Genomic DNA, 72089 nt, shown 5'->3' with positions numbered 1-72089 from the left:
GGATTGGCTTGTCGAGTATCATGTTGTATTGAACTGCTCCGTCAGGATAGTCACGTTTTATATACCCAGCTTGCCTATGTTCCAGTTTGTTGCTAAGCCCAGAGGAGAGCCGCTATTTAGCTTGTTGGCCTATGTTGTTGAGGAGTCAGTGGCGAGGTGTTTTGAGCAGTTGCCGATAGTATGTGAGTTTCTGGATGTGTTTAAAGAGATTTCAGATTTACCACCGCGCCGACAGATAGAGTTTCAGATAGATCTTGTGTCTGGTATCACCCCTATCTCAAAGGCCCCGTATCGTATGACACCGATGAAGTTACGGGAGCTGCAGCAGCAGTTGGATGAGTTACGAGAGTTGAGTTTTATTCGTCCTAGCAGTTCACCGTAGGGAGCCCTGGTATTTTTCATGAAGAAGAAGGATGGCTTGTTGAGGCTTTACGTGGATTACCGCGAGCTCAATAAGGTCACTATTAAGAACAGATACCCACTCCCAAGGATTGATGTTTTGTTTAACCAGCTGCAGGGTGCTCAGTTCTTTTCCAAGATGACTTCTGCTCTGGTTATTATCAGATTTGGGTCCGAGAGGAGGACATTTCGAAGACAGCTTTCTCGATGTGCTACGGTCATTTCGAGTTTTTGGTCATGTCTTTTGGGCTGACCAATGCGCCCGCCATCTTCTTACAGTTGATGAACGAGGTCTTCCGGCCCTACCTCGACCAGTTTGTTGTAGTCTTCATCGATGACATTCTGGTCTATTCGAGGACCCGGGAGGACCATGAGTTGCATTTGTAGATAGTGTTGGAGACCCTCCGTGCCCATCAGCTGTATGTGAAGTTATAGAGGTGTGAGTTCTTGTAGGATGAGGTGAAGTTCTTTGCTCACGTGGTGACGAGGGAGGGTGTTGCTGTAGACCGCTTGAAGATCGATGCAGTGCGTCTATGGGGATCTATACCTTCCTTAGTCTAGCGGGATATTATCGGTGATTCATCGAGGAATTCTCTCGCATTGCAACACCGTTGACCCAATTGGCAAGGAAGGGGGCCGAGTTCGTCTAGAGTAACGCCTGCAAGGAGGCATCTGTGGAGTTGAAGGACCGCCTCATGTCCACACCCTTCCTCACTCTTCCCTCTGGGAGTGATGGGTTCGTTATGTTTACTGATGCCTCGAGAGTTGGTTTGGGTGTTGTCCTAATGCAGCATAGGAAGCCAGTGGTGTATGCCTTGCGCCAACTTAAGGTCCATGAGCTGAATTACCCCACGCATGATCTGGAGTTGGCAGCAATTGTCTTCGCACTGAAGGTGTGCAGGAATTATCTCTATGGGCTTAGGTTCGAGCTCTTTTCGGACCATAAGAGCCCGAAGTACTCGTTTTTGTAGTCAGAGCTGAATATGCGACAGATGCGATGGATGGAGCTCCCGAAGGATTATGATTTCGACCTTCAGTACCACCCAGGCAAGGCAAACGTGGTGGCAGACGCGCTCAGCCGTCAACTATGAGGCTTGATGATGTAGATGATGGTTCGTGAATGGAAGATGCTCGAGGATGTATCAGAGTTCGACTTTGAGTTTAGTCTGCAGTCCTCTATTGTTCAGCTTTAGGGCCTATCGATTCAACCCTCTCTTGTCGCAAGGGTGATTGAGGCTCAGCAGACAGACAAGTCACTGCAAGGATACTGAGCAGAGGTAGTATCCGTGGAGCAGTTACACTAGCAGATTGGTTACGATGGTGGACTTCGCTATAGAGGCCGATTGTGTATTCCGAACATGCCAGAGTTGCATAGAGATCTGATGACTGAGCACACCGATCATGACTTACTATCCACTCGGGCTCTATAAAGATATATCGCGATGCGAGGAGACAGTATTTTTGGATGGGGATGAAGTACTAGATTACTAGTTTTGTGGCTAAGTGTGATACGTGCCAGTATGTCAAGGCCGATCACCAGAGACCCCCTGGTCCTTTGCAGCCATTGAGTGTTCCACTGTGGAAGTGGGAGCACGTGTCAACTAATTTCATTATGGGCTTGCCGAAGACTTAGCGCGGTTACGACGCCATCTGGGTTGTCGTCAATCGTCTGATGAAGTCGGCGCATTTTATTCCAATTCGTGCGACCTAGACATTGAATCGGCTTGCGAAGGTATTCATTGAGGAGATAATGAGAGTGCATGACATTTCGGTTTTGATCGTTTCTGATCGAGACCCCAAATTTACGTCTCAGTTTTAGAGGAGCTTTCAGCAGGCAATAGGGTCTACTTTACAGCTTAGCACCGCTTATCATTCGCAGACCGATGGGCAGATCGAAAGGGTCAACCAGATTTTTGAGAATATGCTTAGAGCTTGTGTGATTGACTTCGCGGGTAGCTGGGACGAGCATTTGCGCCTGGCCGAGTTCGTGTACAACAATAGTTATCAGGCGACCATTGGCATGACTCCTTTTGAGGCACTATATGGCAGGCCGTACAGATCTCCTAGTTGTTGGACTGAGGTTGGAGAGCATCGTCTTCTCAGTCCTGAGCTTGTGAAGCAATCATCAGAGGTCATCGACATCATCAGGCAGAAGATGTGCACATCTCAGAGTCGGCAGAAGAGTTTTGCTGATCGTCAGCGTCGACCCCTCAATTTTACAGTTGAGGACATGGTGTATCTCAAGGTCTCGCCCATGAAGTGTGTGATGTGGTTTGGAGGGAAGGGCAAGCTTGCCCCGAGATTTATTGGACCTTTCGAGATCACCGGGCATGTGGGCACCGTGGCCTATATGCTCGCCTTACCTTCTGAGTTGTCCGGTATCTATAGTGTGTTTCATGTATCGATGTTGTGGAAGTGTGGGTCGGACATTATTCCAGTGATTGATTGGCAGCCCCTCGAGGTCCGTGAGGATGCTTCTTACATTAAGTAGGTGATTCGCATCCTTGATCGGAGGGAACAGGTTCTCCAGACCAAGGTCATTCCCCTGGTGAAGGTTCGGTGGAGTCATCATTCAGAGGCAAAGGCCTCCTGGGAGCAAGAGGCAGAGATCAAGGAACGCTATCCTTATCTGTTTGTTGATTGATTGATTGTATTGTATTATATACTACTTTATGCTAATTGGTATATATATATTGATATATATATATATATATATGCGATTATGTTTTGCCTTATCCCATGTTTTGTCCTGGATATGGTTAATTTTAAGGACGAAATTTCTTTGTAGGAGGGGAGAGATGTAAGACCCTTAACCTCAGTGTCCGTTTTATTCTGTTAGGTTCCGCGGTCCTATCGGTCAAATTCTGGCGACCCGCGACCTGTAGATTTCATTTGCGATCATCCTTAAGTCCCATCATGTAAACTCGACCCGGATTGACTCGAAACATATACCGTTGCGGCCACATCGATGCCGTGGTTCGAACGCCGCGTCTCGTGTGTCAATCCGAGTTGTAGATCAAAAAATGTAGGCCGAGCAATTTTTGAGCCCTTGATCATGATATGGGACCCACCTTATCCTTGTTGCACGTTCTCACATGTGGGCCCACACTAGTATTCCTCATTCCCCATGTAAGATACAAGCTAGCCTATAGCCACCCTAGTCTAACATGATGTCATCCCTACCTAACCCAGAGAATGTCTTGCTTGTCATGATTGCTAGCATGCTCCCATCCTCCCAAAAAAACTCATCATTTCATTCCTAGCTACCATTTCTCCCTCTCTTCTCTCTTCTCTCATTCTTTTCTCTAAGCCTCCTTGGATGTCCATGAGAGAGCTTTCTCTCCAGCCCCTTTCACCCTAAAATCCTCCAAATCTAACCCTCCAAATCCCATCTTAGCCATTAAAACGTCTCCTGTGGTGCTATAGATCTCTAGTGTGGAGAAAGAAGAAGAAGTCTTAAGGTGGGTGATTCATAGGAGTAGTTTCTTTCCTTTCTTCTTGCTTGAACCTTTTTCATTTGTTTGGGAGTGTGTAGGACCCATCAATCAATGGAGGAAGTCTTACATAACTCCATGAGTGTGGCCAATGGCCCACTTTATGCATGTATGATTGCCATGATGGGGCCATTCTCCATGGACCCTATCATGAGATTTCCCTTTGATTTATAGGTTAGTGGGTCATCTAGACCCTAGATCCATGGTGGGGATGGTATTCCCACCTCAGATTTTTGATTTTGTAAGGGTCCATGCTTGTATGGGACCCATGATCATGTAGATGTGGTTGTGATTGTTGTGGAGGACTCATAGTGGCGGAGTCCTCCCTATGGCCATGATTCTCTCTCTCTCTCTCTCTCTCTCTCTCTCTCTCTCTCCTTCCCTCTTTTGTTCATGATGTATGTGACCCACCTGATATGTCCATAAATTCTAAACCGTCCAAATTTTTGGGATGTCCAGGCCCATCCGGTTTGGATGGGTTGGATGGCCACTAAGGCCTGATTTCTTGGATGATTTTGTAAGGGGCTTGGGTCTGGAGTATATGTGGCCCATCTAAGTGGACCCCACTTTTTTTAATCTAAGCTTTAATCCCTCCATTTATTTTACAATGGGTTGGAAATAGAAAGCAACATGTTGCTGTCTAGATTTCAGGCCTATTGTTGTATGGTTTTGTATGTTGTTGTAAGGCCTATTTACAATGCCTTTCTTCCAGATTTTTTTAGGTATTCTCTGAGGTGCGGACCTCACCTTGATGTATGATGGAGCCCACACCATCCACCCTTGATTTGAGCTCCATGGAGTGGACCCAAGAGGGCTAGACGGTCTAAAATTTTTGGACTATCCAGCAGTCCTGCATGCAGAAAATACACATGTATTAGCTTAGTTTTAGGGATAGTCAGCCACTCTGGTGGACCCCATTTCTTGTCCATATATGGGTGTACGCAATCCACCTATTTCCCCTTTGATTTGGCAGGCCTGGGCCCACCCTATTGGGTGTACAAGATGGGACCAACAACATTTTTTCAACAGCTGAATTTTATTTACAACCTTGCTGTCTACTTTTGTAGATTGCTTAAACATGTGTTAATGGCTTCTCAAATCACCTTCTTATGGCCCACCTTGTTGGGACCCTCCTCATGTGCATGTGGGCCATCCGGGCCACCATTTTTGGGGGTGTACATTGTTGGGCCAGTAGCCTTGCTGGACGTCCCAGTTGGGTTGACGCCCAACAAGGGCTGGCCATCCCCAGCTCTTAGGCCCACCATGATGATGTGTTTCATCCAGCCGTCCCTCCCTTTGGTGTGGCCCACTTGGACGTGACCCACCCCTAGTGGGACGTCCATAGTGGGGCCCACCTTGAGTGCTTTGAAGGGCCAGCCGTCCAGGCCCTTGGGGACACCCAGATTGTGGGTGCTACTGGACTTTTGTCTAGTAGTAGGCCCACTTTGTATTTTGTATTGTATTCACACATTCCATCTGATGAGACCCACTTTCACATGTATGTGCCACCTTGAGAATTCTATTTTACTCAGAATTATGATTTACTAGACTCCAGTAGGCCCAGGAAGCTGGGTGGGCTGAATGTCCAGCAATGCCTTAGAAAAATTCTACTTGTAATTGGCTATTTTAAAGTTGGGTGGCCCACCAGATGGAAGGTGCTTTCCATGCCCACTTTGCTCATGATTTCCTCAGATTATCAGACTCCTTGTAAGGCTCACCTTTGGTTAATTATTGAGGACTAAATAGTCCAGATTTTTGGAAGTCCAATAGGCCTAGACGGGCTGGACGCCCAACCTTGAGCCCAGATTGATGTATGGGCTGCCCACTTTGTATAATGGACCCTATGGGCTGGCTATAAGCCCGATTTGAAGTGTAAGAATGGATCCTTGTTGCCCATATATATTATCCAGTTTTTGGGCTGATTTGTAAGGCCATGTTGATGAATATTATATTGACCATTGGCTATGTACTTTGGGCATATGGGCTGCCCATTAGGCCCATCATATTGCATGGACCATTAGGCCATTAAGACTCGGGCTTATGTTAATGTATGCCTTGGGCCATGGTTGCCCCATTAACTCATATGGATGTATGTAGGCTTTGGGCCATTCCTCGAGGCCTATCATGAGATATATAATGACATGTATTGCTGCCCATTTAGTGTTCATAGTTGTATTCGGGCCTTGGGCCTTGTTTTAGCTAGTATCTTTGTTGGGCCGCCTTATGAGGGGAAAATAGTGGTTAAATGTCCCCATTGTGGACCCCTCTAGGCCCATTTGTTATGCCCATTCTCATCTATTGGTGGTTGAATGCCCACCTTAGACCCTTTACTAGGCCCATTCTCATCATTTAGGCCTATGACATTATCTAGTGGGCTACCCCAAACTATTGGGCCCCCATTAGTAGTTGTACTCCTTCCATTCCATGTAAAATTATCTAAGTACCTGGACCCTACCTTGTTATGAGGAGAGTACAATATCAACACATGACATACTTAGTTATCTTCATGACCCATTCTCATTGCATCATATGTGTGCTTGGTTGAGATGTGATTGGTCATGGTTTATGCCATTGGGCAGGCTATTATGGGACTCCTTAAGTGACGGAGTTACCCCTTTTGAGGCGCTGTATGCGCAGGACTGATGCATGGTTGATTTGGGTGATTCATGCACTGCATAGCACGATTGATATTCGCCCTAGCTTCATCAGGGCTATAGCCTCCACAGGTATATCGTGGATGACCAGATTTAGACACCGAAAATGTTTGTTTGAGCACTGTGGGCGTGTAGGATATCCTTGGGTGAAAGTCCAGAACCTTCATGGTACCGGGAGATACTCCAACGCCGAAACCGAGTGAAAAACATGAGCATCGGTGCCTTTACCATTAGGCCACGTCTCCTACTATATCGTGGTCAGTTGGGAGGGGGTATGGCCTTACCCGCCTGAGTGAGGGGGCAATAGCTAGGCTGAGTCTAACCAACTCATAAATGGGTCCGCTATCGTAGTACCTTGTTGGTGTTGCTGTCCACAGGCGGGTAGTGAGGTCTCTTACGCTCACTGGGCTGTGCGGCTAGGAGAGCGGTAATCAGCAGGGAGTGTATTTGACCCCGATGATTCCCTAGAGAGGAACTATACTGATATGTCGGATTGATGTGTGGATGAGCTTGATCATATTGTATATTGCACGAGGCATTGGCTCCATAAGCCCTGCTTTGCATTGTTTAGCCTTGGGATGGCTGTTGGCACTCTTACATCGCATTTCATAGCCTTGTTATGGTTGGTGGTGTTCATGGTCTTTGCCGCATATTCCGCATACTCTAATATTACATTCACGGCACTGGTCTTACACACACTTACACCGCCCTCTAAGCTTTCTATAAGCTTATGCACGATTGATGCGTGCAGGTGATTCTAGGCAGCAGCAGTAGCTAAGCAGGAGCGTGGAGCGTGCCATGGACCCTTTTGGAGTTGTTTTTGTATTGTCCTTGTATTTCTCCCCTTTAAGCCTTGTGCTTGTAAAATGTTTAAATTCTTAGTGGATTTTGTAATGTTGTTCCTGTGGTTATTTATCTATGGTTATGATGTTATGATCTTGGGTGTGCTCGTTATGAATCAGACTTATGTTATAGAAATCCTCCTTATGAGATCCCAGGGTCGGAACCTGGTGAATGGGCGTCAGGGTCCAAGAATGGGGTACTACGGAGGCTGTCGGAGCCAGAATCGGTGATCGAGAATATTGTGAGCCCGGTTTTCGAGGCTGGGGTACGAGAACATGTGCCTAATATACATCACAATGGGCCGCATTGCATGGGCCTAATATACATCACAATGGGCCTTACAAAGCAATGGGGCCCATGACCCTCATTCTATCTGGAAATGAATGGGCGTTGTGTGTTCATAACACATACTTCACGGTGGGCCTCATACATCATCAAATGGGCCCCACCAGGAATGGCCAACGTGAATATAAAACATACATCAAGTGGGCCTGCTGCTGGACGGTCGGCCCAGCAGCGCCCCTGGCCTATTTTGGGCACCAAACGGATGGGCAGCCTGAATAAAATACATACATAAAGTGGGCCTTACGCAACAGTCATGGGCCCCACAAGGAGATGACCAGCGAGGGCCTAAACACATACATCAAATGGATCCTTGCTGGTCGTCCAGCCCACCCAACAGTTAGGGTCCACTGGGCATCCAGCAGATTGATGGTCTGGATGAAACATTATCATGGTGGGTCCTATCAGTGGGCCAGTCCAGCTGGTGCATGGATCAAGCCCTGGTGGGCCACACAATGGCTGGACGAAGTGGATAAACATATACTTCAAGGCTGGCCGCAAACAGCACTGTCCAACAATGGACAGTGCGGATACAGAACACATACATCAAGGTGGGCCCCATCCCCCACTCGAATAGATGGACGGCGTGGTGAAACACATACATAAGGGGGGGTCCCACGTCCAGTTGGACAGTTTAGATATAACACCTGCCTCATGATCAGGGCTCACAGGACCGCTGACGTCATTACAACAGCTATATAGCTGGGTGAGGTACCAGCCAATCAGCTCCCAGGTGGGTCCACACGTGTGGGACCCACTAGCTTTGGATGGATGGTCTGGATATAAAAAAACATACCTCATGGTGGGGCCCACCGTTCCAGTCAGTGGACGGTTGGACGGAGTGGACAAAACACATGCATCATGGTGAGCCCCAGATCAACGACGTAGATGAAACACACATCATGGTGGGCCACAGATGGATGGTAGGATGAGAAACATATATATATATATATATATATATATATATATATTATATATATATATATATATATATATATATATATATATATATATCACAGTAGCCCCCCTAACGTCCAGCCTATCTCGACAGTATGGATACAACATATACCTCGTGGGTGGGTCCACGTGCGTGGCCCACCAAAGATTTGAATCTGCTTCATTTTGTTTTTTTACGGATGGTGTGGATACACACGTGTATCATGGGTGGGTCCGCATGATGTGGCCCATTAGATTGAAGTTCAAGCTGACCTTTGTTACTTCCCTACATCCGGGCCTGTCCAGACGAACAGCTAGGTGGGCCATCTAGACGGTCTGGATAGGATGCATAAGCCAGGGCCCCACCATTTGGATGGTCTGGGTGGTGTGGGTGCACACGTGCAGCATGGTGGGTCCACGTGGTGGCCCACCAGCTTTGTATATAAGCTGGTATTTGTGGTTTCCTTCATCCAGACTTGTTCAACAATGGACAACAAGGTGGGCTCCACCAACTGGATGCCCAGAAAAATCTGGACAGCCTGGACTTTAGCTGAACACATTAGGTGGGCCATACACCTCATCATGACTATAAATATGAAAGATAGAGAGAGAAAGAGAGAGGGAGAAGTGTGATGGAGGGGAGTGACCCCGCTACTATGGTCCCGCCCTTTGCTACAACACATACATCAAAATGGGTCTTATCACAAGTGGGCCTTACATCAAAATCAAGATCTAATGCAATGAACACCCACTGATTGCAAATCTTCTAGGCTCCTTAATCTCCCGAGCTCTTAAGCTTCATCTTTGATGGATGATGATGAGAATTGAAGGGTTGGATGGTGAGGATCTTGGGGTAGGAAGTGAGCCACACCTAGCTTCTCCTCTTGGAAAGCTTGGATGTCCACCCTTGTTGCTTGGAAAGAATGGCGGATAGAATGAGAGAGAGGAGATGTGAGGAGAGAGGGATGAGTGATGGATGGAGTGATGGGTGATGGGTGGTATGGGTTTGTAAGAGAGTGACATGAGAGGCATGGGTTGTGTTGACTTTTGGGTGAGAGAGGGATGAGTGTTATACTTAATTGATTGATGGGATTGATTTGATAGATTGTAGAGATTTTCTTCTCAGGATTGCAATGAGTGGCATTTTCTCAAAATAAACGCGGGCCCACAACTCCTGGCCTGGGTATCGCATCGACGCACGAGACGCGGTGTTGAAACCGCTGTGACGGCGTGGTCGCAAAAGTACAAGTCTCGGGTCGAACTGACTCAAATCTACAAGATACGACTTAGAGTCATGCGTAAACACCGATTACAAGTCGCGAGTTGTTGGAATTCGATGGAGAGGATCGCGAGAGTTTACGGAATGGTACGGACTAGGATACGAGCCTGACAATTCATGAAAAAAACTACTCTCGATGTCACTCACTCTTTCGATTCATTTTTTATTCCTCTCATATTATCTCCGTTGTTTGGTCACTGGGGGTGTATTCACCCTCCCCCAATCTCTTCCTTTGGAGATTGTACGCCAAGGGTTTAAAAAATGAACGGGTCAACTTAACAAATAATGTTGGTGTTGTAGTTACACAAGGATGTTACAGAAATAGCATGGGGTTTCATAATTGGTTGTATTGTTGATAACCTTGGAATCAAATCTTAACTGTAGATGGTAAGTGGGACACAATACATAGTTTCTAATCGAATGGTGTTGATGGTGGTTTTTCGGGAGGGACAAGAAAGTCAATAATGGTGACATCATGTCTAACAAGTATTACTCTAATCCAAATCTATTGGATGATGCAGATGGGTCCCATGGAGCTTATAGGCCCATAAAATCAAAGGTCCATATTGGTTTTTTCCCATGGGTTCGTGATCAGAAGGTTAGATAGTTACACATTAGGTTTTCAAGTATAGTACATAGGGAAGGGAGTTCTCAATTAGTTGTTGGGGAGAAATTTCAGTGAAGGAAGAATAATTGTTGATTTAAATTAGTCGCAGAAGATTCAGACAGCTGTGGCTAGTTGGGAAAGCTCTACACGGATTGATGACATGGATGTCGCATGTGGCTTTGCCGTTACGCAAAAATGAAAGAAGTCTCGTTAAAGCTATGGGATTTCGCATCTTGGATTGATAGGTGGGGCCCACTATGATATACAATGAGAAATTTAAGCAATCCATTAAATTTCCCAAGTTCGTGATGGTTATGAGTTCAAAAATGAGTTAGATCAGGGGTTCTTGTGAGCCATCTTCGGAGGTTCTGATTAGAAGATTTCTATGTTGGGAGTTATGCTGGCATCTAATTATGATGGCCGGTTCAAATCAAGCAATGAGTCCCATCATTATGGACTACCAAACACAAATGGGTCAAGGCCGTCCATCTGACCGAATAGAAGCAGAAAGTAGAAGAGATACAAGTCGGGCTTGGTTTCGGGTCAACATTGGTCAAAGTAGTCTTCGCTATATATATATATATATATATATATATATATGATCCATTGAAATGATTAAGCAAAATCTACTCCATCCAATTTCTTGGTTAGATCATGATGGAACATGGGTTCAAGATGAGGTAGGTGTTACAATCTTTAGATTGCACACCCAAGTGCAGGTGGTAGATTAGTAATGTACTCGATGGGTCCGAGGTCAATCCATATGAATTAGAGGGTAAAAACACTACTAGAACTATAATAAATATGAGTTTTTCCCATTATAGTGAATTTAAAATTACATAGAAACAATCAATAAAAGAAAACCAAGGTTCTAAGCATCCACTTTTAATCAACCCTCAATGCTAATTCTTCAATCCAACCTTATTACTCAGTTGGAATATAATAAGGATTCGTACCAATTGGAAGATGAAATGGTTAAATCAATTAATAATTTCTAAATAAGATATGAATCTTAATTGATTGATCTAAACATGAAGAACTAAGTAATTGATCGCAAGAAATTTCAAACATCTATTTTACCTGGAGTTAACAATGGATCAATGGATTTTATAGATTAAAACTTTCACCAAACTAAAAATTTCAATCAAACCAATTATAATTAATCAATTAAACCATGAATATTGATTTAAAATGAATTAAGCATTAAGAATTCATTAAAAGATTTACCACTTAGCCTTAGCTAAGAGATTAGCCAAACATAGCTGATTAAAATTAATCTTAAAGAAGAAAAACATAAAAAAAATAAAACTAAAAAAGAAGAGGAAGAATAAAACTAGAAGAATGGGAGAATTCTCTGCCTCTCTCTGTCTCTCTCTATTTGTTTGCCATGATGCCCTAAACATGCTTAGTAATGTTTCTTAAATAGAGTAGTTCCACCAACTTAAACAAATCCTGCACTTATGCAAAATCGCACAAACCGTCAATTGATCTCTTCGATCAATCAAAACTAGTCAATGTCCTATCGATCGATCGAAGTTTCTTCTTCAATTGAATTAAAAGTGTCAAAAAACGTTTAGTGAGTAAATAAAAAATTTTAAAATTTTCTCGATCAATCAACTTCCAATCGGCATTAATAGATGGACTCTTAATCGATCGAAGATTTTTTTGTTGTCTTTTTCACTTAACTTCAAAAGCGCACATTTGACGATTTCCTCCTTATAAAGTATTGAGTCTTTTAACCTTCAAAACTTCACTTCTTCAATACTTCAAATGCTCCTGATCTTCAACTCCTTTGAGATTATATTATTCACGAATGGCTCAGATCCTCTTAAACTTCTAGCCTTCTTATGCACATCGAAAAATCATCTAATAAAACCAATTTACTATTCATATGCTTGATTCGAATTTTGAAAAATTATCTCTTCGTTTGTCTGGATATGTTTCCTCCTTTTCATTTCTAATGTCAAATATCTCCATCTTGCTTAGATATTTGGCATCAGAATGTAATAAAAGATCAACTTATCTGAAAAAACATAAGAAGATGCTGTCAGATTTTCTACGTGGGTGTTTAAATAAGAATATGAAAGTATTACAATCAATCCAATCTTGGATATGTGACTAATTTAACTTATTATTATGACTTGTGAGTTAGATAATTAATTGCCCATTTGAGAATTTTTATGTGGCCATACATAAATATAGTGTATTTTTGGTGGCATAGAAATCGCTCAAATTATCTCATTTTGGACAGTTCAAGGTTAGATGGATAGTATGCTTTCATATAATCTATTTAAATGTTCACACCTGATATGCACTCTATCTCCTTATTTCTCTCTGGATATGTTTCTTTCATTTCATTTCTAATGTCAAATATCTTCACATTACTTAGATATTTGGCATCAGAATGTAACGGAAGATCAACTTATCTGGAGAGACATGGGGAGATGCTGCCTAATTTTCGGCATGTGTGTTTAAATGAGAACATGAAAGTATTACAATCTATCCAACCTTGGATGAGTGACTAATTAGGGATTTAGTATAAATCTTTAAGGCATTAGATTGTTAACGCTAATATGATTTAGTATCTTTTAACTATTAGATGGTTAGTAAGGGTCTTTCCAATATCCCAGGCAGTTTGTCAGTTACATCGCCGATGATCTTGAAAGATGAAGGATTATGTTTAAAAAATAAAGATGTGCCTATTGATATTAGTACCTCACAGTCACAAATTACGGGAAAAGCGAAAAAAAGATCGATAGTGTAGAAAGATTTCGAAGAAGTAACCCTGAAAAACGGCACAATGAATATACAATGCAAGTACTGTAGAGCTCAATATGCTAAACAAGTAGATGGGTTAACCACAACTTTGAAGAAACACAGATCAAAGTATCATAAAAAACCAAGAACTCAGACTTCAGGACAATAGACACTTTGATTTACCAAATCTCTAGTAGGTTTGTCACAGGATACACTGTCCATCTACAAGTATAATAGAGACAATGTGAATAAGTTGACGACCAAATTTATTATTGCCAATGAAAGACTATTTCAGATGATAGAGAGTTCTTTTGTTGAATTATCCAGAGGCCTTAACCCCATATACAAAAAGGTATCTCGTACAATAATAAAGAGGGTGTGTAAAGAGATGTATGAAAGCGAGAAGCTCAAGTTGAAAGGATAGTTGGAATCGATTTTCAAAATTAGCCCGACATCAGATTTGTGGACAACATCCAATCAACGAAAGGGATGTATGTCACTAACTTCCCACTACGTTGATGCCAAATGGAGGCTCTGCAAGAGAATCATAAACTTTCATTATCTTGCGCTTCTTCACACTGGAATGATGATTTCAAACTGCATGTATAAATGTCTTGTGGAGTGGGGCATTGAGAAGAAAATCTCCTCAATAACTTTAAACAATGCTTCTGCAAATAATAGCGTGATAACGAATTTGTAAAACCAGTATAGGGCCACCGGTGACATGTATTTTGATGGAAAGATATTTCATGTTAGGTGTTGTACCCATATCCTAAACTTGATGTACACGATGGCCTTAAAACAATTGAGCCAACGATTGAGAACATAAGAGAGAGAGTGAAGTACATACGAGGGTCACCTTCACGATTATATACATGAAATGAGATCGTGAAGCGGTTAAATTTGTCATCTTAGAGAACGATGAAGTTGTATGTCATGACACATTGGAATTCAACTTTTGAAATGTTGGATTCATTGATAGCTTTTAGAGATGCATTCTCTCACTATACAGAGCGTGATAATGCATATCTTTGGTTGCCTTCTGATGATGATTGGTCGAGAGCCGAATCAGTTCACAAGTTCCTTTCAGTTTTTACGACACAACGAATAAATTTTTAGGAAGTAAGTATCCAACAACAAAAAAATTTTTAACGGAACTTTTGAGGGAAAAAGATATCTTGCACAAAAGCTGTAGTGGACCAGACTTCTCACAATTAATGACCATATGTATGAAGTTAAAGTTTGATAAGTATTGATCCGAGTGAAGTCTGACAATGGCTATTGCAGTTGTTCTTAATCCTCGACACAAGATGTTCATAGTTGTATTCATCTGTAATAAGTTATATGGTGACAAGATGTTCATAGTTTTAAGCCCTAGGCCCACCATTGAATGGTGCATCTGACTGATGGGGTAGATGTTTGACACGCATCACGTTGGGGCCTGTATTGTTCAGACCTCATGGGAAGTTCCCATGAGCTTGACCGCATAAAACCATTTCCTACCGACACAGTATCCCAAAAATCAGCCGTAAACGGAACGCGAGTGGGCTATACCATCTAAAATCATAAGAGGACGTACCTAAAACATATAAAAGCACTTGGTGGGGCCCATTTGAAATTTGGATACGTTTGAAACTTGGTCCGACCCCTCATCCAATTGGGACACACATAATGGATGGACTGGATTTATGAATTACATCTCGGTGGGCCCAAAAAATGATTATGAATGTTTTAATGGGAGGAAAACCCCTCTCAACTTTTTTTTGTGGTGTGACTCACAAAAGTCATGGATTGACTTGATTTTTAAGCCTGAGGCCCACCATGGAATGGTGCATCTGACTAATAGGGGTAGATGTTCCACACGCATCGCGGTGGGGCCCACACAGCTCGACCTCACGGGGATCGCATAGAACTATTTCCCTATAATATATATATCGGGGTGGCCCACGTAACTAGGTGACGTTAATACACCACGGAGGTCGGTGGTGTTTGCGACACCACCCAATCCGCTTTTGATTTCCTCTCGGAGCCCTAGGTATTCACATCCTTCGCATGTGTATAGACGTATAAAAAACAAAATAAAAAATCAAAGAAAAATAGGCGCGTTCATATGGTATAGGCACCACCACAACTCGTGATCGGGATTTTTTGGGTACCACCAACTTTGAATCAAATCCAACCAGTCCATCGTGTCATTCACATTATAGTCACCGCATAAACCAAAAATCAGGATGATTTAAACGTATGCTTGCTACAAATAAAGGAGCAGTGTAAAATCATTACTAAGACCCATAAATTCATATTGTGTGGCCAATATGGGAATTATAATGACATGAGTTTTTGCAAAACCATTAATGATATTGAGTATCGTCTGATTAATGGATTAGATTTAAATTTAAAATATTTTGGGTCCCACAAACAATGGGAAGGTTTTATTACTTGACCGTCTCATCCTAACCGTTCCTTGTGATATGGCTCATCTGAGTTTCCATTCGATCTTAATCCTGGCCTGATGGCCTAACATCCAAGGGCGAATCTAATGGAAGGAGTGGATATGATACAAAGTTGATGTGGGCCCCACAGAAGCTTATGGTAATACCCGTACCATATGAGCGGTATAAAAAATGAGAGAGAACAACAGTCAACAGAGAAGTAGATCACCTCCTCTCAACCAAACTCTCTGTTTTCGTCGAAACTGAAAAAAGAGTACGTTTTCTTCCCCTCTTCACACTAGAATGATGATTTTAAACTGCATGTACAAATGTCTTGTGGAGTGGGGCATTGAGAAGAAAATCTCCTCAATAACTTTAGACAATGCTTCTGCAAATGATAGCGTGATACCGAATTTGTAAAACCAGTATAGGGTCACCGGTGACATGTATTTTGGTGGAAAGATATTTCATGTTAGGTGTTGTACCCATATCCTAAACTTGATGTACACGATGACCTTAAAACAATTGAGCCAACGATTGAGAACATAAGAGAGAGAGTGAAGTACATATGAGGGTCACCTTCACGATTATATACATGGAATGAGATCATGAAGCGGTTGAATTTGTCATCTTAGAGAATGATGAAGTTGTATGTCATGACACATTGGAATTCAACTTTTGAAATGTTGGATTCATTGATAGCTTTTAGAGATGCATTCTCTCACTATACAGAGCGTGATAATGCATATCTTTGGTTGCCTTCTGATGATGATTGGTCAAGAGCCGAATCAGTTCACAAGTTTCTTTCAGTTTTTTACGACACAACGAATAAATTTTTAGGAAGTAAGTATCCAACAACAAAAAAATTTCTAACGGAACTTTTGAGGGTAAAAGATATCTTGCACAAAAGCTGTAGTGGACCAGACTTTTTACAATTAATGACCATATGTATGAAGTTAAAGTTTGATAAGTATTGATCCGAGTGAAGTTTAGCAATGGCTATTGCAGTTGTTCTTGATCCTCGACACAAGATGTTCATAGTTGTATTCATCTGTAATAAGTTATATGGTGAGAAGAGTGCCTTTGAGGTCGATAAGATTTGTGATGTAATTATTGATTTGTACAATTTTTATGTACAAACTTTGGGCTTCGCAAAATACAAAACTGCAACTGCAGGCCTGTGTAATCCTCAAGCGGGTTCTAGATCTGCCTGTTAATTTATAACGAGACACGATTGATGATTTTGGGTCTTTCCTGGCACAGGTTGAGATTCGAATGTAGACAACCTAATCAGAACTTTGACACTATCTCAAGGGGCCACTTGTAAAGTACAAATGCAAAGAATTTTATGTTTTGGACTAGTGGAAGTTGAAACTTCGTGATTCACAACACACTATGCTTGGTTAGTGGCACGAGACATATTATTAATTCCAATTTCAACCGTAACGTTAAAATTTACTTTTAGTACAAGGAGTAGGATCATGAACAAGTATCGAAGCTCACTTACACTAGAATCAGTTGAAGCGCTCATTTGTACACGGGATTGGTTGCGTCCAATCTAGGGGAAATGAAACTCTGTTGATGAGGGGTTCGATGATGAAGAGAATGACAAGCAAGATGAGACAGTACCTACAACAATTGCATGAAAGAGCCTATAGGATAAGACACTTCCTTATATTTTTCTAGCATTTGCTTACAAGTTACAACATGATATTTGTAATTATATTTTGTGGACTTTAATTGTACTATTTTATGGGTGGATGGATATTTTCCTATTTTCATTTGTACCTTTAAATTAGTTAATGTTGTTTAAATATTGTATTATATAGTTGGTTAATTGCATTCATTCATCGCTATATCTTAATTATTTATGTTGCCTTAATCTAATCAGATAATTTTCTTTTAAAATAAATACCTGTAGATATATCATCGGAAGATGATACATCAAAAAAATATTTCAGATTATTGAGTCCAAGTCTACTCTAAGGACGAAAACATAAAGTTACAATGTAAGTCGTATGGAAAACAATTTGTAAACAAGACAAATCGGTTGAAATTACCTTTGGCTTGTCGGGGAGGAGATGCTGCACCATGTAACAAAGTTCATCAGGAAGTCTGGGATTTATTTCTAGCCATTCTCGACTCAAATACAAAGACTTTCTCCACCCCTCCCCCTACAAGTAGAACCAATATAACCAGCCACAAAAGATATAAAAGTAAGCCTATTATAAATGAAGAAGGGTTAAGTAGAAAAACTGCCTTCAGGCCCTTCACAGCTAGTAAAGAAGAACAAGAGAGAATTTTAAGGGAACAAGAAGAATAAGATTATAAAGAGGTCGTAAAAGAAAGCTTGAAAATGGCATCCAGGACTAGTCAACAATATCCACCCCCTCCAAGACAACATGATACTTAAGTAGGCATGAGTAAATCATCAAAGTTTCTTAAAAGTCCCATATCATTTTACAGGCGGTTGGAAATCTCGCACAAATTAGATCATAAAAAGCGGCTGAAAAAAACTTGCTGAATCTATGAATGAGGATGATGGAAAGGCATCCCCAAGATCCGATTCAGCAAAAGTAAATGACCATCTTTTAGACACCTCTAGCTCGGAGTCAGCCCAAAATTCTCCTACAGTTGAAACCATAAAAAGAGAACCAAATGATGATTCTAGCGATAAAGGTGGAGGTGGAGGAGGGGGTTACTATTATTGAAAAAGTTAGTCTGGTTATACGCCACAAAGACATTCATCATACAGAGGTTATTGAATGAATGAAAGTTTTATTTGTCTGTATATGGACGTGGTTTATTTACTTTTGCTTTTTGATAGAGTTTATTTACTTTGTTCGTTTTATGGACGTAGTTTATTACCTTAGAAGTTATATCTGTGATATTTTAACTATTGAATGACCTAGCTGAGTGGTCCAACATATTGATATCATGCGTCTCACCATGGATGATGCTTCATAAAATCTCTCAAATTGAAAGATCTTAAACTTGGATATGCGATATTTTAACAGTTGAACAAGGACTGCTGTCTAATCTATTTATTAACTGTCTATTTTCAAATATGGTCGTGTTTGGTCTAATCAACAACGGACTCTTGGTCCTTGTGGCATGAAATGTTTCAATATGTCAACATTAAATTGAGGGTGAAAACAAAATATTAATGGTAAGAAATGTAGTGAGATAAACTATATAAAAGCTACTTGATCGGATTGTCTCTTAAGTTTATTTTTAAACAGAAGCCATCCATCCCGGTTCCAATACAGACTGTACAGTAAATAGGTGGACTTGATCAATACATGACCCCACCACGTGTTTTATGGAGAGATGGCTATATCATAATCCAATTCTTCCTACTCTACTAGTAAATGGGTGGACTCGATCAATACATGATTACTGTATCGTCTTTTTCAAATGCCTGGGCAGATAGCCCGATGACCCATTGACCCGATCCGAATCGTAGCCAACTCAATCCGACTCGATATCTTTGACCGAGTCGGACTCAGTTCGAGTCAGGTCAGCCTAGCCAAGATCCGGTTCGGATCGAGTCAGGCCCACTAGACTCGGTCCCAAGTCAGATCGAGTTCGGGTAAGGGATTTGGCAAAATCAGATCGAGTCGAGTTGGACCTAACTCAGTTTGACTCCCACTAGGGTTGTACATCGAGCAGAACCAAGTCGAGCTAGCCTCAGCTCTGTCACCAAGCAAACTCAGCTCGTACTCGGCTCGGCTCGGTTAGCATATTGGACCACTTCGAGCCAAGTTCAAGCGGGTCGATTGGACCATAATTGTTTTTTGGACAACATGTAGGAGGTTAGATCAACCTGATGGATGGATTGGATCTCGCATACATGTGCCAGGCTGACACAGTATATGAGCTTTATTGCACTTGTGTGTGCACTTAGTAGAGCTCAGAAGAAACAACCAATTAAGAACTCCCCAAATCATCCATTTTTGTCATGAAAGAAAAAAAAACCCTCGAAGGGTTAGGATTGTCCAGTTCATCTGGAATCCCTTACCAACTGAAACCATTTATGGTAGATGGCCGTCAAATATCGTCTCCTCCACTCTCGTAGGTCAAACACGTTAATCCCAAATGCCTATGTGCAGGTGTTGACATTAAATATCTTTGAGATAGCTGGATTCGAAAAGTCAAAAAACTTATTGGGTGGGACGACTGGATGAGTAGAGAGAGGGGGATAGCGGGGAGTTGGTCGGGCGGGATGACTGGACGAGCAGAGAGAGAGAGAGAGAGAGAGAGAGAGAGAGAGAGAGGCAGGGAGTTGGTTGGGCGACGAGTGGGTTCCTTTTTCAAACAAAAGGGGGAAATGAAAAGGAGGTAGATGCTAGGTTTATTTTTATTTTTACTTACCTAACTGAGTCCATCTGAGTCGAGCCGGGTTTGAGCTACATATCGAACTAAGTCGAGTCGAGCTGAGATGGGGCCGGGCTCGAACACGGCTCGAACTCATTTTCAAGCCGTAAAAACTGGCTCGACTCGGATCAAACTCAGCTTCACGCCGATTCGAGCTTTTTCAAGTTGAGTTGAGTGAGTTGACCGACACTCCTAATGCCCACCTCTAGTCTCACCTAAGCTGCTCTCCCTTGGAAGCCAGTTTCCTTGTGTGTCACACACCACCGACTTTTAAGCCCTAGGCCCACCATTGAATGGTGCGTCTGACTGATGGGGTAGATGTTTGACACGCATCACATTGGGGCCTGTATTGCTCAGACCTCATGGGAAGTTTCCATGAGCTTGATCGCATAAAACCATTTCCTACCGACACAGTATCCCAAAAATCAGCCGTAAACGGAACGCAGGTGGGCTATACCATCTAAAATCATAAGAGAATGTACCTAAAACATATAAAAGCACTTGGTGGGGCCCATCTGAAATTTGGATACGTTTGAAACTTGGTCGGACCCCTCATCCAATTGGGACACACATAATGGATGGACTGGATTTATGAATTACATCTCGGTGGGCCCAAAAAATGATTATGAATGTTTTAATGGGAGGAAAACCCCTCTCAACTTTTTTCTGTGGTGTGACTCACAAAAGTCATGGATTGACTTGATTTTTAAGCCTGAGGCCCACCATGGAATGGTGCATCTGACTAATGGGGGTAGATGTTCCACATGCATCGCGATGGGGCCCACACAGCTCGACCTCACGGGGACCGCATAGAACAATTTCCCTATAATATATATATCGGGGTGGCCCACGTAACTAGGTGACGTCAATACACCACGGAGGTCGGTGGTGTTTGCAACACCACCCAATCCGCTTTTGATTTCCTCTCGGAGCCCTAGGTATTCACGTCCTTCGCATATGTATAGACGTATAAAAAACAAAATAAAAAATCAAAGAAAAATAGGCACGTTCATATGGTACAGGCACCACCACAACTCGTGATCGGGATTTTTTGGGTACCACCAACTTTGAATCAAATCCAACCAGTCCATCGTGTCATTCACATTACAGTCACCGTATAAACCAAAAATCAGGATGATCTAAAACGTATGCTTGCTACAAATAAAGGAGCAGTGTAAAATCATTACTAAGACCCATAAATTCATATTGTGTGGCCAATATGGGAATTATAATGACATGAGTTTTTCCAAAACCATTAATGATATTGAGTATCGTCTGATTAATGGATTAGATTTAAATTTAAAATATTTTGGGTCCCACAAACAATGGGAAGGTTTTATTGCTTGACCGTCTCATCCTAACCATTCCTTGTGATATGGCTCATCTGAGTTTCCATTCGATCTTAATCCGGGCCTGGTGGCCTAACATCCAAGGGCGAATCTAATGGAAGGAGTGGATATGATACAAAGTTGATGTGGGCCCCACAGAAGCTTGTGGTAGTACCCGTACCATATGAGCGGTATAAAAAATGAGAGAGAACAACAGTCAACAGAGAAGTAGATCACCTCCTCTCAACCAAACTCTCTGTTTTCGCAGAAACTGAAAAAAGAGTACGTTTTCTTCCCCTCTTCACACTAGAATGATGATTTCAAACTGCATTTACAAATGTCTTGTGGAGTGGGGCATTGAGAAGAAAATCTCCTCAATAACTTTACACAATGCTTCTGCAAATGATAGCATGATAACGAATTTGTAAAACCAGTATAGGGCCACCGGTGACATGTATTTTGGTGAAAAGATATTTCATGTTAGGTGTTGTACCCATATCCTAAACTTGATGTACACGATGGCCTTAAAACAATTGAGCCAACGATTGAGAACATAAGACAAAGAGTGAAGTAGATACGAGGGTCACCTTCACGATTATATACATGGAATGAGATCGTGAAGCGGTTGAATTTGTCATCTTAGAGAACGATGAAGTTGTTTGTCATGACACATTGGAATTCAACTTTTGAAATATTGGATTCATTGATAGCTTTTAGAGATGCATTCTCTCACTATACAGAGCGTGATAATGCATATCTTTGGTTGCCTTCTAATAATGATTGGTCGAGAGCCGAATCAGTTCACAAGTTCCTTTCAGTTTTTTACGACACAACGAATAAATTTTTAGGAAGTAAGTATCCAACAACAAAAAAATTTCTAACGGAACTTTTGAAGGTAAAAGATATCTTGCACAAAAGCTGTAGTAGACCAGACTTTTTACAATTAATGACCATATGTATGAAGTTAAAGTTTGATAAGTATTGATCCGAGTGAAGTCTGGCAATGGCTATTGCAGTTGTTCTTGATCCTCGACACAAGATGTTCATAGTTGTATTCATCTGTAATAAGTTCTATGGTGACAAGATGTTCATAGTTTTAAGCCCTAGGCCCACCATTGAATGGTGCATCTGATTGATGGGGTAGATGTTTGACACGCATCACGTTGGGGCCTGTATTGCTCAGACCTCATGGGAAGTTCCCATGAGCTTGACTGCATAAAACCATTTCCTACTGACACAGTATCCTAAAAATCAGCTGTAAACGGAACGCAGGTGGGCTATACCATCTAAGATCATAAAAGGACGTACCTAAAACATATAAAAGCACTTGGTGGGGCCCATCTGAAATTTGGATACGTTTGAAACTTGGTCGGACCCCTCATCCAATTGGGACACACATAATGGATGGACTGGATTTATGAATTACATCTCGGTGGGCCCAAAAAATGATTATGAATGTTTTAATGGGAGGAAAACCCCTTCAGGCCCTTCACATCTAGTAAAGAAGAACAAGAGAGAATTTTAAGGGAACAAGAAGAATACGATTATAAAGAGGTCGTAAAAGAAAGCTTGAAAATGGCATCCAGGACTAGTCAACAATATCCACCCCCTCCAAGACAACATGATACTTAAGTAGCCATGAGTAAATCATCAAAGTTTCTTAAAAGTCTCATATCATTTTACAGGCGGTTGGAAATCTCGCACAAATCGGATCATAAAAAGCGGCTGAAAAAAACTTGCTGAATCTATGAATGAGGATGATGGAAACGCAGCCCTAAGATCCGATTCAGTAAAACTAAATGACCATCTTTTAGACACCTCTAGCTAGGAGTCAGCCTAAAATTCTCCTGCAGTTGCAACCATAAAAAGATAAACAAATGATAATTCTGGCGATAAAGGTGGAGGTGGAGGAGGGGGTTACTATTATGGACAAAGTTACTCTGGTTATACGCCACAAAGACATTCATCATACAGAGGTTATTGAATGAATGAAAGTTTTATTTGTCTGTATATGGACGTGGTTTATTTACTTTTGCTTTTTGATAGAGTTTATTTACTTTGTTCGTTTTATGGACGTAGTTTATTACCTTAGAAGTTATATCTGTGATATTTTAACTGTTAAATGACCTAGTTGAGTGGTCCAACATATTGATATCATGCGTCTCACCATGGATGATGCTTCATAAAATCTCTCAAATTGAAAGATCTTAAACTTGGATATGCGATATTTTAACAGTTGAACAAGGACTGCTGTCTAATCTATTTATTAACTGTCTATTTTCAAATATGGTCGTGTTTGGTCTAATCAACAACGGACTCTTGGTCCTTGTGGCATGAAATGTTTCAATATGTCAACATTAAATTGACGGTGAAAACAAAATGTTAATGGTAAAAAATGTAATGAGATAAACTATATAAAAGCTACTTGATCGGATTGTCTCTTAAGTTTATTTTTAAACAGAAGCCATCCGTCCTGGTTCCAATACAGACTGTACAGTAAATAGGTGGACTTGATCAATACATGACCCCACCACATGTTTTATGGAGAGATGGGTATATCATAATCCAATTCTTCCTACTCTACTAGTAAATGGGTGGACTCGATCAATACATGATTACTGTATCGTCTTTTTCAAATGCCTAGGCAGATAGCCCGATGACCCATTGACCCGATCCGAATCGTAGCCAACTCAATCCGACTCGATATCTTTGACCGAGTCGGACTTAGTTCGAGTCAGGTCAGCCTAGCCAAGATCTGGTTCGGATCGAGTCAGGCCCACTAGACTCGGTCCCGAGTCAGATTGAGTTTGGGTAAGGGATTTGGCAAAATCAGATCAAGTCGAGTTGGACCTAACTCAGTCTGACTCCCACTAGGGTTGTACATCGAGCAGAACCAAGTTGAGCTAGCCTCAGCTCTGTCACCAAGCAAAGCCAGCTTGAACTCGGCTCGGCTCGGTTAGCATATTGGACCACTTCGAGCCAAGTTCGAGCGGGTCGATTGGACCATAATTGTTTTTTAGACAACATGTAGGAGGTTAGATCAACCTGATAGATGGATTGGATCTCGCATTCATGTGCCAGGCTGGCACAGTATATGAGCTTTATTGCACTTGTGTGTGCACTTAGTAGAGCTCAGAAGAAACAACCAATTAAGAACTCCCCAAATCATCCATTTTTGTCATGAAAGAAAAAAAAACCCTCGAATCCTAGGGTTAGGATTGTCCAGTTCATCTGGAATCCCTTACCAATTGAAACCATTTATGGTAGATGGCCGTCAAATATTGTCTCCTCCACTCTCGTAGGTCAAACACGTTAATCCCAAATGCCTATGTGCAGGTGTTGACATTAAATATCTTTGAGATAGCTGGATCCGAAAAGTCAAAAAACTTATCGGGTGGGACGACTGGATGAGTAGAGAGAGGGGGATAGCGGGGAGTTGGTCGGGCGGGATGACTGGACGAGCATAGAGAGAGAGAGAGAGAGAGAGAGAGAGAGAGAGAGAGAGAGAGGTAGGGAGTTGGTTGGGCGACGAGTGGGTTCTTTTTTCAAACAAAAGGGGGAAATGAAAAGGAGGTAGATGCTAGGTTTATTTTTATTTTTACTTACCTAGCTGAGTCCATCTGAGTTGAGCCGGGTTTGAGCTACATATCGAACTAAGTCGAGTCGAGCTGAGATGGGGCCAGGCTCGAACTCGGCTCGAACTCATTTTCAAGCCGTAAAAACCGGCTCGACTAGGATCAAACTCAGCTTCACGCCGATTCGAGCTTTTTCAAGCTGAGTTGAGTGAGTTGACCGAGACTCCTAATGCCCACCTCTAGTCTCACCTAAGCTGCTTTCCCTTGGATGCCAGTTGCCTTGTGTGTCACACACCACCGACTTTTAAGCCCTAGGCCCACCATTGAATGGTGCGTCTGACTGATGGGGTAGATGTTTGACACGCATCACGTTGGGGCCTGTATTGCTCAGACCTCATGGGAAGTTCCCATGAGCTTGACCGCATAAAACCATTTCCTACCGACACAGTATCCCAAAAATCAGCCGTAAACGGAACGCAGGTGGGCTATACCATCTAAAATCATAAGAGGACGTACCTAAAACATATAAAAGCACTTGGTGGGGCCCATCTGAAAGTTGGATACGTTTGAAACATGGTCGGACCCCTCATCCAATTGGGACACACATAATGGATGGACTGGATTTATGAATTACATCTCGGTGGGCCCAAAAAATGATTATGAATGTTTTAATGGGAGGAAAACCCCTCTCAACTTTTTTCTGTGGTGTGACTCACAAAAGTCATGGATTGACTTGATTTTTAAGCCTGAGGCCCACCATGGAATGGTGCATCTGACTAATGGGGGTAGATGTTTCACACGCATCGCGGTGGGGCCCACACAGCTCGACCTCATGGGGACCGCATAGAACTATTTCCCTATAATATATATATATCGGGGTGGCCCACGTAACTAGGTGATGTCAATACACCACGGAGGTCGGTGGTGTTTGCGACACCACCCAATCCGCTTTTGATTTCCTCTCGGAGCCCTAGGTATTCACGTCCTTCGCATATGTATAGACGTATAAAAAACAAAATAAAAAATCAAAGAAAAATAGGCGCGTTCATATGGTACAGGCACCACCACAACTCGTGGTCGGGATTTTTTGGGTACCACCAACTTTGAATCAAATCCAACTAGTCCATCATGTCATTCACATTACAGTCACCGTATAAACCAAAAATCAGGATGATCTAAAATGTGTGCTTGCTACAAATAAAGGAGCAGTGTAAAATCATTACTAAGACCCATAAATTCATATTGTGTGGCCAATATGGGAATTATAATGACATGAGTTTTTGCAAAACCATTAATGATATTGAGTATCGTCTGATTAATGGATTAGATTTAAATTTAAAATATTTTGGGTCCCACAAACAATGGGAAGGTTTTATTGCTTGATCGTCTCATCATAACCGTTCCTTGTGATATGGCTCATCTGAGTTTCCATTCGTTCTTAATCCTGGCCTGATGGCCTAACATCCAAGGGCGAATCTAATGGAAGGAGTGGATATGATACAAAGTTGATGTGGGCCCCACAGAAGCTTGTGGTAGTACCCGTACCATATGAGCGGTATAAAAAATGAGAGAGAACAACAGTCAACAGAGAAGTAGATCACAACCTCTCAACCAAACTCTCTGTTTTCGCCGAAACTGAAAAAAGAGTACGTTTTCTTCTCCTCTTCACACTGGAATGATGATTTCAAACTGCATGTACAAATGTCTTGTGGAGTGGGGCATTGAGAAGAAAATCTCCTCAATAACTTTACACAATGCTTCTGCAAATGATAGCGTGATAACGAATTTGTAAAACCAGTATAGGGCCACCGGTGACATGTATTTTGGTGGAAAGATATTTCATGTTAGGTGTTGTACCCATATCCTAAACTTGATGTACACGATGGCCTTAAAACAATTGAGCCAACGATTGAGAACATAAGAGAGAGAGTGAAGTAGATACGAGGGTCACCTTCACGATTATATACATGGAATGAGATCGTGAAGCGGTTAAATTTGTCATCTTAGAGAACGATGAAGTTGTTTGTCATGACACATTGGAATTCAACTTTTGAAATATTGGATTCATTGATAGCTTTTAGAGATGCATTCTCTCACTATACAGAGCGTGATAATGCATATCTTTGGTTGCCTTCTAATGATGATTGGTCGAGAGCCGAATCAGTTCACAAGTTCCTTTCAGTTTTTTACGACACAACGAATAAATTTTTAGGAAGTAAATATCCAACAACAAAAAAATTTCTAACGGAACTTTTGAGGGTAAAAGATATCTTGCACAAAAGCTGTAGTGGACCAGACTTCTCACAATTAATGACCATATGTATGAAGTTAAAGTTTGATAAGTATTGATCCGAGTGAAGTCTGGCAATGGCTATTGCAGTTGTTCTTGATCCTCGACACAAGATGTTCATAGTTGTATTCATCTGTAATAAGTTCTATGGTGACAAGATGTTCATAGTTTTAAGCCCTAGGCCCACCATTGAATGGTGCATCTGACTGATGGGGTAGATGTTTGACACGCATCACGTTGGGGCCTGTATTGCTCAGACCTCATGGGAAGTTCCCATGAGCTTGACCGCATAAAACCATTTCCTACCGACACAGTATCCCAAAAATCAGCCGTAAACGGAACGCAGGTGGGCTATACCATCTAAAATCATAAGAGGACGTACCTAAAACATATAAAAGCACTTGGTGGGGCCCATCTGAAATTTGGATACGTTTGAAACTTGGTCGGACCCCTCATCCAATTGGGACACACATAATGGATGGACTGGATTTATGAATTACATCTCGGTGGGCCCAAAAAATGATTATGAATGTTTTAATGGGAGGAAAACCCCTCTCAACTTTTGTCTGTGGTGTGACTCACAAAAGTCATGGATTGACTTGATTTTTAAGCTTGAGGCGCACCATGGAATGGTGCATCTGACTAATGGGGGTAGATGTTCCACACGCATCGTGGTGGGGCCCACACAGCTCGACCTCACGGGGACCGCATAGAACTATTTCCCTATAATATATATATATATATATATATATATATATATATATATATATTTATATATATATATATATATATATATCGGGGTGGCCCACGTAACTAGGTGACATCAATACACCACGGAGGTCGGTGGTGTTTGCGACACCACCCAATCCGCTTTTGATTTCCTTTCGGAGCCCTAGGTATTCACGTCCTTCGCATATGTATAGACGTATAAAAAACAAAATAAAAAATCAAAGAAAAATAGGCGCGTTCATATGGTACAGGCACCACCACAACTCGTGGTCGGGATTTTTTGGGTACCACCAACTTTGAATCAAATCCAACCAGTCCATCGTGTCATTCACATTACAGTCACCATATAAACCAAAAATTAGGATGATTTAAACGTATGCTTGCTACAAATAAAGGAGCAGTGTAAAATCATTACTAAGACCCATAAATTCATATTGTGTGGCCAATATGGGAATTATAATGACATGAGTTTTTGCAAAACCATTAATGATATTGAGTATCGTCTGATTAATGGATTAGATTTAAATTTAAAATATTTTGGGTCTCACAAACAATGGGAAGGTTTTATTGCTTGACCGTCTCATCATAACCGTTCCTTGTGATATGGCTCATCTGAGTTTCCATTAGATCTTAATCCTGGCCTGATGGCCTAACATCCAAGGGCGAATCTAATGGAAGGAGTGGATATGATACAAAGTTAATGTGGGCCCCACAGAAGCTTGTGGTAGTACCCGTACCATATGAGCGGTATAAAAAATGAGAGAGAACAACAGTCAACAGAGAAGTAGATCACCTCCTCTCAACCAAACTCTCTGTTTTCGCCGAAACTGAAAAAAGAATATGTTTTCTTCCCCTATTCACACTGGAATGATGATTTCAAACTGCATGTACAAATGTCTTGTGGAGTGGGGCATTGAGAAGAAAATCTCCTCAATAACTTTAGACAATGCTTCTGCAAATGATAGCATGATAACGAATTTGTAAAACCAGTATAGGGCCACCGGTGACATGTATTTTGGTGGAAAGGTTTTCATCTTAGGTGTTGTACTCATATCCTAAACTTGATGTACACGATGACCTTAAAACAATTGAGCCAACGATTGAGAACATAAGAGAGAGAGTGAAGTGCATACGAGGGTCACCTTCACGATTATATACATGGAATGAGATCGTGAAGGGGTTGAATTTGTCATCTTAGAGAACGATGAAGTTGTATGTCATGACACATTGGAATTCAACTTTTGAAATGTAGGATTCGTTGATAGCTTTTAGAGATGCATTCTCTCACTATACAGAGCGTGATAATGCATATCTTTGGTTGCCTTCTGATGATGATTGGTCGAGAGCCGAATCAGTTCACAAGTTCCTTTCAGTTTTTTACGACACAACGAATAAATTTTTAGGAAGTAAGTATCCAACAACAAAAAAATTTCTAACGGAACTTTTGAGGGTAAAAGATATCTTGCATAAAAGCTGTAGTGGACCAGACTTCTCACAATTAATGACCATATGTATGAAGTTAAAGTTTGATAAGTATTGATTCAAGTGAAGTCTGGCAATGGCTATTGCAGTTGTTCTTGATCCTCGACACAAGATGTTCATAGTTGTATTAATCTGTAATAAGTTCTATGGTGACAAGATGTTCATAGTTTTAAGCCCTAGGCCCACCATTGAATGGTGCATCTGACTGATGGGGTAGATGTTTGACACGCATCACGTTGGGGCCTGTATTGCTCAGACCTCATGGGATGTTCCCATGAGCTTGACCGCATAAAACCATTTCCTACCGACACAGTATCCCAAAAATCAGCCGTAAACGAAACGCAGGTGGGCTATACCATCTAAAATCATAAGAGGACGTACCTAAAACATATAAAAGCACTTGGTGGGGCCCATCTGAAATTTGGATACGTTTGAAACATGGTCGGACCCCTCATCCAATTGGGACACACATAATGGATGGATTGGATTTATGAATTACATCTCGGTGGGCCCAAAAAATGATTATGAATGTTTTAATGGGGGAAAACCCCTCTCAACTTTTTTCTGTGGTGTGACTCACAAAAGTCATGGATTGACTTGATTTTTAAGCCTGAGGCCCACCATGGAATGGTGCATCTGACTAATGGGGGTAGATGTTCCACACGCATCGTGGTGGGGCCCACACAGCTCGACCTCACGGGGACCGTATAGAACTATTTCCCTATAATATATATATCGGGGTGGCCCACATAACTAGGTGACGTCAATACACCACGGAGGTCGGTGGTGTTTGCAACACCACCCAATCCGCTTTTGATTTCCTCTCGGAGCCCTAGGTATTCACGTCTTTCGCATATGTATAGACGTATAAAAAACAAAATAAAAAATCAAAGAAAAATAGGCGCGTTCATATGGTACAGGCACCACCACAACTCGTGGTCGGGATTTTTTGGGTACCACCAACTTTGAATCAAGTCCAACCAGTCCATCGTGTCATTCACATTACAGTCACCGTATAAACCAAAAATCTGGATGATCTAAAACGTGTGCTTGATACAAATAAAGGAGCAGTGTAAAATCATTACTAAGACCCATAAATTCATATTGTGTGGTCAATATGGGAATTATAATGACATGAGTTTTTGCAAAACCATTAATGATATTGAGTATCGTCTGATTAATGGATTAGATTTAAATTTAAAATATTTTGGGTCCCACAAACAATGGGAAGGTTTTATTGCTTGACCGTCTCATCCTAACCGTTCCTTGTGATATGGCTCATCTGAGTTTCCATTCGATCTTAATCCTGGCCTGATGGCCTAACATCCAAGGGCGAATCTAATGGAAGGAGTGGATATGATACAAAGTTGATGTGGGCCCCACAGAAGCTTGTGGTAGTACCCGTACCATATGAGCGGTATAAAAAATGAGAGAGAACAACAGTCAACAGAGAAGTAGGTCACCTCCTCTCAACCAAACTCTCTGTTTTCGCCGAAACTGAAAAAAGAGTACGTTTTCTTCCTCTCTTCACACTGGAATGATGATTTCAAACTGCATGTACAAATGTCTTGTGGAGTGGGGCATTGAGAAGAAAATCTCCTCAATAACTTTAAACAATGCTTCTGCAAATGATAGCGTGATAACGAATTTGTAAAACCAGTATAGGGCCACCGGTGACATGTATTTTGGTGGAAAGATATTTCATGTTAGGTGTTGTACCCATATCCTAAACTTGATGTACACGATGGCCTTAAAACAATTGAGCCAACGATTGAGAACATAAGAGAGAGAGTGAAGTGCATACGAGGGTCACCTTCACGATTATATACATGGAATGAGATCGTGAAGCAGTTGAATTTGTCATCTTAGAGAACGATGAAGTTGTATGTCATGACACATTGGAATTCAACTTTTGAAATGTTGGATTCATTGATAGCTTTTAGAGATGCATTCTCTCACCATACAGAGCGTGATAATGCATACCTTTGGTTGCCTTCTGATGATGATTGGTCGAGAGCCGAATCAGTTCACAAGTTCCTTTAAGTTTTTTACGACACAAAGAATAAATTTTTAGGAATTAAGTATCCAACAACAAAAAAATTTCTAACGGAACTTTTGAGAGTAAAAGTTATCTTACACAAAAGTTGTAGTGGACCAGACTTTCTACAATTAATGACCATATGTATGAAGTTAAAGTTTGATAAGTATTGATCCGAGTGAAGTCTGGTAATGGCTATTGCAGTTGTTCTTGATCTTCGACACAAGATGTTCATAGTTGTATTCATCTGTAATAAGTTATATGGTGAGAAGAGTGCCTCTGAGGTCGATAAGATTTGTGATGTAATTATTGATTTGTACAAACTTTGGGCTTCACAAAATACAAAACTGCAACCGCAGGCCTGTGTACTCCTCAAGCGGGTTCTAGATCTGCTGTTAATTTATAACGAGACACGATCGATGATTTTGGGTCTTTCCTGGCACAGGTTGAGACTCAAATGTAGACAACCTAATCAGAACTTTGACACTATCTTAAGGGGCCACTTGTAAAGTACAAATGCAAAGAATTTTATGTTTTGGACTAGTGGAATTGAAACTTCGTGATTCACAACACACTATCCTTAGTTAGTGGCACGAGACATATTATTAATTCCAATTTCAACCGTAGCGTTAAAATTTGCTTTTAGTACAAGGAGTAAGATCATGAACAAGTATCGAAGCTCACTTACACTAGAATCAGTTGAAGCGCTCATTTGTACACGGGATTGGTTGCGTCCAATCTGGGGGAAATGAAACTCTGTTGATGAGGGGTTCGATGATGAAGAGAGTGACAAGCAAGATGAGACAGTACCTACAACAATTGCATGAAAGAACCTATAGGATAAGACACTTCCTTATATTTTTCTAGCATTTGCTTACAAGTTACAACATGATATTTGTAATTATTTTTGTGAACTTCAATTGTAATATTTTATGGGTGGATGGATATTTTCCTATTTTCATTTGTACCTTTAAATTAGTTAATGTTGTTTAAATATTGTATTATATAGTTGGTTAATGGCATTCATTCATCGCTATATCTTAATTATTTATGTTGCCTTAACCTAATCAGATAATTTTCTTTTAAAATAAACACCTGTAGATATATCATCGGAAGATGATACATCGAAAAAATATTTCGGATTATTGAGTCCAGGTCTACTCTAAGGACGAAAACATAAAGTTACAATGCAAGCCGTATGGAAAACAATTTGTAAACAAGACAAATCGGTTGAAATTACCTTTGGCTTGTCGGGGAGGAGATGCTGCACCATGTAGCAAAGTTCATCAGGAAGTCTGGGATTTATTTCTAGCCATTCTCGACTCAAATACAAAGACTTTCTCCACCCCTCCCCCTACAACTAGAACCAATATAACCAGCCACAAAAGATACAAAAGTAAGTCTATTATAAATGAAGAAGGGTTAAGTAGAGAAACTGCCTTCAGGCCCTTCACAGCTAGTAAATAAGAACAAGAGAGAATTTTAAGGGAACAAGAAGAATAAGATTATAAAGAGGTCGTAAAAAAAAGCTTGAAAATGGCATCCAGGACTAGTCAACAATATCCACCCCCTCCAAGACAACATGATACTTAAGTAGGCATGAGTAAATCATCAAAGTTTCTTAAAAGTCCCATATCATTTTACAGGCGGTTGGAAATCTCGCACAAATTAGATCATAAAAAGCGGCTGAAAATAACTTGCTGAATCTATGAATGAGGATGATGGAAAGGCAGCCCCAAGATCCGATTCAGTAAAAGTAAATGACCATCTTGTAGACACCTCTAGCTCGGAGTCAGCCCAAAATTCTCCTGCAGTTGAAACCATAAAAAGATAACCAAATGATAATTCTGGTGATAAAGGTGGAGGTGGAGGAGGGGGTTACTATTATGGACAAAGTTACTCTGGTTATACGCCACAAAGACATTCATCATATAGAGGTTATTGAATGAATGAAAGTTTTATTTGTCTGTATATGGATGTGGTTTATTTACTTTTGCTTTTTGATAGAGTTTATTTACTTTGTTCGTTTTATGGACGTAGTTTATTACCTTAGAAGTTATATCTGTGATATTTTAACTGTTAAATGACCTAGTTGAGTGGTCCAACATATTGATATCATGCGTCTCACCATGGATGATGCTTCATAAAATCTCTCAAATTGAAAGATCTTAAACTTGGATATGTGATATTTTAACAGTTGAACAAGGACTGCTGTCTAATCTATTTATTAACTGTCTATTTTCAAATATGGTCGTGTTTGGTCTAATCAACAACAGACTCTTGGTCCTTGTGGCATGAAATGTTTCAATATGTCAATATTAAATTGACGGTGAAAACAAAATGTTAATGGTAAAAAATGTAGTGAGATAAACTATATAAAAGCTACTTGATCGGATTGTCTCTTAAGTTTATTTTTAAATAGAAGCCATCCGTCCCGGTTCCAATACAGACTGTACAGTAAATAGGTGGACTTGATCAATACATGACCCCATCACGTGTTTTATGGAGAGATGGCTATATCATAATCCAATTCTTCCTACTCTACTAGTAAATGGGTGGACTCGATCAATACATGATTACTGTATCGTCTTTTTCAAATGCCTGGGCAGATAGCCCGATGACCCATTGACCCGATCCGAATCGTAGCCAACTCAATCCGACTCGATATCTTTGACCGAGTCGGACTCAGTTCGAGTCAGGTCAGCCTAGCCAAGATCTGGTTCGGATTGAGTCAGGCCCACTAGACTCGGTCCCGAGTCAGATTGAGTTCGGGTAAGGGATTTGGCAAAATCAGATCAAGTCGAGTTGGACCTAACTCAGTCTGACTCCCACTAGGGTTGTACATCGAGCAGAACCAAGTCGAGCTAGCCTCAGCTCTGTCACCAAGCAAAGCCAGCTTGAACTCGGCTCGGCTCGGTTAGCATATTGGACCACTTCGAGCCAAGTTCGAGCGGGTCAATTGGACCATAATTGTTTTTTGGACAACATGTAGGAGGTTAGATCAACCTGATGGATGGATTGGATCTCGCATCCATGTGCCAGGCTGGCACAGTATATGAGCTTTATTGCACTTGTGTGTGCACTTAGTAGAGCTCAGAAGAAACAACCAATTAAGAACTCCCCAAATCATCCATTTTTGTCATGAAAGAAAAAAAAAACCCTCGAATCCTAAGGTTAGGATTGTCCAGTTCATCTGGAATCCCTTACCAATTGAAACCATTTATGGTAGATGGCCGTCAAATATCGTCTCCTCCACTCTCGTAGGTCAAACACGTTAATCCCAAATACCTATGTGCAGGTGTTGACATTAAATATCTTTGAGATAGCTGGATCCGAAAAGTCAAAAAACTTATCGGGTGGGACGACTGGATGAGTAGAGAGAGGGGGATAGCGGGGAGTTGGTCGGGCGGGACGACTGGACAAGCAGAGAGAGAGAGAGAGAGAGAGAGAGAGAGAGAGAGAGAGAGAGAGAGAGAGAGGCAGGGAGTTGGTTGGGCGACGAGTGGGTTCTTTTTTAAAACAAAAGGGGGAAATGAAAAGGAGGTAGATGCTAGGTTTATTTTTATTTTTACTTACCTAACTGAGTCCATCTGAGTCGAGCTGGGTTTGAGCTACATATCGAACTAAGTCGAGTCGAGCTGAGATGGGGCCAGGCTCGAACTCGGCTCGAACTCATTTTCAAGCCGTAAAAACCGGCTCGACTCGGATCAAACTCAGCTTCACGCCGATTCGAGCTTTTTCAAGCTGAGTTGAGTGATTTGACCGAGACTCCGAATGCCCACCTCTAGTCTCACCTAAGCTGCTCTCCCTTGGAAGCCAGTTGCCTTGTGTGTCACACACCACCGACTTTTAAGCCCTAGGCCCACCATTGAATGGTGCGTCTGACTGATGGGGTAGATGTTTGACACGCATCACGTTGGGGCCTGTATTGCTCAGACCTCATGGGAAGTTCCCATGAGCTTGACTGCATAAAACCATTTCCTACCGACACAGTATCCCAAAAATCAGCCGTAAACGGAATGCAGGTGGGCTATACCATCTAAAATCATAAGATGACGTACCTAAAACATATAAAAGCACTTGGTGGGGCCCATCTGAAATTTGGATACGTTTGAAACTTGGTCGGACCCCTCATCCAATTGGGACACACATAATGGATGGACTGGATTTATGAATTACATCTCGGTGGGCCCAAAAAATGATTATGAATGTTTTAATGGGAGGAAAACCCTTCTCACCTTTTATATGTGGTGTGACTCACAAAAGTCATGGATTGACTTGATTTTTAAGCCTGAGGCCCACCATGGAATGGTGCATCTGACTAATGGGGGTAGATGTTCCACACGCATCGCGGTGGGGCCCACACAGCTCGACCTCACGGGGACCGCATAGAACTATTTCCCTATAATATATATATATCGGGGTGGCCCACGTAACTAGGTGACGTCAATACACCACGGAGGTCGGTGGTGTTTGCGACACCACCCAATCTGCTTTTGATTTCCTCTCGGAGCCCTAGGTATTCACGTCCTTCGCATATGTATAGACGTATAAAAAACAAAATAAAAAATCAAAGAAAAATAGGCGCGTTCATATGGTACAGGCAGCACCACAACTCGTGGTCGGGATTTTTTGGGTACCACCAACTTTGAATTAAATCCAACCAGTCCGTCGTGTCATTCACATTACAGTCACCATATAAACCAAAAATCAGGATGATCTAAAACGTATGCTTGCTACAAATAAAGGAGCAGTGTAAAATCATTACTAAGACCCATAAATTCATATTGTGTGGCCAATATGGGAATTATAATGACATGAGTTTTTGCAAAACCATTAATGATATTGAGTATCGTCTTATTAATGGATTAGATTTAAATTTAAAATATTTTGGGTCCCACAAACAATGGGAAGGTTTTATTGCTTGACCGTCTCATCCTAACCGTTCCTTGTGATATGGCTCATCTGAGTTTCCATTCGATCTTAATCCTGGCCTGATGGCCTAACATCCAAGGGCGAATCTAATGGAAGGAGTGGATATGATACAAAGTTGATGTGGGCCCCACAGAAGCTTGTGGTAGTACCTGTACCATATGAGCGGTATAAAAACATGAGAGACAACAACAATCAACAGAGAAGTAGGTCACCTCCTCTCAACCAAACTCTCTGTTTTCGCTGAAACTGAAAAAAGAGTACGTTTTCTTCCCCCATTCAAATCGAAATTTCATTTTATTTTATTTTTAATCTCTTTTCTTTTTCTCAAGTTGGTGCGGAAGGAGGAATATAGGCAGATTTTCTATTTTCTTCCTTAAATTCTGTAGTGGGTTTGGTGGTATCTCAAGCTATTTCAAGAATCCATAGAAAATGGTATTTGAACGTTTTAATACTGTTAGAGTTCTTGGTTTGAAGTTTATGAATTGGGTTTTTTGAATTTGTTTGTTTGCTTTCCTTCCTCAGTATATGAATGAAATGGGTTGATTGGGTTTTCTCCATTGCTTAGATTTCTATCTTTTTTATTGGTTTTGGTGGTTACTGGAATTAGAAAAAAGTATTTTGATTGTGTACCTGAATTCAAATGTTTGAGTTTTGATTTCTGTCCTTAAAAACAAAAAAACAATCTTCATTAGCCGGTGATTTTTTATTTGAAATCTCATCTGGGTTTTTTGAGTTTTTAAATTTTCTGTGTTTCTTTTCTGGTTTTTGGGAGTTTTAATTTCTCAAAGAGAAGTTTAAGAGATATTCGGGTGGCTTTTCAGATGGCGTTTGGTTGAATGGGATTGAAATGGAAATTTCTAGTTTCTGTTTAGAGAGTGCAGTTTTGGTTTTGTCTGTAAATCATCAGAGTTTGGGGTTTCTGGGTTTTCATTGGGGGGTTTAATATTTGAAGTAGCAGTTGAGAGAAAATGCTGGGTGATTTTTTCCAATGGTGTTTGGTTGGGTAGGATTTGAAGATTCTGATTAAAGAGAAGGCAATTCGATTCTATCATCATTGGAAGGAGAAAAAAGATGGGGCGTACTTTGTTCTTGCAACAATCAATAGGCAATGCTTCTTGTTCTCATGGATTACACCCGTGCTGCGACCATTTGAAAAGTAACTATGGTTTTATTCTCCATTCGTCGATTCGATATTCTTCAGTTCATCGTGACTGTTTGATGAAGGGCGAGCTTAAAATTGCATGCTGTTTACGCTGCAATGGCATTTTCGGTTTAAAACGAAATGGGCTTTTGCTACGATGTAGAGGGCAGCAGAGAAGTGTTTGCATTGATAGAGTTAATGATATCAGCAAAGAGAACTGTGAGTTGGAAAGAACTATAATGGGTACGAGTAATAGATTGAGAGAACCTCGATCCAATTCTAAAAGGCCATCGCAGTCGAGTTTGCTGTCGCTTTTGGGTTTCGAAGGGCCCTTTGTTGAAAACGATGAGGAATCGAACAATGCCATCTTACACACTTTCTGCAAGAATGGGAAGTTGGGCGAAGCCTCTAATTTGATTGATGTGATGTCGCGGATTGGTCAGATTCCTGACTTCCCGTTGTGTATAAACATAATCCGGGGTCTGATTAAAGTGCAACGGATTGAGAAGGCGCACAAGATTTTAGACATCATGGTTATGTCGGGAGGGGTCCCAGATAACATCACTTACAACATGTTGGTCGGTGGTCTCTGTAAGAAAGGGCAGTTGAAGTCTGCGATCGAACTTCTCGACAGCATGAGCTTGAGTGGTTGCCCCCCTGATGTGATCACATACAATACCATTCTTCGGTCTATGTTCGAGCAAGGTCAGTTCGATCAGGCAGTTGGGTTTTGGAAGGATCAGTTGAGGAAAGGCTGCCCTCCGTATCTGATCCCTTACACCGTTCTCATCGAGTTAGTCTGCAAGAACTGTGGAATGGAACGGGCCATGGAAGTCATGAATGATATGGCGATCGAAGGCTGTTATCCTGATATCGTGACCTATAACTCCTTGGTGAACATGGCTTGTAAAGAAGGAAAGCATGAAGATGCTGCATTGGCGGTATTCAATCTTTTATCACGTGGGTTTGAGCCTAATGCTATCACCTACAACACCCTTCTCCACTGCCTATGCAGCAGTGGCAGTTGGACTGAAGCTGACGAGATTCTTTCGATCATGAACAAGATGTCCCATCCTCCTACCGTCGTCACTTACAATATCTTGATCAACAGTCTCTGCAAGTACGGACATTTAGACAGGGCTATTGATTTCTTAGATCGGATGGTTTCTCAGGGCTGTTCTCCCGATATAATCACATACAATACTCTTTTGGGTGCTCTTTGTAAGGAGAGCATGACTGATGAAGCGCTCGATATACTTCACTCTTTAGGTGATATTGGGTGTTTTCCTGTCCTGATCACCTACAATACTGTCATTGATGGGTTAGCAAAGAAGGGGGATATGGAGAAGGCAATGGAGCTTCTGAGCGAGATGATCACCCAAGGGATTAGGCCTGATGACATTACTTACAGTTCGTTGATTGGCGGTTTGTGTAGGAAGGATCTGTTGGAGGACGCTGTGGAGATGCTGAGGGAGATGGGCCGAAGCAATCATAGGACAAGACCGAGTACTTACGGTATTGTGATCCAGGCACTGTGCAGAAAAGATAGGGTTGATGCTGCCATCCAAATTCTTGATATGATGACGTCAAGCCGATGCAAGCCCAATGAAATCATTTACAGTGCTCTGATTAGAGGAATAGCATCTGCTGGGATGGCTGGTGAAGCGATTGAATTGCGGAAGATGCTGGTTGAACGGAAGGTTCTTAGAGAAGAATCAACAGTTGATTGAGTTGGGTAGACATGATGCAAACTTTATATTGATTTCTATACCATCTGATTAGAGATCTGCTCGGCATTTGGCCAGAAAAATTTTGGCATCAGTTGTAATTCAACCGGTAATTACTCTCACCTTCTTCATCAGTTATTACTCATGGCTGTTTGATTTTGAGATACATGCATTTACATAGAAGTCTCTGGTCATAAGTTGGATGCCCCAAATCAATATCTGGGTATGTTTAAGTTCTGGCCAGAAATGTTCTGGATATTGATTTTGGGCGGAAAAGTCATGGATAAATGGTCTTTGGCACAAAAAACTTCCCACTTTCATGCCACCCCAGATGCACTGGGGAATGGATAGCCATCCAACAAAATATCTGTTCTGCTTGTGACTTGTGGTACCTCCATCCTCCAAATGCACACTAAACCATGATCTAAGGTAAACAGATAAATACCATAAGGTTAATCTATGCTAGTTTGCAGTAAAAACATCCTTGCATGATGTGTCTTTACGAATGTGATTCATAACTTATCTTTTCAACATGAAATTGAAATATAGCTGAACTGTGATTGTGTCATTTTGATCTCTCTCTCTCTCTCTCTCTCTCTCTCTCTCTCTCTCCCCTGAAAAGATGACAAAATTCGTTAAGAGCCAAAAAACATATAAATGGCCTTAAGCAAAGGTGGTTGTGACCGTTTTGTCTTCCCACCCAGCTCGGGAATTAAAAAAGCACCGACAAACCTTAAAAAAACACCAGAAAACAAGAACGAGATGACTGAAGCTGATCACTCAAAGATGAAGTCAACCAAAGACAATATACTCCCAGTACCTTTTTAGGGTAGAGAAAGAAACTCCATTGACATCCGGCAGCGGTAACGCCCATTCATTAGACTAGGAGTTTATGGGTTGCTTTGTGTGATGGAATCCACAAACGACACTTTGCATTAAATAATTCTAGCATCTCTCTCTCCGTGTCCTCATAGGATAGCATAGGGAACAATCTTCCAAATGAGTTTACCATGGTTATAAAATGGACCAGCTGACCATCCTGCGATAACCTAAAAAACAGAGCTATTAATCACCAACTGAATTCTGAATAGTTGCAAAAAATAATCCCAAACTGCCTTGTGCAACTGAGTAATGCGAGAAAAGATGATAATCTGATTCGAAAATGGTGGCCCACCTACTGATTGGATGGATTTACTTTCGTGCAATGTTAGACGGCTACATGGTGCTAATCTTGAGGGCCCATGAGAAGCTACAATGAGAAGAAGAAGAATGATGGAAGAGAGAAACAATCTAAGAGAGAGAGCAAGAACATGTGATGTTTAGTAGTAAAAATGTGAATGTGCCCCATGGGCCTTATTACATGGACTTGTGAATGGGCCTTATTCAACTATTAACCTTTCAATACTCCCCCTTAAGCCTAGGAAGCATCCCAACGAGGCCCAACTTGGAATAAGGGCTACTAACATAATCAAACCTAAGAAAGAAAGAAATTCTTCTCTAATATCATCCATCAAACTAAAGTTGCTTTGAGAAGAAGAACTTGAGTTTGGGGAGGCACATAAAAAAGTTCTTAAAAATAGAAAAAATAAAATAAAAAAGTAGTGTGGGTGCGGAGAGTAGTGCTAGCTGTGATGAGAGGCGAGCATGCGGATGAGAAGTGGAGGCAATGAGTTGACCAATAACTTCAGGCGAATAGACACTCCTACAACTTTAGTGATGTGAGCCACTGGAACAACCATTTGGCACAAACGAGTCTGGATCAACTATCTAGCTTAACCAAGGCTGGGCCAACTCCCCAACACAATCATAAGTTCGGACAACTATCCGGTACAAATAAGAATGGATCAATAGTCCAATATAAACAACGAGTTTGAGCCAACTGCTCGGAGTAAATAAGACTAGTACAATCAAAAGTCTACGCCAAATCTGGGACAACCACCTAGGCCAAATAGCCTGAACCAACTGTCCGGTACATAAGGGGGTCCGGGCCAACTACCCAGTATAAATGCTGGTCACATCACACATCTTGGCAAGGAGAGTCTGAAATGAAAAAGTTGCTAAGTCATCGAAAGAGTTGGTGGAGAAGAGGCGAGCAAACGCCACAATAAGAAACAATCCAGTCAAACACCTTGAACCTGGATGTCCAACAATACCTCCAACCATTCAGCAAAAAGAAAAAAAAGAATAGAATAAGAATTTTTAGCAACATCTTCAAGTGGACAACAGAAAAATCAGCAAGGGCTTCAACTGCATATCAAAGAGGCTTCAAATGCAACAACACATGATGTAAAATCCTAAAAACAATCCAACCACAAGCCATTCCCTTCTCACAAATCACAACGAGTTCGTGAAAAAACGGCTTCATGACTCTAAAAAAAGAAAGAAAGAAAAAGAAGAATGAAGGGTGAAGGTAAAAGGGTTAATAAGAAGCTATTGTTGTGCATGGAAAGAAGGGAACTGCCACTTGTTGAAGAATGACGGGTGAGGGGAAAAAAGGTTGATAAGAAGCTGTGTCGGGAAGGAAATAGGGAAGGGGTAAAGAAAGAAAAGAAGATTAGGAAGATAAGGAAGAGAAATACTACTTGTTAAGAAAGATTAGAAAAATAAAACTTATAGAGTTATGAGAAAGAAGAAGGAAAAGAAAATTGAAGGAAAAAATGGAACCATTGAGAATTAGGAAAGGAAACACAAAAATATGCAAAAACCTGCCTTAATAGAAGAAATTAGTAAACCATATCCAAAGTAACAAAAAAATCTGCTTCAACAGGAGAAATCCAACAGACACTAGTCAAGGCAACAAAAAAATCTGCTTCAACAGAAAATTTTTAGCAAACCCTAGCTAAGGTAACACGAAAATCAGCAAATCCTTTAAAAAAAAAAAATCTTAAAAAAAGAACAGAAGAATAAGAAAAAAAGTGAAGGGAAAAGAAGAAAAGAGAAAAAAAGAATAAACCTTAGAAGAAGAAGAAGAAGAAGAAATCCTAGAGCATTTAGGCTCTAAAATTGAGGCAGGACATGAAATTTAAATATGAGATGCAAGAATTCAGGCTTGGATCATACCAATTCAGAAACAATTATACAAATTCCACATCCCACACAAAAGTCCAAATATTTAATTAAGGGGAATCTATGTGGGTCCAGGCCTACACATGTTAGGGTTGGATCAATAAAAATTATGAATCAAACAATACTCAAAGGGAAATAGAAATCATCCACACATGCATGACAATCAATCCCTAATCCAAGGAATTCACCAATTTCAAATCAAGGAAGCCTAGGGTGAGAAAAGAGATAAAAATTGGAGATTTAGGGCAATCTAGGGTTAGAGTTTATAAAATTAGGGATGAAGAGAGGAAAACAAGAGAAAAACCTGTCCTAGAAATAGTCCCCGCATGCAGACGGTGCCCTGGGGTTGACGCACGTGTGCAGGTGGGTTGGCCGCACGTGCGATGAAGACCCGCCTTCCCAAATCGGCTTCTTGGCCCTAGTCGGCCAGGCTTGCGCTGCAAAACCTCCAAATCTCACGTCGATCCGAGCTACAGTCTGGGCGTGGTGCTCCGTTGAAGTTTCAGCTTTCCTCTAGGGCCAGATTTTGAAAACTGGCTGTAGAGGGATGAATAACTGCAAAACAAATGTATTTGGCGCGAATATGGTTGTGGGATGGAATAAATAAGATGGAGGGACGGATTGGGATAAACATGGCTTCGCACCACGGTAGTTAAACCTTCGAAAAGAGAGGGCTTCGCACCCACTTTAATCTCAACCCTTTGGAAAGGGAGGGCTTCGCACCCACTTTAATTTTTCTATAACTCAGAAACTCAGAGAGCAGAAAAACCACACAGGAATTTTTATTCATATTCATTTAATCAAAAGAACTAAAAGGGGTGCCTATTTATAGGGAAAATCCTATACCCTTAAACTCGCGCCATGTGCGCAACCTCTTACTTGGCAATGAAGTAAACTAAAATAAAAACCAAACAAAGAAATTCAAAACGTTCATGATGATCTAAATAATAACAATAAACAAAACATAAAATATGAAATCAATCCGACTAGTGGGCGACGATCATGAGATCCCATGATGGGTTTTTCTTGACTATCGGGCCGACTCTTTTGAACCAAACTTCGTCTTCTAGCTAGGATGCCCTCCCTGGACGTCGTCATCGAGCCAGATCGACGGTGGGGCCCTCCTACTCCACACGTACGTGTATAGGTGGGGTGACATGCGTGCGCGTGTGCACGAGATGTCCCCATCAAATATCATGTTAAACGTTTACATGATGCTAATCTTGAGGGCCCATGAAAAGCTGCAATGAGAAGAAGAAGGATGAAAGAGAAAAACAATGAGAGAGAGAGAGAGAGGGGAGAGATGGCAAGAATATGAGATGCTTAGAGTGTGTTGAAACCCTAGCCCTCTACTCTTATTTGTAATAGTAAAAACATAAATGGGCTCTATGGGCCTTGTTACATGGACTTGTGAATGGGCATGATGGCCTTATCACATGGATTTGGGCCTAATGGCCCTTATACAACTATCAACCCCTTAAGCTAGAGCATCCTAATGAGGCCCAGTTTGGAACAAGAGCTAACATAATCAAAGCTAATAAAAAAAGAAATTCTGTTCTAAACATGAAATAACATCTACACGATCAAACTCACCTGATGGACTGTTTGGATATTGCACCTGTAACGTAGGGACACGTGGTGGCGTGTGCATGGGATGCACTGTACAAACATGTGGGCTTAGCAAAGCTTTCTTTAAATTATTCCACTGTAAAGCATTTTGTTTACAGTGGCAATCCGCACAAAGGCCTGCACTCTGGGAGGGATGGGAACTTTCCACGGAAGAGCACAAGGGTGACATACTCATAATTTAGCTATCGTCGATTTGGATGAGAAGATTCTGCTGGAGGACCACTTCCAAGGCTTACATTCCTCATTCAAGAGGTCTGAATTATCTGCATAAGGAGGCTCCAACAGGGCAGTGAAGTCCCCCATCCTGGCCTTGGAGGCAAGGATTCCACACCACAGTGCTCCCTAGGGGTGCAACTCGGGCAGGTTGGGTTGGGTTGAGGGTCAACCCGAGCCCAACCCAACCTGCAACCTGATTCAACCTGAATCCCTCTATACTTGACCCAACCAGACCCAGATACATGCGATTATTCCCTACCTGACCCAACCTGACCAAGATTCTCTTAACCCAAACCCACCCCAATTTGAACTCGGGTTGGCGTTTTCCCACCCAAGTTCGACCCGAGGACCTGGACAGCCCAACCCAACCTGACACGACTCAGGTGTACCCGATTGACCTGAACCCAAATTGCAGCCCTAGCCCATCCCCACCAATGCATTAGCATTCTCTGACCATTGCTTCTTTGTTCAAAACTAGGTAATATAGAGAGGGATTGGAAGTCTCCAACGGCATCTTCTCTATCCGCAGAATCAGATATGGTTTCCTCTGCCTGCCCCAAACCTTGTCCCTTGAATAAATGGCCCACTTTACCCAAACAGAATGGTTGTCAGCCCAGAACAGTTTCATCTTATGCTGCTTGATGCCAGGAACCATTTTGGATATCAACATGTTGGTCTTGAATCTTGATATCATACCATCAATATCATGCGAGAAGAAGCGAACAAAATTACCATCTTCAGAATATTAGGACAACTGTCTTAACAGTTAACAACTCAATCCGTGGATTTAGGATCTGAAATTTACAATGTTGAGGTTTTGAGTTCAAAGGAGTGCAAGTCGTCCTTGAAACGTTTCTAAGTCTGTTTCTCTCCATTGCTGCTTGACGGAATGCAATTTTGTTTTTTCAGATTTATGGTCTTAACAGTTTCCGGTTCTGTTTCATTCCATTGTTGACGTGAATGCTTGTTGATGAATCTCCTAGACATGACTGTTAATCTTTTTAAACATTTTATGATTATGATTATTATTATTTTTTGAAAGATAAGATGATTTTATTAAGAGAAGCACTGAGATGGTGCTGAATTTCAAACTAAAAAAGGTAAAAAATAAATAAAAATCCCTCGACCCACTTTTACAAGATGCTCACTCCACAACAAAACCCATTGCCCTCATCGAAACCTTATCAACACTATTGCTAACTGTACAAAAACATCTCCCATTCCTTTATTCCCATAAAGGCCAGAGGACAACCAACAGACATAGCCTCCACAGAGCCTTATCCTAATTCCGAAGGTCCATGCCATGCCATAAGATCTCCACCAGAATTTGGTATGGTCTCTGAGTTGTGAAAACTCCTAAGGAAACGAAACCACAGCTGATCCACAAACGGACAGTGGATGAAGAGATGTTTCACTGCTTTGGCATTTGCCATACACATAAGATAGATATTAGAAATCATCATTGAGCATTTCTGAAGGCTATCTGCCGTCAACACTCTCTCCCTTCTGACTAACCAACTGAAAGTTGCAATCATTGATGGAGCTCTTTACGACCACACGCATTCCATTTGCACCCCAACACTTCCCTACTTGGCTCATGCATATCATAAAAAGACAGAATGGAAAAGCATCCAGATTATTCTCACCTCCAAACCATATTATCCTGAACCCAACTAACTAGGTGGCAAAGTTGGATTTGATCTAATAGCATCACGAAATCATCCGCTTCTTCATCGTTGAGAGATCTATGGCATGCGAGAGACCACACATAGACTCCACAATAAGAGTAGCATTGTGAAACTGGAATATTGCGGAATGAAGACAAGCGAGCAATCCTCCAAAATAGATCTTGGAAATAGCCATCACCAATCCAAACATCTTTCCAAACCAAATTCTCTCCCCATTACCAGAGAGAAACTGATCCCTTCAAAGGACTTCACCTTCTCGGCCATAACCCCCTTTCAGATTGCTGAAGCTCTTTACTGGAGGAGTCCCTAGTGCACCACCCACCCTCATTACACCCATACTTGTTGGCGATAAATTCCCTTCAAAATTATGTCTTTCTTGTATTAATGATTTATTTGTTTAGGGGGATTATAGGAGCCTAAGCCTCAACATGTGTGCAGATGCTCCCAACTCCTTAGATGTGGGGCTTATGGTTTGGCGATCCGAACTGTTTAATCAAACGGTCTCCATTAGGGCTGCAATGTGGATGGGTATCCCAAAAAGGGAAGAAAATACCCTTCAATTGGTAACCCACAGGTAGAAAGAAAGAAGTACAACAATGTTTCACATTCAATGGGAAAAAAATGTCAAAGATTGAAAGGTTAGGATCTTTCTATGTGGGAGATGTTTGGAGCATCTGCCCATTGACTGTTGGCCCACTGAAACAACAATCTGGCAACTACACATGGGCCTCACATGCACCGTACTAGTAGCCTAAGGGGTCGTCTGGGAGCATGGATTTGGAAACTTAGATTTCAAATCTTAGATATTCGGTTGTGTTTGGCAACTTGGATTTTGAAAATCCTGGAATTCAGAATTTGTGTCTGACAACCTAGATTTTGAGTTTGGGGATTCTTAGAATTCTTTTGTGTATATTCGCAGGATGATGAGTGCAATGAGGTAAATTATCTCCAATACTAAAATTTGACATATGAGCATACCATTTAAGAAAATCATTATATTAAGCCCATTGTAAGATAGGTTTGGCCTCAAAATAAGGCAATTCTAAGCGTTAGGTAGCCCACAAAACGTAAGCGTAATAATTTCATAAGAGATTGCATAGGTGGCCCAAAAATCCCATATTTCTTTTGAGAGGCAAATTTCTCTATGGTATAGCCGACATAATCATATTGTATAGCTTTACTTTTTAGCATCTCATCATTATGGTGCAAATACAAGTGAAAATATCAAAAGGTGTGAATGGGTGAAAATTCTGGATTTTGAACCACCCCAGGATTTCAATTTCTAATAGTCCAAAATTCAAGATTTTGGATGAGTGCGACCCCTAAGAAAAACATGCATAGACCCTTTAATTCAGAATAATTTCTACTCGGTTTCAATTTATTTGTTTTATTTATTTATTTTTAATTTTAATTTTAATTTTATCTGAGATGTGTTCCTATTTCCATGTTATTATTATTATTATTTTTTATCTAAGATGGTTTTAATTTGCACGCTCAAATCATAAGCAACACACTCCCATATGCACAAGATGATCAAATCCATTATCTGATATTACTATTGATGAATTATACTCCTGATATTCTTAGAATTTCTCTCCTGTGTATTCACAGGATGGCGAGTGCAATGATGTAAATTGTCTCTAATATTAAAATATGACATAAAAGTGTAGAAGGTAAGAAAATCATTATTCAGAGCCTATTGTAAAATAGGTTTAGCTTCAAAATAAGATGATTCCAAGCATCAGGGAACCCACAAAAGGTGAGTGCACTAATTTCACTAGTGGTTGCATAGGTGGCCCAAAAACTCTCTCTATATATTTTTTGGGTGGTGGTCAATTTTTCTATAGTGCGATCCACATAATGGTTGCATAAAGTTGTTTTTCTAACAGCTTTTGCAAGCCAATGAAATGACACCATGTCAGGGATAACACGTTGGTCATGAATTAATAGTCCTGCTCACCATCAAATGCATAATTTGCCTATGCACATGGTTCACCCGTTCATTGATGGGCATTCTTTTCTTTTTTTTTTGTTCAAGGGATGCTCCCAGATTGGATGATCCTCACCCTTAGGTATTGGACCCTTTTCCATTGAATTTGGATGAAACCCTACAATCCGCTGGCAACATATCAAAGGGGTTCATGTGGCCAGCCAACCACATTTAGAGCTGTACATGAGTCGAACTGAGTTGAGCTTGGCACAGCTCGACTTGGCTTGGCCACTAGGTGACCCTAGCTTTAACTCGGCTCGGCTTGATTCGGTCAGCAGCTTGGGCCAGTTTGAGCCGAGTTTGAGCTGTGCGGCATTTTCTCAAACATATGAGGTGCACTTTCAATTTCTCACAGTTTGCAAAACAACAGCAGCAGTCGACAGTTATTTCATCAAACACTCAGTATCCAAGGTTAGTTTTATCACGTAATGTTTGTTTTTTTGGTAGTGATTTGTTTCATATTCATACCTTCCTCACCACCGGCCGATCCCACGGAGAATATATCCACCCAAAACAACACTTGGTTGAGTCATTTCATCAAACACTTGATGAGCAACATCAATATCAAAACTTGGTCAAGCTCGAACTCCAAAAATCAGCTTGACTTGGCTTGAACTCAGTTTCGAACTGAGTCGAATTGAGCCTTTTCGAGTTGCGTTGAGTTGAGTGAGTTAACCGAGTTAACTCGGTTCGTGTACAGCTCCACATTAATCACTGAAAGGGCTTGGGCCTGTTTGTTTAGGCTCACATGGGCCCAGGCTGGGGTCCGGCCTAGATTTTAATTCGCTGTTTGGACATCGACAATGCTACGCCCAGCCCAAACTCGGCTGGTTGACAACTCTACATAGGATGGTTTGGATCGTTTCAGTCTGTAAGATATTGGGTCCAGCCCATAAATGGTAGGCCCCATCAGTTGAATGGTCAGGATCACAGATTCACATGCACACATTGTGCGTGGATTGCCCTGCTTAATTTCTCTCTAACACCAATCCTTTCTTTACCAGATGAGGTTTTGTATTAGCAAGAGTGGCACGTAGCAAACACATGCACTGAAAAATGTGTAGACGTCCATCTCTACCGTCCAATTGATGATCATGGTCTAAAATTAACGGACCAGATGTTCCTAACCACCCAATCGATACTTTTGAAACTGATGCCCCGTCAACACCATTGGCCCAAAAATCACATTGATCAGATAGCCCTGACTATTAAAGGTGGATCTGGATCATCCATCTGGTAGCAGCCTAACTGTGGATGGCCCACCATTGAAAGTAAAACTCAACTCGCAAAGAGGAATTGCTAGATAGTTGTTATCTCAAATCAAAACGTTTCAATTTGTGGGACCCTTTGTAGATTGGATCGATTAGAGGACGCTTCTTATTAATGGACATGTATTTGTTGAACTTGGACATTGACTATTTCCCATCTCAACCGTTCATTAGTTGTCCACCCATAATCCAATTGGTGTAATACGTCCACAGCATTATTATTTTTTAGGGTCTATGGTGGGTCCCATTATTTAATTCGATGTGTTTATATTGATGCAACTACAGGACAGGAGTGGATTAGGTGCGATCCTTACCATCCATCAATTTTACAGGATCATATTAAGACATGAGCCCAAAAATGAAGTAGATCTAATTCTCTGGTGGATCATACCATTAATGGGCCACAAAAGTTTTGGATCAAGCTGATATTTGTTTGTCATTTCATCTGGTTTATGTGACCTTATGAATAAGTTAGATGGTAAATAAACATTACAGTGGGCCCTGTGAAGTTTTTAATGGGAGGGTGTTCAATCCTCAGTGTTTCCTTATGACGGAGTACTGAACAACTTGTGAAAAAGACCATGGATGCTTTCTAGCAAGTTGGTTAGTTTAATTACATTCCACCACATCAAGGATCTACCAACCTCAGTGGTTTCCCTGGTCCACTGAATCAGCTTCCCTTGGTCTGATGTTGATTGCTTGTATGGTAGACCATGAGATTTGCGTTGGATATAATGAAATGGCTGTCAACGGGTTGGCCCTGGGGTTGGTCTTGGTCAGGATTTTGAGCTGTTTCGGGCTGGGCTATGTAAAATTTTAATTTTGGCATGCCCGATCCTGGCCCATTGACACCTCTGAGTGGATCAATGTATTCGACTTTCTAAGTTTCACAACGCCCAACGTAAGTTGGGCGTAGGGTTGGTATCGTCTCGGATTTTGGGCTAGGCCTATGTAAAATTTTAATTTAACAGGCCCGAGCCCAGCCCATCGACACCCCTAAGTGGATCACTGCATTCGACTTTCTAAGGCCCCGTTTGTTAAATTTGAAATCTGAAGCCTGAATTTGAAATCTGAAGTTAAAAAACTTGTTTGATAACAAACATCTGAAATGTCTAATATATGTTAATTTGACACATTTGCCCCTATCTCCCAACATAAGCTGGGTTTGGTGTTAGTCTCGGCCTGAAATTTGAATTTTTTGGGACCGAATGATGCAAAATTTTAATTTTAGCAGGCCTGAGCCTGACCCATTGACACCCCGAAGTGGATCAATGTATTTGACTTACTAAGGCCCCGTTTGTTGAATCTGAAATTTGAAGCATGAATCTAAAATCTAAAGCCTGAATCTGAAATTCGAAGTCAAAAAACTTGTTTGATAACAAACATATGAAATGTTTGAAATATGTTAATTTTACACATTTGCCCCTATCTCCTAGCATAAGCTGGGCTTGGTGTTGGTCTCGGCTTGGATTTTGAATTTTTTGGGCCCGAATCATGCAAAATTTTAATTGTGGCAGGCCTGAGCCCGGCCCATTGACACCCCTAAGTGGATCAATGTATTTGACTTTCTTAGGCTCCATTTGTTAAATCTGAAATTTGAAGCCTGAATCTGAAATCTAAAGCCTGAATATGAAATTTGAAGTCAAAAAACTTGCTTAATAACAAACATCCGAAATGTCTGAAATATGTTAATTTGACACATTTGCCCCTATCTCCTAACATAAGCTGAGCTTGATGTTGGTCTCGGCCTGGATTTTGAATTTTTTGGGCCGACCCATGCAAATTTTAATTTTGACACGCCTGAGCCCGGCCCATTGACACCCCTAAGTAGATTCATGTATTGGACCTTCTAAGTATCGCAACTCCCAATGTAAGCCGGACCTCGGGTTGGTCTCGGCCCGAATTTTTAACTATTTGAGACTAGGCCTATGGAAAATTTTAATTACGATAGGCCCAGCCCAGCCCATTGACACCCTCAACTCCCGACGTAAACAAGAACACTAGAACTTTTAGCCAATGGTTTCTAATTAAAACAGTTGATTTGGTGGGCTACATGAGGCATGGCGCCAAAGACGCTGGAAAAATCTAACTCTTTCGGTGGATTATCTTTAAACAGACGGTCAACAGAAAAAGTACATCAATGGTCCACATTTAACTGAAAAAGTTTCATTGGTATTTTTTTGCATCCACATTACCCATCTGGACCATCCATTAGGTCCAGTCCACACTCCATATGTTGCTTTAAAAAAAAAAAAAAAAAAAAATCATACTGATCGGATGATTCTAACTATCTGGTCGATTTAATACTGTTCATAAAAATTAAGTCCAGTAACAGACGTTTAGGACCACCCAAAGGCCATGATTTTTCACAAAATAGCAAATAAAAATGGACTGGACTGAATGGACGGTTCAGATATTTGATCTGAATGGAAGTAGTCCAAATGCAACAATTTGCATGGAAGGCTCCCACACAATCAGCCTATTGGATCCATGGGAGTTAGTGGGCAGGGCTCGGGCTTAAATTTTAATAGCCTGGCCCGAAACAATATAAAATCCGGGCCGAGACATACCCCAGGCCCGGCCCTTTGACAGCTCTAATTGGATCATTACTCAATATATATTAAAGATCCTTAGGATCATTTGACATTTATTACCTAATTACAACTAACTAAAACGAGATGAACTCATTTTCAGGCATCTACCAAATGGGCCCTTAATCAACAATCAGGCCGGACAGATGAACGGCAAGGATCTCCCGGACAAGTGCGTAAGGAGATTTGAGTGCTTGATTAAATAACTAAAAATAGATTTATGGCTGGAGAAATTTCTTTTTTCAGAATCTGGTATACCAGATTCCAATGTTTGGTGAGGGTGTCCCCATTTTCAACAATGGTTGGTGTAATATCTACCAAACAAGCAGCATCAGCGGCTTGAAATTGCAACAATGTTAGGTACGCATCTCTGCCTATATAAAATAAAGGCCTGGTTTCAGTGTATCCATGTCAAATAGCATTAATGGCTATAGTACAATTTGGTGTGTTTGGATGTCAATGAAAATTCCAACTTTGTCGGATCATGATTTTAATGTAGGCCCGTTTGGATTATATGATTAGAAGTTTCAAAATTCATCTGATTTTCTCAAGTCATTGAATGTCGCAAAGTTATAATTATTGATAATCTCATTGATTAGTATAAAATAAGATCTCATGCAGTCTATAATAGGTCAGGGCTTACTGTGAAATAGGTGTTTATCCTTTCTACTAGGCATTTTGGGTAGGGGTTGTAATGGGCAGGGGTAGGGTTACCATAGCCTGCCTCACCTGATGTAGACTGGGGTTGTAATGGGCAGGGGTAGGGTTACCATAGCCTGCCTCACCTGATGTAGACCGTGCCACGAATACATTCTTTGCACAGCTAGGTAAAAGAAGCTTGAATGAAAGTGGAAGTAGTCTGTCAAAACCGGGCCTAGTCTTACATAGGGAACAAAGTAATTGAGCCCAGGCATGTTAGAAGAAATTTATAACAAATTGTCGTTTGAAGTATGGACTGTAAAACAATTACAACTTTTGAACTGAGCATCGCTACAAAATTAGGAAAAGTTTATTACTTTTAAAAGTTCTTGCATTCATCATGTCACCTTATTTTTTGGAATTCTCAATTCAACATAGGATTTTCATCTCTTTTCTTTTAGAAATTACTTGTAGTATTGTCGAGAGTGCTTCAATAAAGATTATTTGGACTTCTACTTCTGACAAATTATGCTTTATAAGAATTTTGCTATTTTGAATAATTAAGAGTTTTATTATTTTGAGTAACTTATAATTAAATAATCTTAGTACCACTCCTCTATGCAATTTTAAAATTTTCTTGAATTATCTGTTTATATATATATATATATATATATATATTTGAAATCTCATGGATTCAAGAACTAGCCTTGTCTTAGCCTTATTTGGGCTGAAGGACTTGGCCTTGGGGTGGAGGCCAACCTGACTCTAACCCTTTTGAGTCCTAGTTTCAACCTTACTTGAGCTTACAAAGTCATTTGCAGCTTAGGGCAGCGCCAACTTTGACTTGGCCTTACCCCATTGAGCCTTGCTCTTGGGCCTGAGGTCAAGGCCAAGCCATGCCTGCAAGTTAAAAAGTGAAAAACTCATAAGATTTAAATAAGGCATTATAAGAAAATTTAGAGGATATTATAATGAATTTCATTATATAAATGGTTTTGATCATTACACTATGTTCTTGAATCTTAAAGTGCATTTACGTTAACTCACTTGAAAGCGTCTTCAAACCGTCCATTCTTTTATATAATGGTGGCCCATTTGATGATTGGACTTGACCAATGGGCAGGGCCGATCGTCATTCATCATTTACTCGGCCAATGACGAATGACCTAAAATGCCGCTTATTAATTATCAATTTAGCTTTAAATAATTGTGTCAAAATAATAAAATACTTCATATTATAATTATTTCTGAATTAAAAAGAGAAAAAGAAAACATAGAGATGTACCTGTTTGCACATAAAAGACACAAAGTGCATAAAAGCTGGGAGAAGACTACATAAAATATGGTCCTTTCATTTGTTTTTATTTTTCATGTCCTTTGTGATGATAGGTGAGCATGGCCCACTGGCAATGTCAAGTGGGTATTGATAGCTTTCTAACCTGTCCAAGTGATTGCAATGAGACAACTCCCTTTTTTCCTGTCCCTCATCCTTTGATAGTATTAGTTGGAAGGGTTTGTTAGATCCACATGCACCTCTTTCCTTCTCCACAATCAGGTAAACATGCCCACACGTGGGACATCCAAGACCGACCATCGGGCGGGCCCATCCAATGAATGTGCACCAACAACAAATTTTCTAAATCATCCATCCTGGCCGGCTCATCTACATGGTGGGACCCAACTGATGCACGGATCAGATGTCACAAGCACATGCCAGGCTGGCATGTGTGGACATGCATGGACAGGTTGTGGTTGCAATCATAGTGACAAATCTCAATTTTCAGATTTTGATTTTTTATCATAATATTATCCAAAAAATATAGTTCAAAATGCAATATTAAAAACACTTATTATACATTAAGATATGATCTCAAAATTTTTAATATATAAGTATAAATGACTTGTCCAAACTTCTAAATATTTCTACATTAAAGTATTGAAAAATATATAATAAAAAAATTTCCAAAATTTTCAAAATCGCATGATATTATCACGATTTTATCAATTTTCAATAAGATATCGTGAAAATTTTAAAATCTCACGAATTTATCGTAGTGGAGGCAGTCATGAAGTTACATTATGACAACAACTCCAATTCCTTTCACATCTTACCTTCACAAGGCATCTACAATCTCAATTGCAACAAATTCTCCTTATGTAGCAACATTTTCCAACTGTCGCCAATTCTTTTGCCGGCCATTGTCCACATCATGGTGTTAGTTTCTTCCAACACATGGGACCAGTCCTTGGTCCTTGATTACTACCTAAACCACATGGCCTCATAAAACACAATGAGTGCCCTAAGTTTGATTTTTTTCTTTCTTTTTTCGAATGTTGTCTCCAATGCCAGATAATCAGTTGACAAATCTCTAACTTTGATTGCGATTAGACTTTATAATCTATGACTAATTGTGATTTACATTTTTTGTTCTTTGAGAAATTATCGCGAGAGGCGATGACACCATAACTTGTCATGTAGGCACACATCTTTACCCCAATGTGCAACTTGTGTAGGACATCTGTAACATGCACTTGTTATGCCGTATCGTGAGATTAGTTGCCTCAACATTCAGATTAGATTTTATACTAACCTAAAACATGCCTGCATATTGAGACTACTATAGTATAGGACATACATACACAGGTATATATATGTTATATATAAGTATATGGATGGACATGGATAAATATATATTGAAATGCTTTCATGGGACTGGTTCTCATGAGAACTTGTAAGCACCTTTTGACATGGGATGTGCGCAAAATCCAAACAATTTATTAAATGAGTCACCCCGTGAAACTCCAAACTCTAAAAATTAGCCTAATCCAAAAATCTAGTGGGCCACACTTTGCCCTATGGCCGACCAGATTTTTGGATCAGGCTTTTGAGCCTCAGGGTTTTCATGAGGTGACTTATCCAGTGGATTGTTTGGATTTAGTACCCACATCACAAGTGTTAATGGGTTCCTATGTCGACATCTGTGTGTGTGTGTGTGTGTCGGTTAAGATTTTTCCAACTCTTGTGTATATTTTCATCATTCTCACCGACATAACATATATTAATTCATAATGTAGTCCCTAAGGGGGTATTTGGATCATAAGTTACTTTGGATAAACTACTTATGCCATAAGTAGATTATCTTGGTTTTTACTTATTCATCCATAAGTATGTTTGGTAATGCTAATGTGCTTATCAACTAAAAAGTAAATAAGTATGTTTAGTCTCCGACATTACAAGTAATTATCCTTAAAGTTTGTTTGATCCCTCTCACATCCATCATCTATCATGTAGGGCCAACCTTTGATGTGGACCATTCACTGCATGGGCCCCACCTTTGATGTGGGTTGTCCATCATATGGGTCCACCTTGGATGTGGGTCATTCATCATTATGACTCGACCTTTAACTTGCACCATTCATTATATAGGGCCCACCTTTGATGTTGGTTATCCATCAAGTGGGGTCCACAATCAATGTTATTGTCCATCATGTGGGGCCCACCTTCAATATCTACCGCCCATCATGTGGATCCCACCTTTTATGTTGATTGTCCATTCATGATTGGACCTAACATTAGGACCATTAATGTAAACATATTATTCGCCCAATAAATCCTAATTAATATTTATACATACTAATTAGCATACTTTTTTTAAATCCAATTAGTGCTTCTATCAGTACCATTAATGGTAGCATATAGGCCCAGAGAGAACCCCATAACACAGACCCTAAACCTTTATTAGTAGCTAATCCCAATACCTAAAACCAGGAGCTTGGTTAGGATAATGCTAGACACATCTCTAAATATTAAAATAGGCCACCAGTGGGAACCCATGATCAAATCAAACCCGTAAAGCGTACCCATATCCCTAATTAATCAATCCCGATGCCAAAAACACAATTCTCGATCATCTCATTATTATTATTATTATTATTTGTGTTTTTCGGGTGAGTCGTAAAATCTAAATCGGTGTAATACATGATAATATATAATTAATAATATTTTTTAGTCAACCTTTGATGATTATGATATAATAATATAATGAGGAAGTGGTGACCGGTTCCTCCACAATAAGGTTATTCTACGACTCTTATTCAACTACATGTAAAACTTATTCAATAGCTTGTGTTGGGCCCACCATGGCCTGTGTACAACATCCCACCCGCACATCAAGTGAGTCCACCATAATGATAAGATACCCAAAAACCAGACCTGTCCAATCATCAGGGGACCCACACTATAGAAAACAATGGACATCCACCCAAAAACCTTCACGTCTACATGGTGGTCCACAAGATGGTTGGATTGGAATGATTTTTCGAGCATCCCACTAACATGGTGGGGTGACCCTAATGGACGGGTTGGATGCAAAATACACTCACACACACACCATGGTGGAACCCACGCACAACAGTTTTAGACAGCTGTTGATGTACATAGTAGCATTTTTTTTAATCAAGTACTTAGAAGATTATGACATAAATAATCTAAGTACTTTGATAGTCGAATAGATTGGTCTCGATTGTCCATTAGATCAAACATTCCACGGGCTATGATACAACAATCAAGGTGATCAAACAACGATTCTATCCACACAATCAATAACCGATAAAATGGACGGTCAGGATCATTGATGGGAAATAGTGTCCCTTCTACATCCAAGCCATCTACTTGTTGGGTCTTATTGTGGATTGCCTATGGTTCTAATGAATTAGTTACATTAGACAATTGTAGCCATTCAATGCATGGCTTGGAGAAAGGATGGTTACAAAAATAAGAAAAAACTATTGGACGGGTTAGATCGTTCCATCAGTTTGAAATGAGACTTATGTTGAAAAGAGAGATTAGATATCCAAATTCAACTTGCAAAGTCAGATGGCTGAGATTGTCCCATCCATGTTAGATAATTTAATGACCATGGGTTGACAAGTCCTTTTTTCTCTGAATTGAATTGATGTCTATCCAAATGTATTAAAAGATATGGTCCCTCGTGATGCCCTAAGTGCAAGGGAACTGTCCTCAACAAAAGTGGTCAATGCTGTGGTCCACATCTTTTTTAAGCCTTTATCCATGGAGAGTTATTTGATACTCTGGCAGTGTATGACATCCGATGCACGAGGCATACATTAACTCAATTAAACCAAAAAGATTATAGAACTTACTTTTGTCCAAAATCCAGATCAGTACAACAATGCTAACTCTGATGCATGGACACTTAGGGGTCATTTAGTTGATGATCAACGGTTATAAATGAATGCATATGGAAAAAAAATGCTCATTTGGTTGATGGTAAACAATAGTGTAATCAATGTGAAATGAAATGCAATAAAATCACGTGAATTTAAATCCTCTCAAAATTCTGAGAATCTGATGCAAATGCTAAAAACGGTTAGATTTGCAAAAGTGGGCCCCACTTTGATGGTTGAACGGATGTTTATTTATTTATTTTTGCCAAAGTATATATTTTGATAGGCTTATTGTAATTATTATGTTAAATGTTACATATATTAATTTAAAATATTAAAAATACTTAATGCATTTCAATTACTATAAGCACACTTGAGGATTCTAATTCGCATCCATTCCATTTACATATGATTTGGATTTTGATTATTCAAATTTCAAGTATCCAAATAAGCCTTATTTGTTGAAATAGGATGGTTGGGTATATTCACTTTTAATCATCCAAAAAATGTCCACTTGATTGTCCATAATTCAAATAAGCATAATTTTTAGTTCATGATCCATCTAAAATGAAATCGACAATTTGAATTTTTATATCCCAATTAATTTATAGGTTCCTGCATACATCCTTCAGACTCATTTAGTGTATCAAAGTATTTATCTTTATCCATGGACAAAGGGAGCGGATTAGGTGCAGCCCTTACCGTAGGCCTCAATTGAATGTATGTATTTTATGTTCATAATGTCCATCTATTTTGCCAAATCATTTTAGGGCATGATTCAAAAAATGAAGCAAATCCAAATGTCACGCCTCAAAATTCATTACCCGAGCATGGAGACTCAGGTCTTGAGTTCCCAGGTAGTTTTAGAATAAATAAATCAAGCAAATCAAAATGTCACGCCTCAAAATAGTTTTAAATCAGCAGTATAAGTTAAGCGGAGATAACTAAACCTAAAAATATATGCCTAATATTTAAAATGTACAATTTCAAAAATGGTGTCTGCTCAAATGGAGACAAAGCAAGCCATAATATACATTCAACTAAACCAAACCACGGAGTTCCACCAACTGTAGACTTCAATATATATATATATGTCCAAAATAAATAAACTGTAAAATTTTATGTTTTCACCCTACGCCCCAAAAACATCAATGATAAAGTGAGCTAATCTTTGCCTACACATCTGAGTCTCAGTGGTACCTACATCAATAATATTATCTGGTGTTGTTTTAAAATACCGTCCTAAGTGAGAGTGAGTAGCTTTTTTTTTTTTTTTTCAAAAAAATTTGGTGCTTCATTAATATGATAAGATAATTACAAAAGCTCTAATTCGGGATTCCCCAGGAGAAAAAGGACCTGGGGAAGCCTATCATATCACTAAACAGCTAACAAAACCAGGATAGACAAAACCACCATGCTAACCTCGGGCAAACTCATATGCCTCACTAACGCTCTCTGATCGCCCCTAAACCTACCTTATCCAGAAAAAAGAGACCACGGATTCAGGGTGGGAGATCAGCAAAAAGATTAATGAGGGGGAAATCCGAGTCTCGCTACCTTGGCAGACCAAGGCGTCCCCTGGGGCATTCCCTTCCCTAAAGATGTGAGCAAACTCAATCCGACCTTTACACTATTGATCCGACTTAACCAATAGCTCCACTTCCAACCTAGTTGGCTTCGCCCATTCAGCACATTCACAACCTGCATCGAGTCGGATTCGATTATTACCTGATTGAAGCCTCTAGAAAGACAAATATCCAAGCCATCATGCACCTCATGAAGCTCCGCATAGGAGTTGGAACCAGTGCCCTAACCCATGGAAAAGGCGAAAATGAATTGGCCCTTGTCTCCTCTGCAAACACCGTCGCCACCCGCAGATCTTGGGTTCAATCTGTAGGACCCATCAACATTCACCTTCACCTAATTACTGCACGGTCTGATCCACTTCACCACCTCTGCATACATAGAGGGATTGACCCTGGCTGCTCTGCTCGAAGGACTGCCCATGCTATTGGCAAGCGCACTCCTCTGCTGCCGTGAAACTCCATTTGACATCTCATGAATCTGACCGCTGCTAGGGGTGTCGCAGATATTTGATATCCACCATCGAACATGCCTCAAGAGCACAACCATAGAGGTGGCCTTCCCTTCAAATCGGGCCGCATTCCTCGATTTCCAAAGCTCCCACAACAGGAAACCCAGGGCAAGCTTGCAAACCAGATTCGATTTGCTGCTACCTGAATGGGGTCTCCACCACTAAAGAAGTCTTGCTTCTACTGAGATGAAAGAAAGCACGCTGATCCCAAACCGATCTCCCAAGCATTGCCACGCTTGCTTTGCCAGCTCGCTGTCCAGAAGCAAGTGATGGATGGTCTCAACCGATGGTCCCCCTGTTGCGCTAAACCTGCAGCATTCACACCTTGACGTGAGCTGAATGCCCCAGTTTTGGACTGCAGCATCAACCGGAATAGCTTTATGCAGGACCTTCCAGAGGAATATCGAGATCCTTAGAGGCATTTTCTCAAGCCACACCCAATTTGCCTAGCCTTTTCACTCGTTGGATTCTCTACTAGCCAACCATGTCGAGCTAACCGAGAACGACCCCGACTGGGTGAAAGGCTAGAAAGGAACCTCCAGGCCATCTGCAAGACAGAAACCCTGTTGGAAGATATAATCAATGACGTCTTAGGGGCAGAAATTGAAACATTGCGGAAGGTGGGAGAGGGCCGTTCGTGCCCAGGAAATGCTGCACCTGTAAAGGCCGAAGAGAAGCAGGAATAGGGGCTGAAGCCAATCTCAGAAGAGGGCCTAGGCCCGTCCAGTTGACACTGCACATGTTACAACTACCTGAGCCTAGTTTCCACTGCACTACGACCTCTAAGAACGGGAACATTGCATGGACTTTCTTCCACAACAGAGACGGAGCAGGAGCTAACCGCGGCCGGGGGTTCTCCACCAAATTAGCGGCGTATTTGGAAGCCATGAAGGATCCTCACAGGTTCTCTCCATCATTGAAGCGGTTGGCCCATGCCATCTTGATGCGGACGACCTTTAAAGACTCCGACAACTTTCTAATACCTAGCCCACCTTCTAGCTTGGTTTGAGCCACTACTTTCCAGCTACGCCAATGCATTTTCTTCTTACCCTCAGCCCATCCCCAAAAGAAATCAACAAATCGCTTTTCTAACGAAGATAGAACCTGGGCTGGGAGGTGGGTGGCTATTAGAGTGTGAATCGAGACGCTTCCAAGAACATGTATAGTCTACCCGCTTGCGAGAGACATCTAGCTTGCCACCTGCAAATTTGACCTTCAATCTTGTCTATAAGGGGCTGAAAATTGGTAGCTTTCACTCTTCCTACAGCCATCGAAACGCCAAGGTACACAAGTTAAGCTGCCAACTTGGAAATACCCAAAAAGGTCTCAATCGTTCTGACTCTAGATGCTGGTAGCTTGCTAGACGCGAAGAAGGAACTCTTTTGAAGGTTAATGGCTTGGCCCGAGGCCGCTTGGTAGTCATCAAGGAAATCTTTCACTTTCCGAAGGGAAGCCTTGCCTCTATTTAAAAACAAGAGGGTGTCGTCTGCATATCGGAGATGCGAGATCTGTTGACACCCACGGGCCAGTTTGTAAGGCTGGAAAAGGCCCTGCCCCACCAATCTCTTTAGGCCCCTACTAAGGACTTCCGCGGTAATAATAAACAAGCTAGGAGAAAGCGGATCTCCTTGTCGAAGACCCCTTGAGGACTTAAAGAAGCTCGCCGACACGCCATTAACTAAAACTGAAAACCATACATTAGGCCAGCAACCTTCAACCATCTGAATTCACCTAGAGCTGAACCCGAATCGAACCAAAACTTGCTTAAGGAAAGCCCACTCCACCCTGTCATAGGCCTTTTCCATATCAAGTTTTAGGACAATATTCCCGCCACGCACCTTTCTGTTTATGTCTCTAAAAAGCTCCTGTGCCAACGCTATGCTTTCTAAGATCGATCTACCTTGAATGAGAGCCCCCTGCTCAGGCGAGATAATGGAAGGAAGAACCTGAGAAAGCCTCGCCGCAATAACACTCACCTAGAACTTATAGAAACAATTACATAAACTAATCGGGTGGAACTCCGAGAACCTGGACAGGGAAGCTGACTTCAGAATGAGGCAAATGAGGGATGCAGTAACTGCCCTTGGGAGGTTCCCGCCTTGAAATAAAAAGATCACTGCCTTGAGTAGGTCCGACCCCACTACTTCCCAGCAGGACGAGAAAAAAGCTCCTGAAAACCCGTATGGCCCAAGGGCCCCATCAGTTGGAATGGCCTGAACCGCTAACTGGATTTCCAACATCGAAGGAGGGGCTAAAAGCATCTCATTTACCTCCTGAGTAATTAGATGAGGAATACCGTCCAGAATGTAAGGGTTGGCGCACGTCCCTGCCGTGAAAAGCTGCTTGAAATGGAGAATCGCTGCCTTCCTGATCTACGCTTGGTCTGTCACAGCCTGACCCGAATCCAAAACTATGCTATGGATGCCTACTTTTCTGTGTCTCGCCGATGCCGCTGCATGAAAAAATCTGGTGTTTCTATTGCCCTCATTCAGCCAGCTGACCCTGGATTTCTACTTTCAGAAAATCTCCTGACATAACTCCATCTTGCGCAGATTTTTGGTTGCCTCGGTGAACCTGTTCTGTAGCTCTTTAGCTTGGACAACATTGCCAGCAGCAGCTTGCTGAATCTCTAGCTCAGCGGCTTCCAGCGCCTCATCTGCTAGCTTTACTTGAGAGAAGATGTTTCCATAACAGTCTTTATTCCAGACTTTCAAAGCCTGTTTAACTGATTTTAACTTAACTAACACGTTCAAAATGGGATGGTTAGAGTCGACCTGGGCTCACGCGGATCTAATCAGCGGCATGAATGAGCCATCTTAGATCCACATTCATTCGAACTTGAATGGTTTCGGACCACTATACGCCTGCTGTGGACTAAGAAGAAGAAGCGGGGCATGATCTGAGGAGATCCGTGGTAAATGGTCAACCTGGAAGAGGGGGAAACAGGTTGCCCAATAGAAGTTTAGAAGCACTCTGTTTAAAAGCGCCCAAACTCTGTCGCCCCCACCTGATTGTTGCTCCACGTGAATCGGCTGCCCTTGGAGCCTGCATCCAAAAGACCTGCAGAATTTATCGTAGCCGAGAATTCTGTCGAACTCGCCCTGTCCGGTTCCCTACGACTTCTTCTTTCGGAAGCATTAATTAGTACATTGAAGTCACCACATACTACCCACGGGCCCTGCATAGAGTAGGAAGTTGCAGCTAAATCGTTCCATAGCTCCCATCTAACATTCCTGGCACAACTGGCATATACTATGGTAATATGAATGATCGACTGATTGTTCTGCCCTGGGATCGACACTGTTATAAACTGATTAGTTGTTTTCATCATTGAGTAAGCAATGTGGTCTCTGAAGAAGACCCAAATCTTGCCACTTGCGTCACTATTAGAGCACAAGTCGTGGTAGCCCAGAGCTAGGCCAACCCCCACTCGCTTCTTATCATTGAGCATCGGCTCAAGGATGCCACTACCCATAGGTTATGCTCTCTAATTAATCTTCTGCATGACCTGATTGTTTGTTGATTTCCTATGTCGCGGACATTCCACACCAGGGTCTTATCCATCCGCTACGCATCCTGAATTGACGGCCCTTCTCTTTAATCTTCACAGTCTGGATTCTCAGTCTCCCTTAGAGTAATGAATTTTGGGCCTTCTCAGTACCTTCGTGGCTAATTTCTCTCTCTATGGGCTGGGCGAAAGCACCTTGAAATTTGATTCCCCTGCTTGCGTGTGACCTGCATTGCATTCCATGAGATCTTGCATTGGTTGCAATATCAATCTCGCTTCTTCTGGATCTAGAGTAAATATGAGATCCTCTGCGGAGCCTCTGAGTTCGTTTGTTGGGCTGTTGATGGACGCAAAGAAAGGTGATAAATCGACCTCCAGTCCTGATTTAGAAACTCGAGGAGTCTACTGACACTGGAAAATCTATTGCGGAGCGGAGGCAGGCCGCGTGGTTGAATAAAGCCGGGATTCTGGTGGAGGAAATTCGTGGAGCGACCTCTGGCTTCCTACTATTACCCATGGCTAATCAGTCTGGCAGTTACTATCCAATGCCTTGTTAGATATGATATTGTCCACTGATTTAGATCGGACTCTACATCAGTTTATCACTTCTTTTTCTGGGCCCCTGTCTTCAACAACTATCCTGTGGATGGGTCCTTTATGAGGGTAGCCCTCTGAGTCCGCTGAAAAGAGATTCACATGGACGTTGCAGTGCTGCTGATTTTGTTTTTGTCGTAGTTGATGTTGTGATGGACTTTGCACGATAGGCCGTGATGTTGGTTCATGGACCTTGTTTGCATCATGAAGCTTGGCTGATTCGGACTCCATATGCTTGTCTGGTGGCCTTGGTTATATTTCCTCTGCTTCTTGTCTGTAAACAGACGGTCGCATGCATTCCTGGTTCTCCACGACATTTCTACAAACATTTATCGGGCAGTGTTGGGAGGCTGTTTCCTGTTGTTGTTCTTTATCTTCATTTGCCCCTCCATCCTTTTAATTCCCAAATTTCTTTTCAACCCACTCTGTCCTCGGGGGCAGTATTACTTTGGTGCGGGCATATACCTGGAAAATGCTCAATCTGAATGGCATTGCCATAGAAATTAGCTAGATCCAGGATAACAGATTTCATCCAGGCGTGTGCAGGCTTACCATACAATCTGATCCATCTGCCTTCGCCTCCCATCACCTCTCCTGCAGACCACTTAATCACCGAGACTAAACCCATCTGTCTGTGGAGGTCCAAATCGTCTAGGAAATCTAATAGTTCCGCCTTAGATTTTAAAGTCATCAGGAATTTCACAGGAAAAATTCTTGTTATATCCATAGAGGAATTTGCGAATCTGGAGTTTCTGATCGCATCAATCAGTTTCAGGATGGAGGTTTGCGGTCCCTCTGCTGTGCCTACAAGACCCAGTTGCTAGTCTCACAGCCTAGTTGCCACTACGTCAGGATCTGCAATGGTTACGCAATCAGCCCCTAGCTCTGTTCTAATCGGCTGTTGAGGAGCTTCCTTCGACAAAACTGCTATATAGGAAAGGAGAGGATGTGTCCTAATAGTCGGCCTCTCTTGGATTTTCGGCCGTTTCCTGGATAGCCGGGATAGTCTGGATTTTGCCCATCTAACAGAGACAACTCTGCCGTCGATGCGCCTATTGTTGAGAATGTCCATTGCTGCCTTAGCATCCTATTCGTATCGAAATCTGACGAAAGCGTAACATCTAGGTTTTTGCAATCCTGGTAATGTGGGGATGTAAACATCTAGCACCCTACCGTATTTCTGAAAAATCTCCTGAAGATCTGCAACCGCACAATCAAAGGGGATGTTACCCACAAACAAGCTGAAACCTAGATCCCTGGGATAGGGGTTTTGTTGCCGGTCAGAGCTATTGCTAATCGAGGTAGGAGCTCCTTGTGAGACGCTTCTTCTTGGTGAGCCGTTGTGGGCAGGAGCAGCTACTCTTCCCCTATCCGTCGATCGCCTCCTCTGCGATCTTCCTCCTCGATCTGCAGAGTGAGTTGGAGTTGGAGTCTGAAGGTGAGAGTGAGTAGCTAACTCAATGATATTATTTTCTAAGTTACACATATTATCAACACAATCAAGTATATGTAATGATAGACTAAGCGAAAGATAACACCATGATCCATAGCTCAAGTGGTAGACTGAGCGAAAGATACATTATTTCAACACTGAGGTCTTGGTATCGATTCCCTAGTGGGGGTGGCTAAGAATGAAGTGTGAATTGACGGTGGGGTGTACTAACAAGCTAACAAAAAAAAAGTATAGGTAATGATAGTATAACAAAACAAGCAATTTTCTAAGTTGGTTATTGAGGTATATCTTTGTAATGATATATGCGAATGCATGTCAGGGAGAAGAACAAAGGGATTCAAACAGTGCATTGCCTTTAACAGTCGGTTAGGCACGATGCCCTAGCCTTTAACAATCAATCGGGCACCCGATTACACCTTAACAACTTTAGCAGTTTCTCATCAACACAATAATAAATCATTTCAACAATGGTTGGCCTTCAGCATAATCTACTAATGTTTGTCATAATATGTTTGATTAGTTAAATATTTATTATTTCAAGTTTAAATAGCAAATTTGGCGACACCATGATACAGTCATCATATCACAAGTCGCTACTCGGATCACATGGCTTGTTGCGGCGTGTAGCGGCTCCTCACTAGTGTCCCTTGATCCAATTTAAGGTTCGTTATCCAATAGTCTGAAATTACATGATCAAACAAGGGTAATAGCTCATTACCCAAGGGCAATCATAAATAAGGTAAGAGCTCATTAGCCAACACTAAATCGATACAGGAAGGGTTCATTAATTCCATTAACACTTGAGTTATTTGAACGATACTTTGGCATGTAACCATCGGCTAGGTGTATGATGGGGGTTGTTTGAACAACAATATGTCACTTCCATTAATGCTCATTGGCCATTACGAGGAGGCACCACCCCAGCATATGCCGACAGCTCAGATACGATGTCTCATACCACCATATCTCGCTCATGAGTCTTTGTAGGATCGTAATGCACCAACGGTTATGAATGAACTTAAATCAATGATAATAATGGTGTTCCAAATTCCATCGAATGTTATACAATCATCAAGCATAAGAACGATCATCTCTGCATTAGATTGATTCAATCGACTATGGAGAACCCCGGGTAAAATCGGTATTATTTGCAAAGTATCCCGTGTATTTCTAACTACTGTCAGTCGTCCTTGTTCAACCTTGGTGGACCATATAAGTCTGGGATAGTCAACCCAAAGTGGGTTACTCACTTAAGCAATTTGTAGGCTCAATCCACCGTATCAACAATTCAAATCATCAATATATAATCATAATCACAAATTAACTTAATACCACATTAGGGTATATCAATTAAACACATGTATGAGCTAATACCATCCAATGTATATCAATACAATCCAACGTATATAAACAACATAAATTAATACCATACTCGGGTATATTATTAGAACACATGTACTAATCAGTAAAATCTAATGTGCATCAATACGAATCAACGTGTATCAACAACACTTATTAAATGACATAAAAGTCATTCAAATAGTAGGAATTTCACATTGATTAAGCATTTCATCAAACATATTGGCTACCAATAATAAGTAACATTAGGGTTACAATAATAAAGCAATTCAAGCATAAATAGTATATAAAATTTTAAAATCAACCAAAAATTATTATTTGATACTATCAAGGGTTGATAAAAATAAAATATAGAAGAATGGTCCATACCTTGGAAGGGTTTCACGTGATCTAATCACGCTTGGGGTTATGGCTTTTAGGGAAAACATCTGATTCCTAAATCAATACGATGAGTTACATGAGATTCATGTAATCTATCTTTGAGAAATCTAAATCAGGAAGTGGGATTAATTCTTATATCCGATCATCGATGGGAATGGATTTAATAGAGGATTTAGTAATGGTTGAGGTTCGATTAAGGGAATCTGGTGAAGCAAACACCAAGAATAACCTCTCTCTCTCTCTCGCTCTCTCTCTCTCTTTCCCTCTTCATCTCTTTCTTTGTAACATCCCAGATTTTCGCTATTTTGGATTTCCAAAAATCCTTGAAATTTTTTGTTATAATTAGCTTACGTTATCACTTACTAATCATTAACGCTCGAGGTGAGTCCATATGCGGGTGGTACCAGTAAAGAACTACACAAATTCGATTAATCAACCGTATGAATATAACAAATCCTCCCAATCACTTAAACCTCGACTTTAACCTTGTGATTTGTTCCTCTATATCCCATATCTAGCCTCCCTATCACTAGCTAATCAAGACAACTGTAACTAAATAAATATTTATCAAAAGCCGAGACAACTAGAAGTCAGATTTCAATTAACAAACCAAACTGACCCAATTATTCCTTTAACCTAAGAACTAACGGTTTAGGGTGATTAGGGTCGAATCGTCGTTTCTGCTAACCACGAATAGACCACACCATGAACTTAGCTAATCCAAACCTTAATCATCGGGCATAAGAAATCTCGTTATCCAATTCATTTCAAAAATACCTTAATTTTTTGAAAAGTTCTATATCGATCGTTAGTGGGCCACTAAACTTGAGATTATAAAACACATTCGTCTTAGTGAGCTTATCATCCATCCTTGAACATCAAGCTAAGATCACGTCTCGAATCATTCAACTTGGACTCTCAGTACATGAGATGTGTGAATATTCCTGAAATTAATCAAGAACTTAAGTTAGTTGTCTGTATCCAGTTTTTGCTAAAGTTGTGGGTTTCAGACTGTTATATCGTGACCAAATTTATGATAATAAACTAAGTTAATACCCTGCACATATCTGTATAGTCACGGGCCCGATCGATCATCGGTGACCATCGAACTGACTTCTGATCATGCACGTCGATCAACGCATCCAAATGGTGGGTCGATTGTATCCATACGTAGATCATCACTAGGGTCAAATATCATACGGTGTATATCGACCCGTACACCCCATAATATACTCTTGATGTTAGAAACACCCTCCTATAGGGTTAATATAATGAAAGCATAGGCCTTCGGGCCATTTGCACCATTTCTGGTGCTATAAATAAGGCATTTGGGGCAACCCTTGCTCCGATTCGATTTTTGCCCTAGGGAAATAGAGAATGAAATAATGAGAGAAGAGAAGAGAAAAAGCAAGAGAGATTGGTGTTTCCTTCACCAAATCCTTTAATCAAAGCCTTAGACTTGACCGTTCTCATTTGTCAAATTTACCTCACTCGCGATTGAGAGGTAAGAAACAAACTGTACTTCCCAAATCATTTTTTTCTATGATGAATTACATGGAATCTCACCTAATTCTTTTGAATTTGATGTAGGAATCATTTTTTTTCCAAAATCCTAACCCTATGAGCTCAAAAATCGAAAATTATTTCTTAAGGTGCGGACCATTATTCCTAGGTTGTCATTTATTGACCCTTATGGGTCTCAGTTAATGATTTGTTATCATAGATGACAGGATGTATGCTAACATATCCATATTTTGATTTTGATTGCAATATGTATTATTACTTGTTTATTAATGCTCACATGTTCAATGAAATGCCTAAATATTTGTTGTTTCGACAAGAAACAAATGTATTTGATTTAGAGAATTATCTAACTTAATCGTAACAGAGAAAAAATATAGAGAAATCGATCAATTTTATTCATTTTGAATTCATTTACATCCTTTGATTTCTCTTGATTCTAACATAAAATATTTAAAATACAAATATGAAGCGAGTTAAATATCAAATCCGACAACATTTTGACTTTTTGATTTGTTCATCTCATTAAGAGGAATATTGTATGAATATAAACATTTTGTATCTTCTCCTTGAACCCATAATTAAGATTCTGAACCGACGAAGATCTGGAATCGAAGAAAAACTGGCTTGCTGACATCATTTCGACGGCATTTTAGTTCTTTAATGCAGATACATGCGCAACACACTGTGGTTGCGCGGGTCCGCACAGCATGCCTTCTTCCTCCTTTCCTCTCTTCTAAATACCTTCAAATTCTTCTTCTTCTCTGAAGCTCTGATCTGCTTCGTAATCTTTATCGTCCTCCAAACGAGAGGGGGAGGGGGTATTTATAGGCCTTCACACGTACAAATCCTCGATCTTTGTGCCATGGGGCCCATTTCTCATCTGATCTCAACCATCTAAGTCATCCCGACCATACTGGTGCTGCGCAGGTGTGCGCAACCAGAAATAATGTTTGCGCAGACCCGCACAACCAATGTGCTTTACGTGAGTACACGTGACACCATGAATTTTTCTTTCTTTTATATTCTCTTCAATTTTTGTTCTTTACTCTTTTTTTTTATCTTTCTTTTGATTTATTCTTGAATCTTTATTTTTATGTCTCAACAATTGCGTTGTGTGTATTGATGCTCGCATGTTCGATGAAATGATTAAGTGATTGTATTATTTCATTGATGCTCACATGTTTGATGAAATACTTAAGTGATGGTGTTGTGTTATTGATACTCACATGTTTGATAAAATGCTCAAGTATTGTGTTGTTAAATTTAGTCTTCATATAAAATCTCGTTATGATTGCCTAATGAATTGTTAGCCCTTAGTGATGTTTAAAATTGCTTACGATATTAGGTTAGTCGATAAATTGCTCGAACTAAGGAATAACTCGAGTTATGTCGGCCACATTAGGTTTGTTCGATTGACCCGGGTTAAACATGAACGGCCGATAGTAGCTAGACTACATGGGATGCTTGTACCCAATGCCGATTGTCCCGGGGTTCTTCCACATCAATCAAATTAGTCTACCAGCCGACTGATCATGTATGTTCACCATGTATAACACGACTAAATTGAACCTACGATACCCCGTTCTCATGGACAAGTCCATTCATAATTGTTAGTGTGTTACGATCCCACTAAGACTCATGAACCGGACAGAGGGGTATGAGACACCGTGTCCGAGCTGTCGGTATATGCTGGGGTAACGAGTCTCCCCGTAGTGACCAATGAGCATTGATGGAGGTGATAAATTATTGTTCGAACGATCCCCGTCAAATACCTAGCCGATGGTTCCGTATGAGAATACCGTTCGAATAACCCAGGCATGAATATAATTAGGTGACAAGCCATTTTCTTTATATTGATTCAGTATTTATGTGACAAGCTCGCACCTCTGAACTAAGTGATCATACTCGGTGTTTGGGTGACTACCCATTTTGGGTTGATTCTTATACCTTTGATTATCATGTCGTACCTTTGAAATTATTGATTTGTAAGATATAATAGGTGATACCTAAATTTGGATCAAGGGTCACTGGTGAAGAGCCGTTAAATGTCACAGTGAGCCAAGTTATCTGGATAAGGACTCATGATATAACGTTGGTATCCTAACTTCACCAACATGTTGTTTGAACCAGAACTAATAACTACTTGGCTAATCTTGCATATCATTACATTATTGGGTTGTGCTACGAGCCAACGATTATGCATATATTAACGTCCTCGCTAGCAATATCGTTGATGTGAAAAGTTTACGACTGTTGTTGGGTTGTGTTGCAGGCCAACCATTGCGCATATCATCATGTCATCCATACATTTAAATAATTAACTTAGAAATTGTTTGTTTTATAATGTTATCATTACCGGCGCTGATTAAGTTGATAACATATGTAATTAAAAAAATAATGGAACCACTGAGTTAGCTAATCACTCCCACCTAGGACAGTGTTTTAAAACACCAACAAAGTGATATTATGGAAGCATGTACTATCAAGATCTTAGATGGGTAGACTTAGATTGGTTTGCACCACTATCGTTATGTTTTGAAGGATTGGGCCAAAACTACAAACTTTACACTTCAATCATTTTGGGTAGGTAAATTGTGGCTTGTATAATCCTCATTTGGGTAGACATTATTATTGGAATTGTATATTTTAAATATTATCCATCTATTTATGTGCTTAATTATCTCTGCTTAACTTTTGATGCCACAGTTTAAAACTACTCTAATTAGTGAATGTTAATCAGATTGTGCAGGCACGTGGAAACTCGCCCACATGCATTTTTACTAGGTTCACATCCGGAAACTCAGAATTAGAGTCTCCATACTTGGGTGCCGAATTTCGAGGCGTGACATTCTTTCTCTATTTCTCTCTTTTGCTAGGGTAAATTCGTATAGAATGGAGAGGCTACCCATATATGGATATTTATAGTGTCAGAAGTGGTGCAAACAGCCCTAGAGACTAGATATTTAATATTATAATCCTATAAGAGGTTGTTTTTAACTACCAGAGCCCATTAGGTGATGTATAAATCAATCTAAGCTACAAGATAGTTGCCCCTTGTGGTAATCTATGTATGGATACGATTAGCCAATTATTTAGATGCGTTGATCGACATGTGTGATTAGAAGTCAGTTCAATGGCCACCAATCATCGATCGAGGTCGTTGTTATACAGATGTGTGCAGGATATTAACTTATATTGATATCCTAAATTTAATCACAATCTAACGGTCCAAAAATCACAACTTTAGCAACGATCGAACATACACAATTAACTTAAGTTTCGAGTTCAAGTGTAGGACATGCTCATGCACTGGCCTTACGAGTCGAAGTTGAGCGATTCGAGATGTGATCTCAGCTCGATATCACAACCCATTAAGACAAACATCTTTCTATAGTTTCGAGTTCAACAACACATTAACGAGCGGTATAAAGCTTGTTTGGTTAATATGGACATTTATGTAACAAAACAAGTATTGGAATCTATTGTGCGTAATGATTAAAGCTTGGATTAGCTAAGTTCACAATGTGGCCTATTCG

At 40.8% G+C, this 72089-nt stretch overlaps 1 protein-coding gene across 2 annotated transcripts; it reads left to right on the top strand.

The window, feature by feature from the left end:
• The first annotated feature begins 36727 nt into the window (after positions 1 to 36727).
• LOC131245862 (pentatricopeptide repeat-containing protein At1g08610-like) lies at positions 36728 to 52225 on the top strand. 2 transcript variants are annotated; one of them, XR_009171011.1, is made up of 2 exons: positions 36728 to 39474; positions 51917 to 52225. XR_009171011.1 is itself a non-coding variant. In XM_058245597.1 (1 exon), exon 1 carries the CDS (start codon positions 37569 to 37571, stop codon positions 39366 to 39368), a length of 1800 nt encoding a protein of 599 aa, XP_058101580.1. In that variant the 5' UTR covers positions 36728 to 37568; the 3' UTR covers positions 39369 to 39527. The 2 variants fall into 2 exon arrangements, 1 of the variants encoding a protein (XP_058101580.1); XM_058245597.1 differs by lacking the exon at positions 51917 to 52225 and having other exon boundaries at positions 36728 to 39527.
• Positions 52226 to 72089: the final 19864 nt, after the last annotated feature.

This window comes from Magnolia sinica, chromosome 5 (assembly GCF_029962835.1).
Source record: "Magnolia sinica isolate HGM2019 chromosome 5, MsV1, whole genome shotgun sequence".
NCBI classification, from domain to species: domain Eukaryota; kingdom Viridiplantae; phylum Streptophyta; class Magnoliopsida; order Magnoliales; family Magnoliaceae; genus Magnolia; species Magnolia sinica.
This window is presented reverse-complemented; position numbering and strand designations above follow the sequence as displayed.

Coding starts and splice junctions, on each gene's coding strand:
- LOC131245862 (XM_058245597.1), top strand. CDS start 37,569: ATGGGGCGTACTTTGTTCTTGCAACAATCAATAGGCAATGCTTCTTGT.